The sequence below is a fragment of the Apium graveolens genome, chromosome 4, assembly GCF_009905375.1.
Source record: "Apium graveolens cultivar Ventura chromosome 4, ASM990537v1, whole genome shotgun sequence".
NCBI classification, from domain to species: Eukaryota; Viridiplantae; Streptophyta; class Magnoliopsida; order Apiales; family Apiaceae; genus Apium; species Apium graveolens.
In genome coordinates, this window is record NC_133650.1 from 108,722,596 (window position 1) to 108,794,684 (window position 72,089).

Below are 72,089 nucleotides of genomic sequence, written 5' to 3' on the forward strand. Positions count from 1 at the left end.
GACTCAATTAGATGGGCTTACTTCCCGAACATTGGGCAAGTAATCAAATTGTTTTCTCAAAACAGCAACCTCGTTGCGAATGTAAAATACACCACAGAGCCGGATCCCTCAGATTTTGAGCGAGTATTTAAATCCCCTTCAAAAGGAGGATCTTAAATATAAAAATGAGTTTTGGGATCCGCCCTAACTTTTAAAAATCATTTTGAAGACTCGAAAACATTTTTAAGAATGTTTGGAGTAATGCTGATTTAATGAAATAAATCAGTCCCGATATATTAGAAAATATCTAAATATTATTATTTAAATAATATTCCCATAAGGAATAATCTTTATAAAAATAATTGAAGTAGAAATTTTAAAACTCATACTTGAAATGAATATTAATAACCAAAGATATACTTATACGAAAGTATGATCTTTATTTGAATAATTGAAAATAAGTTTGATTATCGAAACATTATTCTTTAATAAAATAAAGAATATTATTTAGTAAATAAGCGGAGTCATAAGTCCTCGAATGAATATTCAAAATAATATTCATTAAATAAAATAAGCGGAGTCATAAGTCCTCGAATAAATATTCCAAATAATATTCATTAAATAAATAAGCGGAGTCATAAGTCCTCGAATGAATATTCAAAATAATATTCATTAAATAAAATAAGCGGAGTCATAAGTCCTCGAATGAATATTCCAAATAATATTCATTAAATAAAATAAGCGGAGTCATAAGTACTCGAATGAATATTCCAAATAATATTCAATAAAATAAGCGGAGTCATAAGCCCTCGAATGAATATTCCAAATAATATTCAATAATAAAGTTATCGAATAAAACTTATTCGATTAATAGTTTTAAAACTGTATCTATATATATATATAAATAAATATATATATATATATATTATACTCGAGAACATCGACTCCCGGTTTAGAAAAATGTTCACCTTTGGGTCCCCTATACTAAGGGTAAACGCCACTACTGCTTATCTCTAACATATGTATTATGCAACTACTAAACATTTGAACCAACAGATATATAAATCAAGAATACGAAATATGCATGCATATATACCATATCACATGCTACAATATATCGCAAGAATTTGCTAATAACAAATATGCATTTATCACAAGATCATGCATATACACATATACATCACAACAACAGTTATACGGGTAGAAAACTTGCCTGAGCGACTGGAGGTTATAAATGGTTTGGGGCGAGTTTGGTAACCTATAAACAACATATAAGTTGGAATTAAACCAAAGTCACTTGTAAATCTATACTTTAACCAAATTAGACTCTAACGCTCGCTTTGTGCTTACTGATTCTCTTAAGTCGCTCGAGTACCCTCGGCTCCACCATTTTTAATAAATTAACCACTGAGGGTTTTAAGGCGATTCTTTCGTGAGTACCTTACCAACTGCCTAGTCCACTTTACATAAATGTTTCATACCCCAGTTAGTCATTTAAGGTCCTTAACCAAGGTTTCAAAGTAAGGCGAGGGGTAATGGTTCGGTCGCGAAACGCCGTTACTTAAAACGGTCGTTTCTCCTAAACCGTACATCGGATTCAAACGAACCACATATCAAAATGAAGCTCGTAACATGAACCATCTAATCATGGCAATGGTCAAAACCTAACAGGGAGTTCTCGGGTCCTGATGTTAAAAGTAAAAACAGTCTAAAGTAAATCGGACATTACGACGGCTATGTTTACGCGATTTTCCAAATTTTTACCATTCCAAATCATATCAATCCAACTACCAATCAACAACAACTCAAGATACACATCAATGCTACTGATTTCAGTCATAATAAGCTCAAGGATCTCAATCCAATCATATATTATAACATCTCCAAATTCAACTAAACTACTTAACAATTAAGCTCGAATCATGCTTATCATTCAAATTACTACTCATCCATCCAAACCATCTCCAAATTTCAACATTCAAACTTATTACTAAAGGGTGTGAAGATTTATACCTTTCTTGGAGGGTGGAAAGTTACTAGGAAGCCTTATGGAGCCTCCTACAAGCTTGATCTTTCCAAAGAAATCAAAAACACAAAGTTAGGCTTTAAAGTTTCTAAAAGTCCGATTGAAAGAACTGTAAAATGAGGGTCTTAACATGCTTATTTGGATGAGACTGGTGAACAAGAGTTGTAGGCCATCTCAATACCTTTCCAACGAGCTATAGAACACAACATTTGAGTGAGTATTGAAGGAGATATGACAGTTTGAAGTTGCTGTGTTTATTTTTGCCGAGAGCTTGATGAAGAAAAGGGAAGAGCATTTGTGTTTTTTGTGATTTGTTTTTATTTGCCTTGGTTGGTTGACTTTTGTTTTGTTTTAATAATTTTTAACCATGAAAAATTGTGTGGTTATAAATCAACCACACTTCTTTCCCTTATGTCATGCTTTGGTCATCATATGATGTCACCATCCACACTTGTCCTCTTCTTGTTGGTATGATGACATCATCATCCCTAACCTCCTTCATTAACTCTTAATTGCTTGCCTAATGACCTCTGATCTGTTATACGGTTCGCTTAACTTTTGTTTTCGTTTATCGTTTGAGGGATCATACCCGGGATCTTATTACTTAGGTTTCTTTAACCTTTCTCAATACATTATATTCCTTTCATGATCCTCTCTTTTAATCCCTGAATTTAAATCCTTTTTATTCTGTTACCTTATACTCAATTCTTTCTGTATCTGGTAGATTTTCGGGAAAAATCAAAGTGTTCGAATTTGGATTCTGACGATCTTTATATACACTTATTTATCAAATAGAGTACTAATAATATCCCAGAAGATCAATAAAAGAGCCCCTACATAGTGTGGCATGAAAAGTTTTCTTATTCAGCATAATCAGCAAAACACTATTCATAAGGGTTTCAAAAATTCCAAAAATTGGGGTTATTACAGTCTCCCCTCCTTAAAAGGATTCCGTCCCGGAATCAGATAGAAAATGAATAGGGATACTTTCTTAGCATTGCACTTTCTAATTCTCAAGTAAATTTTCCCACATTGTGGTTCTTCCATCAAACTCTGAATAGTTTGATAACTTTTCTCCTAAGCCTTTGTTCCTTTTTCAATCTATAACCCTTCCTGGTTGCTCCATATAGGTTACGTCGTGTTGCATGTCTATGCGCTCATATGCCCTTATTTGTCTGGCATCCGAATTATACTTCCTTAATATGATACGTGGAACACGTTATAAACTTGCTACATGTTCGGGGGTAGGGCTAGCTCATATGCTAACTTCCCAGTACGTCTTAATACCTCAAAGGGTCCAACAATTCGTGGGCTTAGCTTTCTTTTCTTTCCGAACCTCATCCATCCTTTCCAAGGGAATACCTATAACAGCACTAGGTCCCCTACTTCCTATTCCTTGTCCTTTCATATCAAATCAACATACTTCATGTGCCCATCTTGGGCTACTACCAGCCATCCTCTAATTAAATCTATTATATCCTTGGTCCTTTGGACCACTGCTGGTCTAAGCATCTTGCGCTCTGCAACATCATCATATCATAAGGGAGATCGACATTGTCTTCCCTCAAGGATCTTATAAGGCGACATCTCGATAATGACATATGATCTATTTTCATAAGAAAACTCAATCCGCGTTAAGTGATCATTCTAAATTCATTCAAGTCTATTGCACAGACTCTCATCATAGCTTCTAGCACTATGGCTTTTGCTTCTCAATACCCATTCTTTTCCAGTTTGTAATCATTACTATCTTCCGTACATAATACTATACTGGTTACACTTTTGCTCGTTAGCGTTCTATAACCTTTTAATAACCACGTCAACCTTAGTATCACGAACGCGTTAGAATCGGAATACCACCGTACTGATACTACTTCCTTTAGCTGATTCCATCTTCGAAAGCTTGGTCCTTCATATAGAAGTAAAAGAATTTATTGAGAGATCACTATGATCATGAACACTTATTATATCGCATAGTTTGTACAGAAGGTGGCCAGCCTTTAGTACTTGACAAGCAATTAAACAATAGATGGTATCCTACTAGGCTTCTATCACACAGATAGATAGTCATTCGGCAATACCTCCCCTTCTGGAAGGGTTGTTCTTCTCAGCTTACATGAAATAAAAAGAAGAGAAAAGAACGAACTAAAGAGAATTGTATATTCATAAAAAAAAAATTATTGCCATAAAATATCTGGCTTGGAATCTACCTCTGAACTATAGAGGTTTGTCATAGGAGAACAAAACATATATGTATTTATATCAACATTAAGTATTATAGCATCGTATTTCACATGCCTAAATATTTTTGCTATTCCGTCCATCATTCTATGGACCCATGCTCTTCCTCGAGCTTATACACAATCACCTTTGAAACTTCCTCGATATCGAAAATCGAATCTGGGATCTCATTCTAGACATCATCGTTACTAGAATTCTATGCTTGCACCGCAACCTTCCTCATATAGTAACACGACTCTCTTTCCATAAGAGGGAATAAATATTCAATAGGTAGATACTCTACTTAATTAGTCTATCAATGATAACTTATGCACTACCACGACCCGATTAGTGGTACTCAATCTCAACATCCATTCCAATACAACTCTCACGGTTGTAATCAGCTCATTACTCGCAGAATCATTGCTGCTTTACTATGGTCCACCACTGACCTACTGTCGTCATTCACTTTCCATGAAATCTTAATATCTAACCATACGGAGTCCATACATGTCGTATAGAATACTTCTAAGGAGTTAACATAATCACCAATCATAATTCATGAAGAACACTCCAAACTCTGACGTACTTTCATGACATGAAGTAGATAAAATTGCAGAAGAGTTTCAATCAAAGCAACGATAGCAGGTTAATACCCTTCTTAATCATATGCCTTCAATAGAAGACTTAACTCAAAGGTTCGTTTAGTCCTTCTTGAAACATGGTCCTGGCTTATCTCAAGATAGTACCTTCTAAGATAGATAGCCCGCTCATGGCGATTACACGAATTAAACCTTTACCCAACTACTATTACGGTTGAGTATTGCACAGTCATCAGAAGGAATGTCAATCTTCCGAATCGTAATACAACCTTCCCGGCTTCAACCATCATCACTGTATTCCTCTCGCACGAGCGCCTATAATTATCCTCTTACATTTAAAGTGTCGGCCACCTCTTTGGCCTTTCCTGATAGTAAAATTTCCTTACAATCAATGTCATTTTAACCACCTCCAACTAAATTTTCTACCTCATTTCAATCACTGCTTATGTGAAAATGTTTTTCTTAAATCCCGGTGAGAGAAAAAAAATTACCATTTTTCTATAAGTTATTGCCTTAGTCTTTAGAGGTTAATCACTGTCACGACCGACTCTCAATCATACTTAGAACATCTTTTATCTTAGGTCCTAATTGCCCTGAACAATTTCGACCTTTACTGGTTCGATCCATACTTTCTCGTGGTTTAACACGTGCCCCACTTGGCATCATTATAATTACATCACATTTCCTTTATCAAAATTTCTATTCTTGAGAATTTTGAATATTACCTTTCTCCTTGTAAAACCTCTAAGGTTATCCTTGAATCGTTCCTCCTGTATTCCCTAGATACAGGGCATATCGAAATACCCTTTACTAATACTAGAACCATTGTCTATGTACTTTTGAAAAATTTCTTTACTGATCTTTAAAGGTTGTTGCTACCTTGATCCTTTCCAATTCATACTGTCAAAACTCATGTTGTCCCTATTAAGGGTGGAATGCCAACCTTTATGCATTCCCCTAGGATTCATTTTAAGTTACCGATGTTCTATCTTTAATGCCACCTTTAAAAAGGTACATGCATCCTTCCATGGATAAATCAAGTAATATATCCCTGATAAGGGTGTCTTATTCAATCATTCCCACCTCGATAGTATATGCCTAATTTCACAATAACATCTGTATTCAAAATGAGGTCAATCAATATGGCCTCCAAAAGATAACTACGGTTATCTACTTTTCTTGCTTGATTTGGTAACGATAACAAGGATGTTCTGGAAGATATTGGTCGTGTTCAACGTGAACTTCTTCTTAATAATTCCGTATTTACTTTTGTTATTTATCTCAACAGTCATCTCAATGTTGGGATATCTCTCATACCTGGCGTCTCCCTTCCTGGGTATCAAGCCACCGGTCTTACACTTCACATTCTTGAAGGTCACTTCCTTCATCCAATTTTCCTAATTTTTTACTTCCTTGTCTCCTCAGTCTATCCGCGTCTCAATATTTATCCTTCGAACTATCTCAAGGTTTCCTCAAATCCTCCCAACTTACAGGGGATAAAATATATGTATCTCTTATTCCTTCAATCATCAACTTTAACTCATGGTGAATCACCCTCATCCTGACGATTACATACTTTTCTATTTTCTCAAAATCTCTTATCAGATTTCCCAAAGACATTATCATCTTGAGTCTCTCCTTTACACTAAGGGCATTAGTCACCATTTTGGCTTTCCCTGGATGATAAAGAATCTCATAATCGTAATCCTTGATTAGCTCTAATCACCTCCTCTGGCGCATATTGAGCTCTTCCTGCGTGAAAATGCACTAGAGCACTTATGGCTTGTGTAAATCTCCCATTTCTCTCCATACAAGTAGTGCCTCCAATCTTTAGGGCAAAACTATTGCCACGAGCCCAAGCTCATGGGTGGGGATATCGAATTTTATATTCCCTTAGATGTCTTGACGCGTACGCGATTACCTTGCTGTGCTGTATAAGAAGCACCTTAATTCCTTATGCGAAGCGTCACTACAGATCACAAAATCTTCTTTTCCATCCGACAATGCCATCATAGGGGCCGTCACCAATCTTTGCTTCAGTTCTTAAAGGCTGTTCTCGCATTTCTCTGTCCATTCGAACTTCTCAGTCTTATGAGTAAGCCGTGTTAAAGGGGCTACTATCTTTACAAACTTGAACGAACCTCCGATAGTGACCGGCCAATCCTACCTCTGGTAGTTTCCCTAACCATGGTCATTAATTCCTCAATGGCCCTTTATTCATTCTTGTTAGGATCCTCCATGAGATCCTCCTCAGCAACAATCCCATCTAGGACAACATCCTCAACCACTACATCCTCAATATGAACATCATCCGGTCCTGCGTTAGGACGCTCTATCGGATCCAAAATCCGATCTCCAATTAGTAATAAAACATCATCGCGTTGTTGCTCCTCAACCTCAGGGTTCGGAGTCCCGCTACCATCTACGATAACGAACTAAGCTTCTATCACGATATTTATAAGGGTTCCCATAAGGGTTTTAACTGTCAGTACTACGTTAGGTAGCCCGACTATGAACTTGGCAAGAGTTCTTATTATCTTAATGAACTTATTATCTTAACGTCACATCATCTCTAAGGTTTATAACGCTTAGCTCTGATACCATTTTTGTAACACCCCCAAATCCTGGGTCGGGGATCCGGGTCGTCACGAGTTCCATTTCCCTTAATAACACCCAATCTTAATAAACAATCAACTACTCTGTACTGTGACCCCACAATAAACACACACACCACAAGTTATAGTCTCAGAGATGAATATCCAAAAATAACACGAGTCATTTTATTCCAAAATTCTATACCATTACACCTTAAAAGGGTTTCTGAATAGATTTACATTTCTTTTCCATTATTACATTTAATAAAGATACATAAGTCTGGTACATCAAAAGTTGAAATCCTAGCCTATTGGTAGTTCCTACCCCAGCTACAGCGACATCAACGCCTATAGGAAACTGCGGAACGTTTCCTATCCGCTCGCGAATTGGGAGCTTGGTCATGTTCATCTTTTCTATCTGTTGTTGTGTGATGAAAGAAGAAAGCAAGGGTGAGCAACAAGCCCACCAAAATAATATGTATAATGATTAACAATATATGAGCATTCTCATAGTACTCATGAAAGTCTTGGTCAAGAAGAAATGAACCAAGCTGATATCTTAACGCGACCAAGTCGCAAAATATTCAGTATATGTACATATATACTTTTCACAATCTTTGAAATCCTATGACATGTATAATATACACAGAGTTCCAGTTTATAACTGTATAAAAATATCGTTGCAAGGTGATCTCATATATCCAACCTTGTCTCAACGTTTTTCTGAAAATCTTTGTCATGCATAAGATAATCATTAACTAGATATAAGTTTAAAAGATGAAGTTACAAGATACTCCAATATACTTATATCTTTTCCGAATATTACTTGAACTACCACCGTTCAAGTTATAATTAGTTTCAAAAGTTCATCACACTGATTAGACTACAAGATAAGACTTGAATAGATTCAATCTTTGAAATATCATTATAAATAATGAAGGTACAAGATACTTTATTAAGTCCTGATATATATACACACCTATATATATATATATACATTTCATACACTCCTTGAAAACCTCTGTTATGAAAATTATAAACAGAGTTGCAATATCCAATGAATTTGGAAAGGAGAGAATTTTGGCATAAAACCGATATCTTGCTGATCAGGCAAAGATACCAATAAGTAACCTTTTCTACTAGTAGATGGATAAATCCCCCACCGGTCATCACCCTGGCCGCATTAGGACCTTGTGCTGCACCGCCACCCGGCCTCTTACGCGTTGATGGACTGCCACCCAGCCACTTACACTTTGATAGACCGTACCCAGGCCTGTCGCTTATGCCGACTCAATTAGATGGGCTTACTTCCCGAACATTGGGCAAGTAATCAAATTATTTTCTCAAAACAGCAACCTCGTTGCGAATGTAAAATACACCACAGAGCCGGATCCCTCAGATTTTGAGCGAGTATTTAAATCCCCTTCAAAAGGAGGATCTTAAATATAAAAATGAGTTTTGGGATCCGCCCTAACTTTTAAAAATCATTTTGAAGACTCGAAAACATTTTTAAGAATGTTTGGAGTAATGCTGATTTAATGAAATAAATCAGTCCCGATATATTAGAAAATATCTGAATATTATTATTTAAATAATATTTCCATAAGGAATAATCTTTATAAAAATAATTGAAGTAGAAGTTTTAAAACTCATACTTGAAATGAATATTAATAACCAAAGATATACTTATACGAAAGTATGATCTTTATTTGAATAATCGAAAATAAGTTTGATTATCGAAACATTATTCTTTAATAAAATAAAGAATATTATTTAGTAAATAAGCGGAGTCATAAGTCCTCGAATGAATATTCAAAATAATATTCATTAAATAAAATAAGCGGAGTCATAAGTCCTCGAATGAATATTCCAAATAATATTTATTAAATAAATAAGCGGAGTAATAAGTCCTCGAATAAATATTCAAAATAATATTCATTAAATAAAATAAGCGGAGTCATAAGTCCTCGAATGAATATTCCAAATAATATTCATTAAATAAAATAAGCAGAGTCATAAGTCCTCGAATGAATATTCCAAATAATATTCAATAAAATAAGCGGAGTCATAAGTCCTCGAATGAATATTCAAAATAATATTCATTAATAAAGTTATCGAATAAAACTTATTCGATTAATAGTTTTAAAACTATATATATATATATATATTATACTCGGGAACATCGACTCCCGGTTTAGAAAAATGTTCACCTTTGGGTCCCCTATACTAAGGGTAAACGCCACTACTGCTTATCTCTAACATAGGTATTATGCAACTAATAAGCATTTGAACCAACAGATATATAAATCAAGAATACGAAACATGCATGCATATATACCATATCACATGCTACAATATATCGCAAAAATTTGCTAATAACAAATATGCATTTATCACAAGATCATGCATATACACATATACATCACAACAACAGTTATACGGGTAGAAAACTTGCCTGAGCGACTGGGGGTTATAAATGGCTTGGGGCGAGTCTGGTAACCTATAAACAACATATAAGTTGGAATTAAACCAAAGTCACTTGTAAATCTATACTTTAACCAAATTAGACTCTAACGCTCGCTTTGCGCTTACTGATTCTCTTAAGTCGCTCGAGTACCCTCGGCTCCACCATTTTTAATAAATTAACCATTAAGGGTTTTAAGGAGATTCTTTCGCGAGTACCTTACCAACTGGCTAATCCACTTTACATAAATGTTTCATACCCCAATTAGTCATTTAAGGTCCTTAACCAAGGTTTCAAAGTAAGGCGAGGGGTAATGGTTCGGTCGCGAAATGCCGTTACTTAAAACGGTCATTTCTCCTAAACCGTACATCGGATTCAAACGAACCACATATCAAAACGAAGCTCGTAACATGAAATATCTAATCATGGCAATGGTAAAAACCTAAAAGGGAGTTCTCGGGTCCTGATGTTAAGAGTAAAAACAGTCTAAAGTAAATCGGACATTACGACGGTTATGTTTACGCGATTTCCCAAATTCTTACCATTCCAAATCATATCAATCCAACTACCAATCAACAACAACTCAAGATACACATCAATGCTACTGATTTCAGTCATAATAAGCTCAAGGATCTCAATCCAATCATATATTATAACATCTCCAAATTCAACTAAACTACTTAACAATTAAGCTCGAATCATGCTTATCATTCAAATTACTACTCATCCATCCAAACCATCTCCAAACTTCAACATTCAAACTTATTACTAAAGGGTGTGAAGATTTATACATTTCTTGGAGGGTGTAAAGTTACTAGGAAGTCTTATGGAGCCTCCTACAAGCTTGATCTTTCCAAAGAAATCAAGAACACAAAGTTAGGCTTTAAAGTTTCTAAAAGTCCGATTGAAAGAACTGTAAAAATGAGGGTCTTACCATGCTTATTTGGACAAGACTTGTGAACAATAGTTGTAGGCCATCTCAATACCTTTCCAACGAGCTATAGAACACAACATTTGAGTGAGTATTGAAGGAGATATGGCAGTTTGAAGTTGCTGTGTTTATTTTTGCCGAGAGCTTAATGAAGAAAAGGGAAGAGCTTTTGTGTTTTTTGTGATTTGTTTTGATTTGTCTTGGTTAGTTGACTTTTGTTTTGTTTTAATCATTTTTAACCATGAAAAATTGTGTGGTTATAAATCAACCACACTTCTTTCCCTTATGTCATGCTTTGGTCATCATGTGATGTCACCCTCCACACTTGTCCTCTTCTTGTTGGTTTGATGACATCATCATCCCTAACCTCCTTGATTAACTCTTAATTGTTTGCCTAATGACCGCTGATCTGTTATATGGTTCGCTTAACTTTCGTTTTCGTTTATCGTTTGAGGGATCATACCCGGGATCTTATTACTTAGGTTTCTTTAACCTTTCTCAATACATTATATTCCTTTCATGATCCTCTCTTTTAATCCCTGAATTTAAATCCTTTTTATTCTGTTACCTTATACTCAATTCTTTCTGTATCTGGTAGATTTTCGGAAAAAATCAAAGTGTTCGAATTTGGATTCTGACGATCTTTACATATACTTATTTATCATATAGAGTACTAATAATATCCCAGAAGATCAATAAAAGAGCCCCTACATAGTGTGGCATGAAAAGTTTTCTTATTCAGCATAATCAGCAAAACACTATTCATAAGGGTTTCAAAAATTCCAAAAATTAGGGTTATTACATCTCCTTAGTCCCTGCAACGAATTGCAAATATGAGAACCACAGGCGGTATCTAATACCCAAGTAGAAATTTGACTTAGTGACATATTAACTTCGATCATGAACATACCTGAATCAGAAGCGGTAGTCTCACTACCCTTCTTCTTCTTTAATTCTGCAAGGTAAACCTTGCAGTTCCTCTTCCAGTGCCCCACCTTGTTACATTGAAAGCAAACAGCTTTGCTCTTGGGGTCTTCAGCTTTTGGTGGAATCGGCTTTTTCTCACCTAGTTTCTTCTTCTTGGAAGGGTTCTTCTTCCTTTTCTTAGGATTGGAACCTTCACCAATTAGAAGAATAGAACTCTTCCTAGGGGGAAAATTCGATTCCGCAGTCTTCAACATGTTGTGGAGTTCAGGCAGGCTGATATCCAGCTTATTCATGTGAAAGTTCACAACAAACTGCGAGAACGAACTCGGAAGTGATTGCAAGACCAAGTCTTGGCTTAGCTCCCCATCCATGGCAAAAACAAGTTGTCCAAGATGTTCAATCAAATTGATCATCTTAAGTACATGGTCATTCACAGATGATCCCTCAGACATCCTACAACCGAATAGCTCCTTCGATATCTCATATCGAGCTGTCCTCACTGCCACATCATACAACTCTTGTAGATGCATAAGGATAGTGTGAGCATCCATATGCTCATGCTGCTTCTGTAGCTCAATGTTCATGGAAGCTAGCATGATGCATTGAGCAACATTTGCATCATCTATCCACTTACGATACACAACATGTTCATCATTATGTGCATCGCTAGCAGGTTCAGTAGGCTTAGGTGAGTCAAGCACATATTCCAGCTTCTCAACCCTGAGAACAATTCTTAAGTTTTGAAGCCAGTCAGCAAAATTAGGACCAGTCAACTTGTGAGCATCTAGTATACTCCGGAGTGATAGTGCAGAAGACATAACGAATATAGTAAATCTGTAAATGATGAACATATAATAACACTTAGCAAATATTCAATTTCATTTCAAGACACTATATGAATCGGGTCTTTATTCATAAGTGGCTCCCACTAGTTTATCTAATTTATACAACCCCTAAGTGAAAATTAAGCATTCATAATGCTAGTGGGAATAGGGATCCTACATTCCATCACACAACCTCGGTTGTAGCACGAAACGTCATGTGATGTTCAATAGGCAGACAACTCTTGTCAATTATATCTTATGTTATTCCCTAATAAAACTTTAGCCTCTTGAATAATTGAGTCACGGCTGTAGCACGACAAACTCAATATTCTAAGTCAAGTCTAACCCAACATTTTGTACAACTAAATCAGTCTTCAACGGCCCACGGCTGTAGCACGTAACGGCCTTTAGATTCTAATTCAATGTACACATCTCTATGTAATAGACAAGTATTTCTTATTTCGAAATCAAAGCCCTCGGCTGTAGCACGAAATGACAATGATTTAAAAATAAGAACCACTTTCTACCATGTTGGAAGGCTATGACCAACACAAGCCCGTTGTGTCATTGGCCAATTACTACTTGATATTATTTAATTTTAGAGGGATTATATTATGTTACAATCATAATCATATTATAAAGAGATTCTTCCTTTTAAATTAAATATTTCAAATCAATAATCGATAATCAGATGATTCCCAGATCGGGGGAGCATTGTCAAGAGGCGTCACTTAATACCCCTTTCTTACAGATAGAAATATGCTTTTGACAAAATCATCCTTTCTCTCAATATTGAAAATTCATATTTAATTATGTGTTTCATAAACACAAGAATCTCATGATTGTATTCATAATATTATTGTTAAGGCAAGAAACGATTCCTATTCTAGATTTCTAGAGCACGCCTTATATTGATTTAAGTTCACTTAAATCTATCATCGCATGGTAAACATAGACATATATCTCATATATAAATTAAATAAACAAGTAAATGTAAAGTGCAATAAAGTAAATGTGTTTGGTTATGGCCCCATCCTATGTGATCTTTATCAAGCTCATGATAAAGATCAAGGTCAATCTAATATGGTGATGGAAATAAATACAACTACTTATTACATAAGTCTTCTTCTTTGTTTAGACTTCTTGTATGCCTCGTCTTCTTCTTTGTATCACCTCCATTGGATAGCCTTCTTGAGTCTTCAATTACATTACATAGATTGAAAGTAAAACTAATCTAATGAACTTACAAGAATAACTCGAGTTACATTCGAGATTTATGATTACAAAGATTGACGACATGCAAGTCGTATTTAAAACCAAAACCAAAACCATTACACTAAGGTCGAAAGGCCATAACCATCCACCATGCTCATACAACACATAAAAGCATGTTAAAACACATAATCTGATCTGAACATATCATATTATCCATGATCTAATCATAAAAATAAATATGACAAAAATCAGAAAAATCAGAATCAAATCAGAAAAATAAGAATCACTGTTCACGGGAAGTAAACAACGTCAAACGCCTTACAGACGAGTCGTTGATAGCTTTAGTTATCAGTTTTGTTCAGACGCTCGTTTACGTATGGAATAGGGTATTCGTTTGCGTAAATCGGACACCACCCAGATTTCAGCAAATCTGCAGCAGCCAATTCAGAATCCGTATCTAATATGATTCTCATAATTAGAACAAACATAAATCATGTATATTTCAGTATATATACAGATTACATAATCATCTTATGATTATACAACTCACATGAATATCATATATTCAAAACCATACATATATAAGCATATTATATCAACATCAAATCATGGCGAATCACGTACATGCTCATATATCGAAAACAGTTAAACACATAAATGAATTAAAAACTTTTCGCAAGTAGCTCTGATACCATTGAAGGGTTTTTAGCACATAAACGCAACGAAAACGTAAATTTAAATCTTAAAAAAAAAACGAAACCCTCTGCAGGATCCATGCGAAAAATAATATTTAATTCGTATTTCAGTATGTTTGCCTTAAGAAGTTTTACGTTAATGGAAAGATGGAGGTCTTTAATAGCGATCCAAGAACGATGAGCGGAGATCCCTAGCAGCTGCTCCTCAAGTGTGAAGCACTCCACCAGTATCCACCAAGAGAAAACAATGTAATGGAGGAGGAAGAGGTTGAGAGAATTAGTTGCCTCACTCTTGTTCTACTTTAGAATTAGGGTTAATTATTTGGGTTGAGGCAAATAGGGTTTATAATAATATATTTATAGGCAAAATTTTCAGCTGAAATTTTTTCATAAAATATTATTGTTATTAACCCTTTAATTGATTATTCTTATTAACCAATTAACTAATAATTAAAACACCTTTTAATCATTAATCCCTTTTCTAAACACTTTAGAAAAATAATTCTCTCACTTGATTTAATTTCCAAAATTAAATTCTTAATTAATAATATTAAGAATTAATTAAATCTCACTTAATCAATTATTAAATCTGCTAATTATTTATTTATTTCATAAATAAATAATTACCAGCCATTATTAAATAATTCCTCCACCATTAAATCATTCTCTTTTATGGCGTGACCCTGTAGGTTCAATATTAAGCCGGTAGTAGAAATAAATAATAATAAAACTATTTTATCATTATTTATATAAATTCTCTAATTCATTAAATATGATTAATTAATTAATCATATTTATTCTACATCGTGAGGGATACTTCTCAGCATATCGCGACTATCCGGATAATATGAATTCACTGCTTAGAATACCAAGAACCTATTCAGTGAGTAGTTACCGTACAATCAATTTCTTCTACCCTGCAATGTCACGATTAAATACAAGGCATGGAACTTGTGTCAAGCCTATCTTATTTAATCATTTGTTTTCCCATTCACTATGCTTAGTTCTATTTAATGTAAATTAGAAACTCCTTTCTAATTTCATTCACTCTGGCTAGAGATTCCTGAACTAGCATAAGTGGATCAGCATTGAACATTATCTTCCTTCACTGGAAGGGGTAGATCCTTTATTGATCATGCACTATCTTCGTGTACAAATTCCTATACCCAGTAGAGCCCTTATAATTGTCCCAGGAGACTAAGAACTAAACCAAAGCATAGTTCAGTGTACACAAGATGACTATGATGACCTCAAGTCTAAGGATACTTGTACAACTATCACTATGTGAATAACTGCTGACACGTGAGTGAACTCCATCAGTTGTTCAACTGAGTGAGTCATGTTCAGTGAACTTATTCTATAATAAGCACCTACATACTAGCTATAGTGTCACCACACAAATATCTATGAGAACAGACATCCTTCATAATGAAGCAAGCATAGTATGTACCGATCTTTGCGGATTACTAATTACCAGTTAGTAATCCTATGACCAGGAAATATTTAAGTTTAGAGTTATCATCTTTTAGGTCTCATTATTATGATCTCGTCATAATCCATAAAAAGCTTTACTCTAAACTATGGTATATCTTATTTAAACACTTAAATAGATAAAGTCCGTAATAAAACCAAAACAAGTCTTTTATTAATATCAATGAAATCAAAACAGATTACATAAAAGTTATTCCTAAATCATCATACATGATTGGACTTAGGACACATCTCTTTCAGTCTCCATCAACATTTTCTAATGCTCCCCCTGAAATTATGCTCTCTGAGTTGGATCCTTCATTATTTGAGTTTCCAGAAATATTAGAACATGAGTTTCCAGAATTAACAGAACTTGGCCCATCAGAACTTGAAGAACCTGTTATAGGTTCTGATGCTTCTTGAGATGTGGTTGGTTCTTCAGTATGCTCCCCCTGCACAGGTGCATTTTCCTTAGGCATAGTCACCACAGTTTCAATAACATCAGAGTTTGCAGTATCAGGATTTACATAATCAGAATTTAAAACTTCATTTTCGAATATCAGCTGATCATGATCATTGAAATCTTCAAGTCCAGTAATCTTCTTATCATCAAAAGAGACATTGATAGATTCCATGACAACCCTTGTTCTTAAATTATAGACTCTGAAGGCTTTTGTAGAAAGTGGATATCCAACAAAAATTCCTTCATCGGCTTTTAGATCAAATTTGGATAGCTGTTCGGGATGAGTCTTAAGAACAAAACACTTGCATCCAAATACATGAAAATACTTCAGATTTGGCTTCTTTTTCTTCACCATCTCATATGGTATTTTTCCATGCTTGTTAATGAGTGTTGCATTCTGAGTAAAACAAGCAGTCTGCACAGCTTCAACCCAAAAGTAGGTTGGAAACTTTGCTTCAGCAAGCATAGTTGGTGCAGCTTCAATAAGAGTTCTATTTTTTCTTTCAACAACTCCATTTTGTTGTGGAGTTCCAGGAGCAGAAAATTCCTGCTTTATTTCATTATCTTTGCAGAATTTTTCCATAATCAAATTTTTGAACTCAGTGCCATTATCACTCCTTATGATCTTCACAGAATCTTTGACCAATTTATCTAGTTGCTTGACATGATCAATCAAGATAGATGCAGTTTCACTTTTTGTGTGCAAGAAATACACCCATGTGTATCTGGTGAACTCATCCACTATGACCATAGCATATTTTTTCTTTGCAATAGACATGACATTCACTGGACCAAATAGATCAACATGTAGTAGGTGATAAGGCTCAAGAATTGATGATTCAGTCTTGCTCTTGAATGAAGATTTTCTTTGTTTTGCCTTCTAACATGAATCACAAAGGCCATCAGGAGCAAATACTGATTTTGGCAGTCCTCTCACTAGATCTTTCTTGACTAGTTCATTTATATTGTTAAAATTTAAATGAGAGAGTTTCTTGTGCAAATCCCAGCTTTCTTCAATTGATGCTCTACTCAACAGACAGATTGCAAAACCATCAGTACTTGTTGAAAGTTTGGCTTCATAAATGTTACCATGCCTCTATCCTTTCAGAACAACTTTGCCTGTAGATTTGCTTACAACTTCACAGTGTTCTTCAAAGAAATCCACATGATAACCTCTGTCATAGATTTGACTCACACTCAGCAGATTGTGTTTAAGTCCTGAGACCAGAGCTACTTTTTCAATGATGACATTCCCAAGATTGATATTGCCATATCCCAGAGTTTTTCCAATGTTTCCATCTCCATAAGAAACACCTGGGCCAGCTTTTTCCACAAAGTCTGATAGCAGGGCTTTATTTCCAGTCATATGTCCTGAACATCCACTGTCCAGAACTAGGATGCTCTTCATGTTGCCCTGCAATCACAAAGACCACTAATGATTAGTTTTAAGGACCCAGACTTGCTTGGATCCTTTGGCCTTTTTAAGTTTGTTAATATTTGCAGCGAATTTAGCATCAGAGTATATGTTAACAGTTTTATTATCAGATTTTGCAATATCAGACTTTGCATCAGAACTTACACTATAAGGAATAATGCTAACTTTCTTTACAGAAGGTTTTATTTGATAATAATCATAGTACAAACTATGATATTCCTTATAATTATAAATAGAATGCCATAAACTACCACAATTAAAACAAGGATTTTGTGGCTTATATCTAACAGACTGGCTCTTAACTCCTGATTTTGAAGGTAAGGAGTTTATATTCTTATTCTTCCTGCAGAAAGAAGCCAGATGGTTAGAATTTCCACAGTTATGACATGTTTTTCTAGGAGCATTAGGAACTGGCTTATAATTGTTACTTTTTTTCACACCTTCCTTTCCATTCCTATTTTTCCTTGGTGGCTTAACTTGTTTACATTCTTAACATCTTTCAGCTTATGCTTAAGCTGCTTCTTAGTCATTAAGCCTATGTTAACTTCAGTTGGCTTATCCTGTTTGGGTTTGTCAGAAGTTATTTTCTCCTTAACTTCTAATTTAACAATATCAGACTTTACAGTTACAAACTTAACAGGATTTACCTTTGGTTTTTGTTTAACAATTTTAGGCTCAGTTTCTACAGTTCCCTTACTGTTCTTGTCATCTCCATAACCTAAGCCCTCTTTCCAGTTTCCACTACTAAGAATATCCTGAGTTGCTTTACCAGAGTTATTCCAAGTCCTGATAATCTCTCTTTTATTTTCTAACTCAGTTTTTAGAGATTCATTCTTTTTTAACACTTCATCCCTAACATAAAAGGCATCATCTCTATCTTTCTGAGTTTGATGGAACATGATTAACTCCTTTTCTAAATAATCATTCCTCTTTTTATAAGCAAGATTTTCAAAAGTTAATCTTTCACATGTTAAAGTTTGATCTTTATAACTACTGAACATGATCTTAAGATATCTTTTTAACTCAGTAATATCATCAATATGAAAGGCATAAGTAGTTTGAGGTACCTTTAAGTCAGCAGTATCAGAACTGTTATCAGCATTTGCCATCAAGGCATAGTTTTCCTCATCCTCAAAATCTGAAGCATCTGACAAGCTTTTCTTCTTTGTGACAAGAGCCTTGCATTTTTCACTCTTCCCTTTTCTACAATCTGGAGATATGTGGCTTTTCTCACCACAGTTGTAGCATTTAACATTTGAGTAATCTCCTATGTCATACTTTCCTCCTTTGCCTTCAGATTTTATGAAACCTTACTTTTCAGAACTTGCACCTTTCCTGGAAAACTTCTTTCCTCTCCTGAATTTTCTGTACGCAATCTTTGTGACCCCTTTCACCATAAGAGCACACAGCTTCATCATCTCCTCATCAGGGTCCATCTCAGGTATACTTTCAGTTTATGAGTCATCATCACTATCAGAACTTGATGACTCAGTATCAGACATTGTGATGAGAGCCTTTCCCTTGCCTTTCCTTGAGGCAGCTTCTTCGGGACTTTCATCCTCAACCACAAAGGCAACTGTTCTTGACTTTCTTCAATTCCTCTTGCTTCTTTGTTCCATCTCAAGTTCATGACTCTTGAGCATCCCATAAATTTCATCAAGGGTTGTTTCATCAAGATTATGGTTGTCTCTTATTATTGTGGCCTTCAAATCCCATCTTTCAGGAAGAGCTAACATGAATTTAAGATTTGAATCTTCAATATCATACTCTTTGTCAACTAGTGACAAATCATTCAAGAGTTTGACAAATTTGTCAGATAAATCAGTTAATGACTCATCAGGCTTTGAGTCAAAGTGCTCATACTCTTGAGTGAGTATCGTCTTCATGTTCTTCTTGATTGAATCAGTTCCCTGACACCTTGTTTCCAAAGCATCCCATATCTCTTTTGCAGTCTTGCAGTTAATTACCCTGTTTGACATGACATTATCTATGGCACTATGCAGCAAGTGTCTTACCTTTGCATCCTTTGCAATTGATGAGATATCTTCAGCAGTGTAATCACTTTTCTCCTTTGGTACAGACTTTGTTGGCTGACCTGCAACTTCCACGGAGAGTTTGGTTGGCATATGTGGTCCTTCATAAATCCTGTCGAGATATTCTGGATCTGTAGCTTCCAGAAACATAGCCATCTTTACTTTCCATATGGAATACTCAGAAGGTTTCAACATGGGAACTCTTATAGTCTCATATCGACTATGAGTTATGGTTTTTGGAGGTTCTTCAGTTTTAGTGGGCTTGGTTGGAGTTTCTTCTTTAGACATGATTGATTTTGGATCTTAAATTGTTTGTGTGTTAACAGAAGGCTCTGATACCACTTGTTTGGTCACACACACTATAAAGGGGGTTGAATACAGTGTTTAGCACAATCAAATCGAATATAAGAACTCAAGTAACAGAAAACAGATTTTATTCAACACAATAAACTCTGTTACAATATGGAATTGTCCTCTCTCAGTGATGAACAAATTATCACGAGAGCTGCTAGAGTTACAAAGAATAATAACTTCGATAATCGTAACGCTTATAGTGTAAACTCTATGCATGTGTTTATATACTACACAGTTACAAGATAATCTTCTAATTGATATGGAATATAATTCTGCTTCCTAAAATATATCAACCAGTTATCTTTTCTTCCAAGTATTCTATTCTTCATAGAATTCCTTCTTCATACATAATTCTTTCTGTCTTAGTCTCAATCTTCTTTCCTTTCAATCAGCCGCCTGCCTTATCTGAAAGTCATCTTAAGTCCTGATAAATATCTTCTGAACCTTAAGTTCTGATAACTTAAGTTCTGATATCTTAAGTTCTGTCTTCAGTATAAGTGTTGATTTCTAGTTAAGTATTGATTTGTCCTGTAAGGTAAGATCTGAAAACTAAACACAAATCATATTACACATGACATTATCAAATATATCTAACAGGAATACAAGCCATACTCACGTAGTTCATGAGAAGAGCAACACGTGAACGTCACGCAAATTCGAGCTGATTGGAGGAAAGATCCTAATTTTCCTCCCACATTTGAGAGCTATGGCTTTAACGTGACCCCTGCCGTATTAGTAAAAGAATTTGGGAAATTGGGTAACGAAGTCAAGTGGCCTCCTAAGACTAATAAACTCAAATCAAACCCAGACTCAAAACTATGGTGCGAGTTCCATGGGGACTACGGTCACAAGGTCAATGACTGTGTAGCATTAAGGAAAGAAATATAAGCTCTGGTCAAGAAGGGATACCTAACAGAATATATATCGACGCATAGGAGCAACCATGTTCAAAGAGAAAACACACCTACAAGACTTCCACCCCCACCACCTCACCACAAAGTGATCAATTTTATTGCCGGAGGGTCTGACGTTTGTGGAGCTACGTATTCTCAAGCCAAGAGGTTAGCCAGAGGAAAAGATTTACAGGTTTCAAGAGCTGACATCATGGAGAATGGTTCAGATATCTTACAATTTGGGGGGCAGATATGGAACACGTCGTGGCACCGCAACATGACGGTTTGGTGATCTCCCTGTCCGTTGGAAACTGTCTCATAAAAAGAATACTGGTAGATAATGAAAGTGTTGCTAATATAATAATGTTCGCCACATTACAACAGATGGGCTTAAGTGAAGCAAACATGGAAAAAAGATTTACCACACTTGTTGGTTTTAGTGGCGAAACAAAGAAAACCATTGGAGAAATTCATTTGCCTACGTATGCTGGAGGAATCAATCTACTTCAAAGATTTTTAGTCATTGATAGGGGATCTACTTATAACATAATCCTAGGACGAGCATGGATTCATGACATGAAAGTAGTCCCATCCATACTACATCAAGTAGTAAAATTTCTTACGCCTTGGGGGTACAGCAAATACGCGGTGATCAATCTATGGCACGAGAATGCTACAAATCTTGCCTGAAACCTACGATACAACATGTCCAGAAGGAGCAACCTGGCACAGAATTACAGAGGCCGGAAAAATTGACAGAAGTGAAGTTGACAGATGAAGACAGGAGGGTGTTAATTGGCGAAGACGTGTCGCCTCAGATAGAAGCCAACCTAGTCGAATTCTTAACAAGGCTGGATGTATTTGCATGGGACCATGATGACATCACTGGAATCAGTCCCGACGTCATTACACATAAATTGAATGTCAATCCCAACTATGTTCCTATTCAACAGAAAAGATGCAAATTTGGACTAGAAAGAAACAAGATAATCAATGAAGAAATCAACAAGTTATTGAAAAATGGAATGATTCATGAGGTTGATTACCCGGAATGGTTGGCCAATGTAGTGATAGTACAAAAGAAAAATGGCAAGTGGAGGGTATGTGTTGACTATACAGACTTGAACAAATCCTGTCCTAAAGACCCATATCCATTACCACATATTGACACGATGGTCGACTCTACAGCAGGCCACGAGTTGCTTACTTTTCTCGACGCGTCGAGTGGCTTTAACCAAATACGTATGGAACCGTCAGATGCAGAAAAAATAGCTTTCGTGACAGACATGGGCATATTTTGCTATTTAGCAATGCTTTTCGGGTTAAGAAATACAGGGGCAACTTTTCAGCGTTTAGTGAACAAAATGTTCAAAGAACAATTAGGCAACACAATGGAGGTGTACATCAATGATATGGTGGTAAAATCAAAAAATGCTAATGATCACGTCCAGGATTTGAAGCAAGTATTTGAAGTCTTAAGAACATACAACATGAAACTCAATCCATCCGAGTACAACTTTGCAGTATCATCTGGAAAGTTTTTAGGGCACATGGTGATTAGGAGAGGAATAGAAGCAAGCCCGGAATAAATTAAAGCCATTGAAATCACGAGTCCAAGATCTGTTAAAGAAGTTCAAAAGCTAACAAGACGAATTGCAGTACTCAACAGATTTATATCACGATCATCAGACAGATGTAAACCATTCTATGACGTACTCAGAAAAAATAAAGGGTTTGAATGGGAATCACGACATGAGATGGCTCTAGAAGCATTAAAGAATTACTTGTCTACAGCAATGTTATTGTCTAAACCAATCTCAGGGGAAATATTGTATGTGTACCTGTCAGTAACAGATCATGCTGTTAGTGGTGTCCTCGTACGAGAAGAGAACGGGTCACAGCTTCCTGTCTATTACATAAGCCGAAGTCTACTGGATGCGGAAACTAGATACACGTCTTTGGAAAAACTGGTGCTAGCTCTCTCCACAACCTCTACAAAGTTGAGACACTATTTTGAAACATAAAAAAAATGTGTGAAGACGAATTATCCGCTGAAAAACGTATTAAGCAAGCCTGAATTAACGGGTCAAATGGCTAAATGGTCAATACGTTTAAGCACATACGACATTTCCTATGACTCACGAACAACTATCAAGTCCCAAGCATTAGCTGATTTTGTGGCTGACTTCAGTCCTAACCTATTATGTCAAGCAGATCAGGAAGTACAACACTTAATTTCCACGATAAAAGTGGAACCCTGGTCACTATACATGGATGGTGCCTCCAACATCAATGGTACAGGTCTAGGGTTAGTACTAAAATCTCCACACGGGGACACCTTCGGAATACGAGGCATTGATAATTGGGATGACAACAGCTCTGGACTTGAATATAGTACACTTGAAGGCCAATTGCGGCTCTTTACTCATTATGAATCATGTAAAGGGAACTTATGAAGCTAAAGATAGCAAGATGTTGGCATATATAGGAATCGTCAAGAGCTTACAAAATAAATTCGATTCTTTCACAATACGACAAGTCCCAAGGGAACAAAATATTCAAGCGGACGCCTTGGAAGGCATTGGAGCAGTATCACGATAAATGAACATCTCGAACATCCCCATTATCCATGTTCTAAAACCAGCTATGGAAAGAAACGAGGAAAAATATGTTGTCATGAATATAGAAGAAGGTGAACGTCCCGGTTGGACGACAAAGTACAAGGAATATCTCTCAAAAGGCATCTCCTTCAACAGCAAGAGTGAAGCTACGACATTCAAGATGAAGGTATCCAAGTTCTGTTTAGTTGATGGAGTGCTATTCAAAAAGTCTGTTAGTGGCTTATGACAAAGATGTCTGGAGAAAGAAGAATATGAATAGGTCTTGCAAGACATACACGAAGGACAGTGTGGTAATCATACATGAGGGAGGAATTTGTCATGTAAGATTCTTAGGATGGGGTACTACTGGCCTACAGTAAAATAAGACGCTATCGACTACGTCAAAAAATGTGATGCCTGCCAAAGACATGCACCAATTATACATCAACCTTCAGAGTTGTTGCATCCTACTGTTCCTTCATGGCCCTTTATGAAATGGGGTATGGACATAGTAGGGAAGATGCCCCCAGCTCCAGGACAGATAGTGTTCATGTTGGCCATGACCGATTACTTCTCAAAGGGGATCATAGCTGGAGCCTTCAGATAGGTTAAATCCAGAGAGGTAATCTCGTTCATCGAAAAGAATATATTATGTAGATTTGGTATCCCTTCTGAAATAATTTGTGATAACGGCTCGCAATTCATTTGCAACAAGACCGAAGATTTTTGTAGAAAGTGGAACATCAATTTAATAAAGTCCACGCCAAGGTACCCACAAGCTAACGGTCAAGCAGAGTCCGGCAACAAGATCATTATCAACAATCTGAAGAAGAGACTGACGTCGCATAAAGGGAAATGGGCTGAACAACTTCATTTGGTGTTATGGTTAGATAGGACGACACCTAAGACATCTACAGGACAGACTCCCTTTAGTCTAGTCTATGGAACAGAAGTTGTCATGCCAACTGAAGTTATTTGTCCAACAGCCGGATATGGTTTGTCAACCGTTGAGACGAACCACGATGAACGAGTACACGATCTAGATGTGATTGACGAGCTATGTGACATGGCTAAAATTAGAATGGCATCTTATCAACAAGCAGTGGCTAGAAGTTACAACAAGAATGTGCGCCTTAGGACGTTTGCAGTAGGCGACCTAGTACTGAGAAAGGTGTTCCAGAATACTATGGATATGACAGCTGGGAAATTTGCTGACACCTGGGAAGGGCCGTATTTGATCGATGAAATTGTTGGTCGTGGAGCATACAAACTTTCGACTCTTGAGGGCGTCCAAGTTCCAAGAAGTTGGAACGTACTACACCTCAAAAAATACCACATGTAATCCTTTTGCTACTTATTTTCCTACTTGGCACTAAATAAGTCGATAGGACAAGTATTTAGTTCTCTAGCTAATTTGATTCCTTAGGGGTAGCTTTTCAGTACGTTTGATGTTTGCTTTTCTTCCTTATGAATGAATACATGTGGTTCTTGTTTAGATTTTCATTTACTTATTTACTTATAATTAGGACATGTTACCTTCTACTTGCTTTACGGGTTTGCTACAACATACTTAACGAAGTTTACAATAGAAAAGAGGCTTAGATTCTCAACTCTATTACTATAAAAGGGCTGATCACCCCACGACATGTCAAGGTCCACTCTTGATATTACAAGAACATATATAAACAAGGTGAATAAGAGGCTTAGTCTCTCGAAATTTGCCAACAAAGTTTAACTTACAATTTGCCTTATTTCAAGAGTACTATTTTTTAAAAATATAAATATTCTTAATAAGACATGACGATGCATGCATTAACGAAAACACGAACAATAAAATAATTTCAACAAAGCAATAATACCCAAACAATAACGACGATAAAATACAATACGACAAATCAAATGGAATCGAAACAACGATACTTGTAGACAATAAATATTCCGACTCCCCGCCTTAATAGGTGAAATAGGAGTCGACAAGCACAATCAAGTCTTCAAAGGAATAAGTCGCAATAAAGTTCATGGCAATATAAAAATTACATAACTACTTTTCCTCAATCAAGGTCCTTAGCAAACTTATCTCCACCTTCCACATCATCTACACCGTCTGGAGACATACTGGGAAAGGCGTCTTCAGGGTAAGTGTCGTTATAAATCTTCATGGTTTCGTCAACATCCCAATTCTGCCATTCACCTTTGTTGTACTCAAGCATCATCTCCATTCTAGTACGCATGACATGTTGTGTCACCACTTTGGCAGCCTCATCTTTCATCTCATTCTCCAAAGACTGGACTTTAGCAGCAAAGTCGTCGAACTCCTGTTAAATCTCACTGACTTTCTTCATATTGTCTGACGCACGGTCAAGAGCAGTCTGTAATTTTTTAGGGCAATCTTTGTGCTCGTCTTCGAAAGCTTTGAACTTCTTCACTTCATTCGCATAAACTTCGTAAGCAACCATGGCATTTTGAAAAGCCTGCACATAAAAGAAAGAGATAAACACGTCACAAGCACATGACAAATTTGTCTACGAAGCTTTAAGAAATTAAATTCTGCTTATATGAAAAATATGGCCTTTTGCATCATCCAGTATGCTTTCAACAGTCTTAGCACTCTGACTCTCCAAAGACTGGGGCAGTAATATATCCCCCAACAGATGTGCAAAGGACGAGGGTTTGGCTCCCGTGCTATAGTGGTGTGCTACGAGGGGCATGAAGTAATTCATATCACCACATGTGGACATGCTAGAGTGTTCAGTTCTGACCTTCTTAACTGGAGGACTAACAACAGGGCTAAGTATCACTGGGGCTTTCGAATTCTCGGTCTTAACAGACTTGTCCTCACAAGCTCTCTTAAAAAGGTCTTTACTAGAAACAATTAATGGCTTGATCACTGGAGGTTTAAATTTTACAATAATGAAGAATGGGTCAATAGTTGACAAAAAAACTACGAGAAAACTGAGGAGAGCAAAAAGGCATAGCAGACGGGAGAAAGCACGACAAATACCTCTTGCGTACTTGCGTCTGGAGCTCATCTCAATATCATTCAAAGGTTTGGGACTCTCTCTAGAATCGGACGAAATACTTTGTATGGACAAAGAGGGCTTAGGAGCAAGAGATATAAACTTACTTCTAGTTCGTGAAGAAGCACCTTTAGCAACTGTAATTCCGGAAGGAAGACTGGCATCCCCTTTTACTGCAACCTTCTTCATAGAAGCAACAAATTCGTCTACATCAATCGCCGAAGCATTCCTGATCGGCCTGTTGAGGCAATTCTGCCAAATTCTTTCTGCAACCGGTAGACCCATGATTTTCTCCGTGATTTCCTTAGCAATGACGTCATCATCTTTTGTTTCAAACTCGACGCCTTTTAAATATATATATATATATATATATATATATATACCAATCAACAATAAACACAAACAAGTTAATGACGAGAAAGGAAAGACAAAGACATCAAGACTAAGTGTTATAAATTAAGCAAGGTGAAAACGCGGACGATGAGATATAATTGTACAAATATCGAGCATGCAAGGACAATTGGGTTACAACACCTAAATTTGAACAGTTACTAAAGGAGAAATAACATGAGACAAGAATTAAAAGTATGAAAAATACCATCTACGTTCCATTCTTCCAGCAAATAATCAACATCTTCGCCAAGGGTCGATTTTTCAGCATAAAAATATTCTCCTTTCCACCCACGATCATTCACCGTATCGTTATTCAAGATCAAAGGGTTATGTTTATCTTTATTCACGAAACTAAACCGACAATTGCTAAATTTCTTGATGGAATAAGAAAACTTAACTACATCTGCATTAATCTTCAGGTTATGCTTCTCTTCAATCGCGTCTAAACAGGCTAAAGTCCTCCAAGCGAAGGGCATCAATTGAGCAGGCGACACATGCAAAGCGATTAAAACACTCTTGACAAGATTAGAGTAAGTAAGGACAAACCAATACTAAAAGGGTAGAAGTAGAAGCAAATCCAGCCATCTCGATGCCAATCGGCTAATTCTTCAGCGGAGGGGAGCATCATGTTAAACTTGTCTCTGAATAAAATCATAGCTTCGGCAATCCTATCATCTTTCCAATTCGGTTTGCAGTTGTCTCTAGGATCGAGGATGTTGGTAGGAACCCATTCGCTCTTTTCGATTGTTTCGACCATGGAAGTGGAGTTTTTTGAAGGTATTTGTTTAAGGGGTTTCTTAGGCATAAGTGTATTGTGGGAGAATACAAAAGAGATGTATATGTAAATGGTGAAGATAAATTAGCTCTCCTGATTAACGAAGAACGTGAATCTAGAGGATAAGAATGAGAAGGGACTGTGACTTATCAACTCAAAGATGCTTTATATTCTTACACGTCACTGGAAGATTAAATTGATAAAATAGATTTTATTAATTTAATGGGGCAATTGTTGTGACCAAAAATTATCTTTTTAAATTCGACATGACACAGAAGTGACGGACATGATTGAAGGGCAAGACATGACGAGGAGCAACGAACATGACGGCAGAAAAAGACGACTTGACGACATAAAGAATAACAAAGAAGATTATAGATAAGATCAGACTCAGTCAAAGTGATAAACATGGAGGTAGTTCCTATTCTTGTGGCTAGTGCATTTGAAAATTTTATCAGCACGTTGGGGATTAGTAGGAGATTTTGTAGGATATTAGTTGAATAAAACGTGCATAAATAGAAGAGTGATGTGCAAGGGAGAAAAATATACAATCTATTAGCATAACTACTCTACTTTGTAACCTCAAGAAATATAGTGAAAATATATTTGGCTGGAACATACCCGCCCGCTATTTTTTCTTCCCTTTGGAAGTTTTCCGTGTCACCAATTCTTTTTGCACACGTACTTACTTTACATTATATGTTTATCGATCAATAATTTTATTTTTAGAATTTAATCCAACAAAAACACCCAAAACACAACTTATGCGCTCGTGTCTCTGAGAAAACTCTTTCAATCAATGATAAAATATTCTACCTCTTTTATTTTTTAAAATATTAAATGTTAACCTAAGGTAGAACCGTAGAAATGTACGAGTTAAACATACAATATGAGATTTTTTTAGCAAAAAGAACACATGCAAAATGTAGATTGAAACATCAAAACTCAGGCAAAGTAATCTTAACTCATTTTTTATAATTATTATAAAATATTAGCTCTTAGTGATTTAAGATATAAATAAGGAATTTTATCTCCAACAATCCTCATTATATTCATTTCTTATCTAATAATCTAATAGTAACAATTCATTATTTTCACTCATTTCTTATTTAATAATTTAATAGTAACAATTCATTATTTCATCATAATAAGATGGAGAAAGATGAAATTATTAGTGATACAAGAATACCAGTAACAATTTTATTATAAAATATTGTTTAATGGATTCTTAAAAAGAGAAAGATACATGTTAAAAATAACTAGTAGAATGAAGTTATTAGTGATATATGGAGTAATTAGGAGATGGAGTAACTGGGAGATTGTTGTAGTAAGAATTTTGATCTCATTCCTTAAAAGCCATTTTAAGAATTTGAATAGTTAACTTGTTGGAGTTGATATTTGGAATCAAGGAATCTTGTATAATATAGAGGAATTGTTAGTTATTTGGAATTAAAGAATCTTGTATAATATAGAGTTACTCTGAGTGATTTCTTAAAAAAATAGTATCCTTTACTCCTGATTTATTTATAAATAATCATTAGTGATTCCTTATCTTACTTTTTTTTTGTCAAATTTATAGCAGATTTTATTAATAACATGAAAAAAATTCAATAGGGACAAACCCCCAATTGATCATGCAAACAGGTTAAAAAACAAATAGAAGAACTAAATAATTAGCCTCTTTGTTTCCGGATTGCTTAACTGACTGAATAAAAATATTCTGAAAATTAAAAATGAAGATAATGATTTCTCGAGCGATCCAATCTGCATCTCCACCGAACACAGTAGTTTCACAATTGACCCTCACATTAATTCCATGGATAGTACAATGTTCAGAGGACTCAGTTGCAAAATCTGAGAGGGCCTTCGTGTTATGAACAAAAATATTTTGTGAGAGGTGAGCACATGCGATTTTCACTACAGTTCCAAAAGCACCCCAGCTATCTAACTGCCCGACACCAGCTATAAATCTGCCGAAAGTGTTGTTGATGCGAGATATCCAGATCTCCCAATATACCGTAAAATCCATTTTCAACACATCGCACAAAGTGAGACACATCGCACAAAGCGAGACACATCGCACAAAGCGAGACAATCAAACACATAAATAACAATTCAATTAAACGAAACGAAAAAGAACCGAATTTTTGAACAAAATCCGATATTTATTGAAAGAAAGTTAAAAACAAATGATAAAAATATTGTATGAATGAAGAGAGAGGATGGAGATAGAGATGAAGATGGGTAGAAAGGGTGAAGAAGGAGGTGTGATAATTAGGGTCAAAGGAAGATGGGGCGGCCGACTCTCATCGAGAGAGAGAATTAGGGTTTTGGAGAATTCATTTTTCTCTTATTCTCCATTTCAAATGCGTAACTAGATTTTAAATATAATAATAAAATATTATTATTATATACTTATAATGAATGGGTTGAGTTACAGTAAAATATCCTAAAATACTATAATCTGTTTTTATAATAATATTTTTAAAATATATTATAGGACTCTACTAAGATTGCTCTAATGGTGCAACAGTAGATTTAACGAAATATATATATTGCTTTATTTATATTTTCGTCCAAAGAATACATATTTAAAAACATTCGAAAAATATTTATTTATAATGATCATAAATTCATCTTAAATGACAAAATGAGTAAAGTTAACCATATGGCACTTTCTAGATAGCGTTCCAACTTATTTCTTTGTTTTAGTTATAGCTCGGGTATTTTACATGTGATTAGATTTATATCACCCGTTTATAATCTATGATGCATGTTTTTTTAAAAATAATAATTATTTTATTAATTTAATATATTTTAAAAAAATAATATTTTTTTTAAATGATGGTTAGTTATCTTTTGATTTTATAATATTTAACTTCTTTTACTCGTATAATTTTGTTTTCACATGTTATACCGACCAAACTAAATAAATCTAATTATATTTGGTTTTGTTATTGTTAGCGCGGATCCATAGCATAATTTAATTTTCGTCGAGAGAAATTGTGTATATTATATAGTTTTATCATGTGGTAATTATCTTTATTTTTAAAATTAATCCTTTTTTATTTCATATATTAAAATTATTCATTCATGCAATACCTAATTTACATTTTAATTTATGTTTCGATTTTTTTAGCTTATAAGTCATAATATACTAAACTCATTATCAATTATCAACTTACAAGTAATTTATACGTAAAATTCTCCAAACACTGAATAATTAAATCATAAGTTATATTTTTTTTAAAAACCCAAAAAGGCTCGTAGTGTGCCACTAAATCATATTTGGACTTAAGTACTTAGTTTTATAAAATTAATAAAATCAAAAGGTAGAAGGGAGTAAGAAGTAAGGAGTTTTTTAATTTTATTTTTTTATCATTAAACACAAGTACAAATTAGTAGGAGTTTTTAATTTTATTTTGGATTTTTTTGAAAAATACCCAAGGTTAAAAGCATTTTTGCAAAAATATTGTCACTTTTTTAAAAAATTTGTAAAATTACTTTTTAAGGTTGCTTTTAAGGTTGATTTTGGTTGCTGCTGCCCTGCCCCACCGGCACATCAGCACTCTGCCCAGTCAGCTACCACGCCTTGGGTGGAACCCAGCTGCCACGTCAGCATTGGATGAGACCCAAGTGTCACGTCAGCTGCCACGTCAGCTGTCATGTCAGCATTAGTACAGTTAGCGCACAATCAGCATAGCTCCAGTCAGCGCACAGTCAGTATAGTATAATTATTAAATAATTAAAATAGTATATTTGCAATTAAGATAATATATTTGCAATGAATTTGAAAAGATAATATTTTTATAAAAAAAATTGGAAAAATTAGTATTTTTGATAAATTTTCTTTTATCTTTTATGATCAAATACACATACAGGCCGATAGTAGTCGAACCCTTAACCTTGCTCAGGAAGCCAAGACCTCAAGCTGATGCCTTGGTGGTGGGAGGTGCATATATGGGGCGGCAGAAAGGGAGGTGGCAACTGGCAACCATCGGAGGGAAATTGACAACGACTCTACCACGCAAATTCTATCACACTATTCTCCAACTTCAGATATATAATACAAGTACTGCCTTAGATATGTCCACTGATCTGTAAAACATGTGTAAAATGTGTTTGATACTTTTATGCAGTCTTGATCGTTCAAGTTTGATTGGGATTAAATGTCAAATCAAAATTACAAAGATTAAATCGAACAATTTGGTTAGTCGCTTTGAATAAATAACTTCTCAGTTTAAAACCAATATTTAAAGAGTAAATGATACTTTGCAACCCTTATGAATATTCATTTTTTCGGTTTGATCTTAAACTTTTAATTTTGGATGCATTCCTTAATTTATAATTTCATTTTATATTGTGCCCTTTTAATAATTTTTGTCCAAAATACCGCTATTGTCAGGGGTAAAGTCGGATTTTTTTTCAAAATTTTATATAATGACGATATACATCCCATGGTTTTAATATTTTGACGATATGTACCCTATATAGTCTTATAGTTTATACTTTATTTTAAATTTTCATAACTTTTGAAATCCATAAAATATATATTATAAAATTAAATTAAAAAATAAAACATATAACAGACAAACTGACTAGGGTCGAGTGTGATTTTTTTTTAAAATAAACAGAAACCCAAAATTAATGTTATAAAAACGATCCAAATCAAAATCAAATGCTATAAAATTAACGAAATCTTGAGCTCAGACATAAATATAAAATTCGATGGTTTTTAGTAGATTATTATATTATGAAATCCAAACCAAACAAAATAAAATAGAAAATTTTGGTTTGTGTAGTATAGTTCAATGTATTCCGAGAAAAAGAATGTCTAGTAACATTGCATGCATTATACGAATTTATATATTTTTTGAAACGAGTTGAAATTAAAATCGGGGTGTAATCTGTTACAATATTAAAAATACGGGGTGCACATTGTAATAATATAAATATAAAAAAATTATTCTGATTTTACCTTTGAAAATTATTAAAAGAGGTGCGATATGAAATGAAATTAAAAGTTGAAGGATGCATTCTGCCAAAATTAAAAGTTTAAAATTAAACCAAAAAAGTGAATATCAGAGGGCAATTTACTCATATTTAAATTATGTATTATGTATTTTAAATACGTGAAACAATTTTTTTTTTTTAACATTTTGCACAATACTTGTAATTGTAGATAATGACATGTCTGTCCAAATAAAACCTTATTTTAACAAACGATGTTCGAGTTCAATTAGACGTGATATTTGCAGTCATCTGTATAAATTCATGGTATGTGTGCTCTTTTCATCTCTATACGTATTTTTGTCAGGTTGTTAAATTGGAAGCAACTAGCCGGTAATGCATGTGCAGTACAAGGTCCGGCAAAGAAAATGAACAACGTAAAACTAGAGAGCGTGCGAGAGAGGTAGGGAACACTCATATGGGGAATGGATGAACAAACTGCCTTTTTTTCTTTTACTCTTTTTCGCTCTTGCAATGAACACTTATATCATTGGCATTGACTTGTTTGTCCAAATGCCTTTTGTAAAGTGCCCTAGCTATCTCCTTTTACCGAAGTTCTGTCTTTTTCTATCTACTATCCCCAATTCATTGTTTACCTAGCTCTTTGTGTCTTTGTGTATCAACAAATAAACAATTTTAAATGCATAGACACCGAAGGGGACCTTCTTCTCTTGTAGCCTTGTTGGTATAAGGGAATGGGATCATCATATGTTGAGGTGGAGAGTGCGGTGCACATTTATTTACCGTAAACAAACTGAGCTGATTGTCACATCGGCTTGTTTAACTCGAATCAAGTTAATAAGAAATCGAATTTGAGTTCAAATTAGAAAATATGATCGACAAACTTATCGAGTCAAACCAAATGTTATTAGTTTTTTACTCGAATTTGACTCGAGATTAACATGTAATAGCCTTACTAAACTCGCCTAAAAAAGTTATACACATCAAAAAATTAGTTAATTTATATTATAAATATATTACAATCCATGCACACAATAATCTCTTGTTTTTGGGTGTGAAGCAGTCTCAAACATAGATCAACTACTAATCATCTAATTTCCTATATTAACAAAATATTGATCAACTCAAACTCGACTCACAAACAACTCAAATTTGACTCATTTATTTACGAGCTCGAGTTTAAACAGTAAAAGATGATACAATAACAGTAATCAAGTTTTGCTAGACACATTTATTTAAAAACTTGAACTCGATTAAGTAATTATGGTTTCTCAATGATCTATTAATATTAAAAAATCAACCAATGTGACAAAAACAACCCTTGTAGTTCCAACACCAATAAGGTGCACTTACTGATTTGAATCACTTTCAAACTTTTTCTTGCCATTTAAATTTTGAAATTATATTTTGTCTTTTTCTTGAAATTATTTTAGTGTTTGGTTTCTTGAAGAATGCAGTTTCAAATAGAGCATCTTTCTGCAAATTTATGCGAGAGTATAATATATTTGTGTGTATGCACTATGTATATATAATATCTATAAAAATATAAAATTTCTGGTTGATATCTTAGTTAAAACGCACGAGCATCTAACCTATAATTGTTGTGGTCAGAGACAAATGTTGTATATTTCGAAAACAAAACATAGATCTTTGTGTTTATATAAAACTGGAGGATGTTATTTTTTGTAACCCACGGTTAAAGAATATAATTAATACAACTCATTGATCAATGTAATTATACAAAGTATGTCTGTCAGATTTGTATTTAAAAATTAATTCTCACTTGCTCCAATATGATACTCTTACTAGTATTATATTTTATTTTTTTTCTGCAGGAATCTTACAATCAAGTTTGACATTGGAAACTCTCTCATCTGAACTAAACATAATATAAAATGACAATAAGATAAAACAGAAGTTTCAGATAATACAAGTTTTCCGATCAACCACCACACCAGTTTCCATCAGCTTGTGGATGAGCAGTCTAATACAGTAATAGTACTAACACATATTACTTGTGTCCAAAAAAAGTACTTGTGAAATTGTATCCTCTTCTTCTGCTGGCATGGAACCTTGCATGTAGCAGAACATAACAGAGAACAAAATTTTCTGAGTTTGGTTTTGGACGACTGGTCTGTTGTGAAATATTGATTTATGACTAAAGAACTGTAAATTATTCTCCTTATGCTCATTAGTCCATTTTATTGTCGTACAACGGGTTGGCTAAATTAGAGACGTTTTTACCCAGATCAAATTATACGTAAACACAAGTCCTGCTCATTTAACTGTTTAAGGCATTTTATGCAGAATAATGCTACATAACGTAAAACTTATACTATATAGCGTGACAAGTGTTAAAATATAATTCGTGAACGTATATTAATGTATGCGAGATCCCATATTTTTATGAAAAAAGTTATCATTTATCGAATATTTGAAAAGAAAATTATAAAAATATTTTGGGTTTTAGTAATTTTTTGGGAGCTGATATGTACACACACTCCATTCATATGTGTATACCCTTTTATTAGAATTAGGACTAAAATATTCTTACTCAACATTAAAAGAGGTTGGAGTTGTATGTGTACACGAGAGTATTATAATCTTGATATTAATAAAGGTGTGCACATATATATAAGAGTGTGCATATATCATCTCCTTGATTTACATAAAAAAAATAACCTTCTTTTTTCCTGCATGTATATTGTCTGTATGTATAAAATGAAGCAGCTTTTACCTAAGAAGCTAGGCATAGGGTAATACAAACAAATAGGAGGGGGACCTAATAAGAAACAAGGTTGCCACAAACTTCAATTATGTTGCTGTATCGATAATGAAAAGGTCAAGATTCATGAGCCATCGGTAATTTTTAATATTCTAAGATTCCATGGACAAACGTTAGTCTGTTTGCTACACTAGGACAACGCAGATATCTCGATCAAAAAACCAACCTTTAGTATGCCCTCTCCTAATCTCTTCCAAAAGCGAAGAATTAACGGCGTTAAGACAAAACGAACCATTACAAAACCTCGTTTCCTTTTAAGCATCCAATGTCTCCTTGCAGTTATTTGTTTGACACTATAAATAACAATAAATAGATGAGAACAGTTAGATATAATAATAAATTAATATTATATTAATATTTAAACTGAGCCGTATTATATTTAAATTTTTATATTCTTTATTTTTAATAATTTCTACAGGTTCAAGATTCGAGTCTCGAGAACAATATATTATATTATTTATTTTCAGTCAAGTCTCAAATTATCATAAAACATATATTATTATACTTATTATGTTCTTCAGTTTATTTTTCTAACTATTGAGAACTATATTAATATGTATTAATAATTTTAAGATAAAATATATTATTAAAAATTATTCGGGTGTTAAAAGTAATCCGTGTATCGCACGGGTATAGGTTAGTATTTAAATTATTACAAAAACCAAATATTGTTGTTATGATTTTAATTTTTTTTAAAATATGTGCAGGGAGACAGTCTATGACAATGGTTTAATTATGCAGTAAACAGATTTTTAGCTGTTGTATCAATCATTCAATAGATATGAGTAAAAAAGAGTCACATGGATCTGGATATTGTATGCGGTCTGAAAAATTACTTTTTGTCCCTGTTTACGGACCGCAAATATTGTTTGCGATTGAGAGCTGAAATCGCTAAATGTAAATGGATCAGTGCATTAACATCAATAGGTAATTTCAGGTCTCAACACATATAATGTTCACAGTTCGTGATTATGAGATAAAAAGGTAATTTTTCTAGATCGTAAAAAACTGTCCCTTAACTACTTTTTTTTTATTTATAATCATTGGATGAAATCAACTATCCAACGGCGTGTTAGAAACCGTCCTTCGTATTTGTATGTGTTAAGTTTTTCATCAGCCAGTAGTAAAAAAGAGTAGTAAATAAGAGGTATCTCACTTTTATGCGAGGGCTCGAAATAAATAGAAATATATTTAGCAGAAAAAGTAAAATAGATAATAGTAATCGATAAACTTTTGCTAAACAAATAATTAATCATTCTAGTAGCATTATTATGAATTTGATATTAAAGTTAGTTTTGCAAAACACGGAGATCATATAGTTCAGACGAATCAGAAGATCAATGGTCCCCAGCAAAAACTTGTGGCCTACCCATTGGCTAGCAGAACAAAAGTAGTGTATTTGCGTTGTATTTGTATTTCAGAATTCAGACATTTTTTTTTCTTTTATGCACATTTATTATGTAAAGAAAATAAAAAGAAACGTTTTACAGTTAAACCTCGATTAAGTAATATCTGATAAAGTAATAACCTCGCTTAAGTAATAATTTTCATCGGTCCCAACTTGGGCCAATGTTGTAAAGTAATATTCTCGCTAAAAGCATAAGATAATAAAAAATTCGAAAGTCATTAAGGGCCCAAGTAATATGTAAAGTAATAATTCCATAATTATATATATATATATATATATATATATACTGTATAATGTATATGATTACAAAATTTAATTCTTATTAAAATATGAATCTATTGTAGCTTGTTTCTTCTTTCCACCAAAGCCAAAATTAATCTCGTCCTTGACTTTATGTAAAGCAAAAATAACTCCTGGTATGTTTTGCTCGTGTTGTAACAAGTAATTGTTCAAAGTGGTGAGTGCTTGAAATGCTTCCTTTGATGACACGCTTGGGATGACATTGCTATCGTCGGGTTCAGTGTATAGTTAATCACAAAGTCTTATCATTAATATTATGGTGTCTCTTCATGTATTTTTATTTAAGAATTACAATAAATATTAGATGGTTGAGTTTCAATACAACGTACACAACACATGTTACCTTTATGTACTGATCTGGTGCAATTTTAATATGCATGCATCTAGTTTTTGGATATAAGTAATCATAATAAAAGTAATTTTAGATCAAATACATTGCATGTGATTAATTCTAGTTTTTATACGTACATTATATATTATACTGTACCACGTAAACATAAAAATTCGGTAAAGTAATAAAATATTACTCTATCGATAAAGTAATAAAATATTATTATATCGATAAAGTAATAAATTCGGTAAAGTAATATTTTTTCCCGGTCCCAAGGGTATTACTTTAAAGAGGTTTAACTGTATTATTATCACGGGATATAGATTTTGTTCAGTTTAGTACTGTACTGAGTCCTGACTCGGGAAACTAATAGACAGTTGACATAAGTTTAATATACTGCCTCCATCCTTAAAAACGTTTTCTATTTGTGTTGGACACATTTGTCAATGCACACTTTTAATTGTTAATATCTTTAAATTTGTATTAGTATTAAATATAAAAAATTCACTATATTAAAGTACTGATAAATACGAATCCAACGAGATCACTCATAACTATGTTTGATATTATAGAATAGACGTAAATTAATAGTTAATTACTTACCGTGAACGGTATCGAAAGTCAATATAGGAAGAACAAAATGGGACGGAGGGAGTACTAGTTTTGACTCCAATTCGGTTAAAAGTTTTTGATGGTGCCAAATTTTTTTAAAAATTATAAGACCACGTCCCACGATACAGACCTTAGCTAAAATTACATGTTATATATAATATATGTAAATTTTGTCTCACTCCAATACATAATTTTTCATAGCTAAAAATTTAGATAATCATTCGTTATTTGCTATCTATACTCTTTATTAATAAGCGAAATTATATATAATTTGGTGTTAAAAGTATCAAAATATTAAAATACCAAATTTTGGTATTTATACATAAGTTCACTTCTATTTTTTATAACCTTTGTTTAGTAACAAACTACCAAATTTTGGTACTTATGTGGACTTACTTCTATTTTCTATAAACTTTGTTTTTAGTACTTATTTAACATAAGTTAACTTATACTTTCTATAAACTTTATTTTTAACATAAATAGACTTCTATTCTTTGTAAATTTTATTTTCTTTTTAGTTATTTTTCATCCAATCGTCTATTTATTTCATAAAATAAAAATATTTTTTAAATGATTTATAAATTATATTAAAAATTAATTAAGTTACGTTAAATTAAATAAAATAACTTATATTTATTTTTATTTTAGAAAAACTACAAACTACGAGGTAAACTACTAACACGAATTGACTTATATTCTATGTAAACTTTATTTATATATAAATTATATTAAAAATTTATTAAATTAAGTTAAATTAAGTAAAATAACATATAAATACTTTTATTTTGAAAAACTACTAACTACAAAGTAAACTATTAACACAAATTGACTTTTATTCTCTGTAAACTTTATTTTCCTATAACATTATTTTAAAAATAATTAAGTAATAGCAAATGACTTTAGTAACATTTATTAACTATTAAACTGAAAATTATTGATTTAACGATCGTATTTGTTACTGTCCATCACAACGTTTATTTACTTTAAATTAAAAAACATATTTTAACAGTAACAGATTTATTAATTATTTTTTGCAAGTAACAATTTAATATTTGATATTAATATATTAATTTTAATTGTGTTTCACACGGATTATGAATAATTCTCTACAAATATTAATTCGATATTTTTAGTCTCCGGTCCGTATTTCACACGGGTTATCAACAATCTATATTAATAAGCGTCTCAAATCTTGGTACTCACTACAAAATTATACAACTATTTTTAAAATTTTATTTAATAAAATCTCAACTGACAAAAATTAACTTTTACTGTCTATAAATTTTATTTTCTTTTAATTTTTATTTGTTGTTGAACACCTAAGCGTCGGTTTACTTTAACATAATCGTATTAGTAAGTTAAAATATCACATTTATACAAGTAATTAGGTGCATGCAAAACTAGAACTATACGGTAAAATTTTAGAGTTATACTTAACTTCGATTTTTTAACTAAATATTTTAATAGCATTTTATATATTATATTTAGATCTATATTTTGCACGGATTATAAATTTCAGTTTTATGTAAATAATAACGTGATACTATTATTTTTAATTTTGGACCCGTGCTTCGCAGGAGTTATCAACTAGTATTTATTAAATCAAATTTCCTCTTAGACATAATTTAACTAACTGGTGTTATATTTATAGTTAACACCACTTGAATATTTTTATAACCCTTACCTAAAATAATTAAAATCAATCAATTTAGTTAACTAAATATAACTAAAATAATTATATTTTATTTCGATTTTCAAATATTATTATTTTAATATGAAAAACTAACATAATTTAGTATTATAAAATACATTTTTAAATCAATGAAGTATATTAATATGTTAAGGAAATTGTAAAGGATTTGTTATCTCAAAAATCTATACTATATTATAATAGCCGGAATAGAGATAATTTGGTTAAACGGTTTGGTTCGACGATAATTCCCTAATTTTGATTATTACAAAATATAAATAGTGTTATATATCTAATAAACTACTAAATTATTAAACTAATACTAAATATAGTATACTTATCCTACTAAACTACGAATACAACTTATTCTATTATTAAAAAACATAAATAATAGTGTTATATATGTGCAAAACTACTAAATTGTTAAACTACTAGAAATAGTCTACTTATTCTACTAAATTACGATCACATGTTATTCTATTATTTTTATTATAAATTTATAATCATTATATATTTATATAAATATTTTAAAAATATAATATAACCGGATAAATAAAAATTTAAAATATTAATCGGAAGATGCACTGTAATATAATCTTGATACCGAATACATCAACAGATAAAATCAAACACAACATGTACACATCAATGTCCATATATAATCCCATACACACATGGTGAAACAACTCCCACCGCCACTAGCCCCTCAAGAGAATGTGGGGGATTGATTACCTTGTTTTCATTCCAACCAAAGTCACTTCTGGTCACTAGCCACTATAATTTCTACTACCAAAACACAGCTCCCTATAATTTAGCATTCCATATCTTTCTACTCTCTCTTTCCCTATTTTTAAGGCCTTTCCTTTTTCACAATTTATTTATACATTGACATTTGAGGGTCTTAAATTTGTGACTTTTATCCGGCTAAACATCTAAAATCATATATAAGGCTGTAAAACTTAACATATTTAGACACATTGGTCAAAAGGGTGTCTTCTTGTAAGAACCCCTGTTGTGTTCAGGCCCTGTTTTTTACTTCAAACACTACTTTTTACAGTGCAATGCAACAACACAGCTCTTTTATTTGACTTCAACTATTATTTTCTGAAAAGCCTCATCTGGGTACTCACTGTCTTGGAGTTTCATGGTATGTGTGTGTGTGTATCTTTGCTCCAAGTTTTGATTTTTTTGCTATGTATGATAAAATCTTGTAATTTTGTTTAAAGGGTTTTGTGGGTTTTTTGCAGCAATGGGTTTAAAAGGGCATGGTGGAACTGGAAGTAGTAGTAATAATATGTTTGATATGGGAGTTATTTCTATGCACAAGCGTTCTCACAGGTAAAAATTAAAAAAAAAACTTCATAAAACTTATGATTTTTTTCTTCTGCTTAGCTAATGTCATGTACTTCGCAATTGATGAGTTTCTTTCTTGCTAGAAGGATTTGTGAAGTCATTTTCTCATTTAAAAGAACTAACTTTACTTGACTTCTGGCTTGTTTTATTAAATGCTTGTGTACTAAAATCCCTGATTCATTACTTGTTGTTTGACAATGTGACATGGTTGGAATATGCCATACATTTTTGGTCAATTTATTTTTGAGGGCTCATTAAATGTGGAAATTTCTGAATTTGGGTAGGTCTTGAATTTTGTGGCTTGCCATGTGTGCTTGGTTATTCATGTTTTGATATGTTCGTGAAGTAACCAATTAGTTGGATAGTGTGCTTGATGTTAATTTACAAAAAAAAAATTTGGAGGTAATTGGTAAAGATTATTTTCACATCCACTTGAGGTGGATGCTTTTGAGTTTTGACAAGTTGGTAATGTGTCCTAGTTTGGTCTTGCACATAGTTTAAGGATTTGATAGTAACTTTGAAGAGGTTTAGGATATGGCATGTTTCTGTTTGTTGTATGTGTCCTTTAGTTTGTCGTTGATAACTCTTCTTCTATTTTTACGTAATGGCAGCTTTCCTGACAAGAGAGAGCTCCAGGAAAGTAAGCTGGATCATATGCACGAATCATCTGACTGTTTGGAAATGGTAAGATCACTCTTGCCTTATTGTTTTAAGTCTACAAACTATTGCCCCCAAAGTTGGCAAAACCGTTAAACAGTCAAAGTTTTAGCAATATTGTTGCGACTGGTTAGACCCCCTATGGCTTTCCTCTCCAACTTTAAGTTGGGAAAAGGATCATGGGGGCCTCTTTCTCTAAAATTCAAAAAAATTGCTATATGGTCTTCAATGTTACTTTCTAATCGTTTTACAAGAGAACTGAGGTTCTTCATGTTGTATTACTAGTAATGTTCGAGTCAATTTTAGCAAACATTTTTTGTAAGATTATTCAATTTTAACCACTTCCCATAATATTTCATTGTGTGCATAATTGCAGTCAGCTAAATATATCCTAACAATCTGATGTTATGAATATTATCTGTTACCAGAATATGAAGAACTTGAAAAGCAGCACGGGCATGAAATCAAAACCATCGCCCAATGCCGAAGCTCGGAACTCATTAAGGCAAGAGGTACAGAGACAAATAAGTAGTTCGTTTTCTCATTTTCCTTCAATTCTGAGCAGCCAACAAAATGTTGGATCAAATATTGCTTTTTTATAGAACCCAATAAGCTCATGAGTAACGTAACATCTTTCTACTATGGTACTTAAAGCACGAATTCTGAACTCAACTAGTGTAAAGATTTTTAGGCCTACATTCTTTTTCTTTCTTGCCACGTATTATGTAATGAGTGACTTAATATTGACTTTTTAAAGTAATTATACTTCTTTTTTTGCAGATACTACAACTTGAGAAAAGATTGCAAAACCAGGTCGCAATCCGTGGTGTGCTAGAAAAGGCACTGGGTTATAACTCCATTTCCCTTGACCCGGGAAACGAGATCTCAATTCCTAAGGTAGCACATTGTAACCCCGCTCCCTCTTCCACAGCTCTTAGTCGTCTAGGTTGACCATTACAATGAGTGCATTAAATGGCAAGTTAGGCCTCTTGTGAAAAATGGACTTAAATATGTTTCTTATTATGAATGCTGGGAACTATTTAATGGTAAAAGTTTGGTTTTAGCGCACTGGCGAGGTTAACTTACTACACTATTAACGTCACAATTTCCCCTTAACATAAACTCACTGCAAGTCGTTAATTTCTATTATACCTGATAAGCTGCTTTGCCTAAAAGTTTCCTACTGTCTGGCACAGCTAAAGTTTGCTCAACCAGTTTTGCTTTTCTCTCTTTACCATGTTTTATTTTTGCAACTGTATATTGCTTTGGATCTCTTGAGGTGGTGCTGAAATGTTCAAAATTGTTTCTGTGTTATCTCAGCCGGCCACTGAACTGATTAAGGATATATCAGTACTAGAGCTGGAAGTTGGGCATTTGGAGCAGTATCTTCTCTCGCTCTATAGACAGGCATTTGATCAACAAGTAACGTCCACGACTCCATATATGAAAGACGGAGGACCAAAGTCACCCAAAACTTCTCCGAAAGAAAAGTCTGAAGTGATTTCTGGAGTTAATGTTATGTCAAATATAGAGAAACCTTCTTTTAGATCTGATTTTCAGTCGAATATAATTCCACAAAAGGACCTCAGTGATCTAGATGGAGAGGATAGACTAATAGAATCTAGTGTCTATCGCTGTCGCTCATTTTTATCTCAACATTCAACTTTGTCGGCTCAAACTTCTCCCCCAGCAGAATCTTTGGGCAGAGATATACGTGCTTGCTATTCACAGCCTTTGTCCATGATGGAGGTACCTTATGTTTCACAACATCTTGAAACTCATTTGAAAGAAAACTTTTTGCTTATCAACTACCAGTTAGGCATCTGGTCTTAAGTGTGTTAGTTCTATAAGATCATATTGAACTCTGTCGTGTTTAGATAAATTGAAGTTTCACCTTGTGATTTGACATTTTTTGGATTCTTTTTCAGTATGGGCAAAACACTTCTTCAAATATAATCAGTCTGGCAGAGCATCTTGGTACCCGTATTTCTGATCATGTGCCTGAGACGCCAAACAAGCTTTCAGAGGATATGATCCGGTGCATTTCAGATATATACTGCAAGCTAGCTAACCCTCCTCTTTCAAGTCATGGACTCTCATCACCTGCATCGTCATCGTCATCACTGAGTGTGTTTTCTCCAAAGGATCATTCTGGAATGTGGAGTCCAGGGCTTAGGAAATATTCGTCTCTTGATGAGCGGTTGGATAATCCTTTCCATGTGCAAGGGCTCAAGGAATTTAGTGGACCTTACAGCACTATGGTCGAGGTGCAGTATATATATAGAAATGATAAAAAGTTGGCTGAAGTCGAGCATATGCTACAAAATTTTAGGTATATTGTTTGTATAATGTAGTTCTTTTTGCTACGTGTCATGCTTTAGCTGTGTAGAAAGTTTTCTTTTCATCTTGAAAGTGGTCTGACACTTTATAGATATTGTTTCTTTAGCAATTCTAGATGCTTATTTGAATCGCTTTGCTGTAGATTTCTCATATCTCGTTTAGAAGAGATAGATCCCAAGAAGATGACACACTCGGAGAAGCTAGCTTTCTGGATCAACGTACACAATGCTCTGATGATGCATGTATGACAAGCCCATGAACTGCACTAGTTGTCCCCTTGGATTCCTTCTTTGATATGATTACATGAAAATTTTAATTCCTGTTTTCACTTTAACAGGCATACTTGGCTTATGGGATTCCACGAAACAATGTGAAGAGACTCTTTATTCTCTTGAAGGTAAGAATTCCTTGTCGATTCCTCTTTAAGAAAATGTAAACAAATCAGGGTTACCAGTTCTTTAGTTTCACCAGGCTGCCTACAATATTGGGGGTCGCGTAGTAAGCATAAATCTGATACAGAGTTCAATATTGGGATGCCAGATGTCTCGTCCTGTACAGGTAAAGGGCATGCTCTAGTTTTCAACTTATAACATAAACTATCTAATTATCTATTAATTTTCTGATTGGTTTCTTGCTTGGGGAATCGATTGTGCTTAAGCAGCATAATTTTCTGCTAAAAATGGCTTTTGTTTGATTCTCGACCTTTTTGTATTGATAAAGGAGTCTTGTTTACACTTTGATTTGTTTGCAGTGGCTTCGGTTGTTGCTATCTTCAAAATCAAAATTTAAATCGGCAGAAGAACGACAAGCATACTCAATCGATCATCCAGAACCACTTTTGCATTTTGCTCTTTGTTCTGGATGCCATTCTGATCCAGCGGTAATTGTTCATAAACTGTTATTTCTTTGGCTATATACCATAAGTTGTTGGAGTAAGACTTTTACGTCCCAAAAGTCAGAAATTGACTCTTGTAACTGTTTGAAATGACTGAATCTACTAGCTTCATTCATTTTCATTGGCTTGTCATCTCCAAGGGAAGTAGCTAAAAATATAAACTAATGCTTATATAAAATTTTTTGAACCTAAGGCGTTGTACTCCAATGATGTTAGCTATGTTTAAAAACAATATTTTATTCATTTGTTTTAGAGTGATGATGGGCATTGATTAATAAAATAAGTAATAATTTTGGCGGGAAATGGTGTGGATGTGTTTAGTTAATGAGTTGGGAATCAACAAATATAGAAGACCAACTTAGGATATCTAAAATTATAGCTAATAGGAGTCCTCCCTTGGAGTGACATAAATATTGAAGGATTTGTATAACTGATACAATTTTGATACCACATAGACATTATAGCTGAAGGGGTCTTCATGGTGGGGTGCTTCTGCAGCAATGGTTATGTTTGGCCGCTCACAATGCAATAGAATGCTATATATGATGTATTTATTTTGTTAACTTTTGGCACATTGGTTTCCTTATTAATTTTTTATTGCGGTTGAGTTTTTCCATGTCTTTCTGAAAATATATAAGCAAAGATACCAATTGAATTATGAAAGAGTTACGGTTGTACAACAAAGCCAACAAAGCCTACTTCTTATAAAAACAATCTTAATTGGGCACGAGAGTTAGAAGTTTGCTGAGTCCAGTCCTCCATTTATAGTTACAAACTACTAATTGTTTGACTTGTCTCTTAGTAAGGCGGCTTCTTTGTTTCAGATTCGTGTTTATACACCCAAGACAATAGCACAGGAACTGGAAGCTGCAAAAGATGAGTACATTCGAGCTACATTCGGTGTGAGTAAAGACTATAAAATCCTATTGCCAAAAATTGTGGAATCTTTTGCCAAGGATTCTGATTTATGCCCAACTGGCATGGTGGAGATGATCCAAAAATCCCTACCTCAATCTGTTAGGAAGAGCATAAAAAAATGTCACACATCAAAGTCCAAGAAGAGCATTCAATGGGTTCCCCACAATTTCAATTTCCGATATCTTATTTCGAAAGATCTGGAAAAATGATTGCTTGCATAGGTAAATTATTTGCATCTCTCAGCTCATAGGCAAATTTTTTGGTTTAAAGTTAAGGGAAGTTTGGGTTTATTGTACAAAATGAAGTAGTTCATCAGGCAGCGAAGGAGATATAAAAAAATGGCAACAATTTAGTGATATGTACTTTGCATGAGAATTATGTATAATCTCTGCTTTAATATCATGCCAAGACAACTGCAATATTATTATGTAGTCTCTGACCACTTGTTAATAATTAGAGCATTATTTGTGTGCCATTTCAATTATTGAACTTTTGCAAGATGATCTGTAAGCTCTAGAAAATAAATATCATCTATCTATAAGTGCAAGGATGATGGTCTTTTACTTTTATTTTTGTTCAGTAGTCCTCAGATATGTTACTCAAAAGAGGAACCAGATCCAAACAGTCACAAGTCCCTCTCTCCCAATAGCACTTATGGAGCTCTGTCACCGACAGTTACCTTAATCCAGAAACCAACAAAAATGACCCGTCTATCACACTCGGAATTGGGGTCTGTCTAGTTCTAGGAAGACCACAACTTAAATTTGCATAAAAAATCAAAATAAAAACTATACTCGGAAGTAAAATTTCATTTCGAAAACCCTTAATTATTGCAGTTACACTGATATACAAAACGAACATAACCTTAGGTCTAGTAAGGTTTTTCTCCAACAATATTTCCAGGAGGATTATAGAAACATATAGTTAAAGTAGAAGCATCTTTTGCACATGAAGCTTGTGCACACCCCAATTCTAGAGACTTTTTCCACACAATTTGCGTGTAGACGCCACACTTGTGGTCAGCTGGGCAAGAATTGTTTGCATAATTGTAAAACTTCTTCTCAGCTACCCATGATTCAACAGCCTCTTGTGGTGACACCACTGATCCACTGCTCCATAATTGATTCCCACCATACTTGCCACTGCTTAAATTCGCAAAGTTACAACCTTGTTTATCTCTCTGGTATCGAACTAGAAGGCTCGTGGCATTAGCTAGAGTCGCGCTCCACTTGAGAGGTGGAACCCCAACTTCAGCCCTGGCTTTGTTATGTGCATCAAGGTATGCCTGAGCAGCCGCGTTGAGGGGCGGCTGTGCACGAGTTGTAGATCCCGGAGACGGTGCTACCGCTTGTGACGAACTGTGGGAAATAGCAAGAGCTAGTACTAAGAGTGAGAGGAGCTGGAACCTAGCCATTTTCTTCTTAGCACTAGTTGTTAAGACATGGATTGTCATAAAAGGAAAATAAAAACAAGGAGAAACCGGAAGGGGGGGTTGTTTTGGTAATTTGAGGTAACAATTTGTTGGTGGTTATTAATAGGAGAGGAGATACTTCCAAGGTGGAACACGTGATTAGCTGACTTTGTCCGTTAAGCAAGCAAGAAGACAAATCTGCACTGCTAAATAATCAGAATGTGATCATGCAAGTACTAGCCTCATCTGTATACATGTGATGAGTTGTTTCTTTCATGCTAGTTTACCGAATAATCAATAAACTGACTGTCAATTTTTTGGTCTATTCCAAAAAATTGAGATTGTGTCTGTAATTATGATCTGTTTCTATTTTGTAACAATTTTACCAAGTGCACAGTCGTCATAGGCAAGTGGTGTCTCATGCAAACAGAGTAACTTATTTTTTAGCTTCTTCAAGGTATATGTTAAGAGTTCATTGTTGAAAGTTTCGATATACATAATTTTTTATTTGATAATTCTATATTCTTACTTTAATCTGTTATTCATACTATAATAAGGTCACTTATGAAGCTTCCACGGCCTTTTTGGAAACTGCATTATAAGACAGACATGCAGCTGAAGTTCTATGCAGTTCCCCTGGCAGGTGGATCATAGAGGCACATAGCCAAACAGCCACCATTTGTTCCACTGCATGTAGCTTGTCCACATCCTAAAAAGAGTGTATTTTTCGCCACAACCTGAAGGTATGATCGGCATTCATCATTTGCCAGACACGACTTTGTTTCTTCATCATAATTAACCTTTTCCATCAGCCATTGATTCACCACAGTTTGTGGTGAACATCCAATAAGCCCGACAGATTGCCACTGGTTGATACCGTACTTCCTATCGGGCAACCTGGTGAAATTACAAATCTTGAGGTTAGATTGATCTCGAACTATCTGATTAGCCTCGAGGGCTAGATTAGGGCCCCATGAGAAAAGGTGAACTTTAGCGGCAACTCTGGCTTTGTTGTGTGCAGTTAGGAAGTCTCCGGTGTTCCCAGGAGACTTCGGAGCTCCCACAGCAGCAGATGTGGTGGCTACTGCCAATGCGCATATGGCTACAGCAAGTGCTAGCAACAATTTGTCCATTACTGATAGTAGGGCGTGTAGTATTAGTACTATTATTATTGTCTGGATGAATATAAATTTCTTGTGCCATGTACACTATTTATAGTCTCTTTGCCGTCATATATGAAGCCTTTTGGTTCTTAATTACTAAAGTCTGATCCGCCCAAAACTGGCCGCCCAAGCCCAACAAAATGTGTAAAAGTCTAGTGTGTGAGCTGGTATTGGTATACTTTTTGGTATGGTTTAGAGAATTGGTAGTTTGAGAACGGTGGGCTTTTCTGCAATAGGACACACATGTAGTGTGGCCATTAAGAGTCGGTCAGTGCATGCAAAATCTAAAACTTTATCTATGTGGGATGTAGTGTGTTGCAATGAGGTGGCCCAACGTGTGGTTAGCCTCGGCCCGACTCGTCCCGGCTCGGCCCGCCAACCCGCCTAACTCGCCTAACGCGGCACATTTAGTTTGTTTCACTTTCATTTGAATAAACAAAGTCTGCACACTACTACTGTGTTGCATTAAAAACATTTATTTTGTAATTAGTATCTCATTTATTTTTCTTTGTTAGAAAGTTGCTTTTATTTAATATATTGTAAAATGCCAATAATTTATATATTTTATTAGAAATAACTTTAAATTTTTTTTCTTTTCATTTTAATATATTTAATCTTAAAATGATTATTATTAAATAATCAATTATTTCATTCACTTCCAATTTAGAAAAAATAAATTAACAAATACCATAATTGATTTATAACCTATGCCAAACCAGGTGGCTAACATACAAAACAAATGGAAAAACACATTAAATATGATAAATAATATTGTGGCAGTGGTATACAAGTTGCTATCCACACAATTCGGCCCGTCTAACTCGCCAGGTGACAATCCAGCTCGCCCCAGCTCGACACGTATGCCCGGCACGCCTGTTCCAACACGCCAAACTCTGAATCTGTAACTAAAAAAAGTAATAATTTAACATAACTCGCCAGCCCGTATAACCCTACAAGCTGTACACGAGCTTATGTTTTTCGAACCGGCCCGAACCCGGCACGCCTTGTTTACCTTCACGTGCCGTTCACGAGTTGGGAGGTGACCAAATCGGCCCGATGATAATTCGGCCCGGCACACACAGCCCGTTCGTTTGGCCACCTCTTGCAAATAATCTTTGACTTGTAAAGAAGCTGATACAATGATTACACATTTTTATCGTAGTGTATTATAATAATTATTTAGTATATTATTTTCCCTTTTTATGTTTAATTTTGCGATATTTTTTTATTGTACCGGTTATTAAGAAGATTTTTTAGGATATGTCGCTAAATGAAAAAAATTGGGTCACAAATCAGAATATTACGATATGTTATCACGAGGCAGCAGGATCGTGGTGAATTGAGCAGAAATCTTTTTTAAGGGGAATGTTGTGCAAACTTTTGGTCACGAATATTGTTATAAATTAATTATAATTAATGTTAATATCTAATTTTTTAGTATAAATAGATCCCTAGTCTCACATCACACACACCTCTTACCTCTTTCTTGTATATCTCTTCATCTTTCTCCTTGTAAACACAATTTCATTATTAATCAAAATTTCAAGTTCATCAATTTTTAGTATGAGTTTTAATTTTATTGTGTCTAGTCAATAAAATCCGTTTCTTAGATAATTTTAATAAGTGATATATTGAGCACTAGTATACTTGCTTTGTTCGTTTTATAAATTAAAAACTTAATTTGGGTTGTCACTAATTCGATTCATATTTGTCGCGTACGTACGTGTACTTACAGTTTTACAGTTTTATTAATTTCGGATTTGTTTCCCAACAATTTTTTGACGCCACTGTCGGAAAACGTGATTTTTGAATTTTTGGTTTATACATGTTTTCCATAAGTTTTGTTTTCCTGTTTTTGTTAAAAATAGACCTGAAATTTTTTACAACTTGTTTGTCCTCGCCAGACTATTTTATATTCCGTAAATGTTTGTGTAAAAGAAGCAAGTCTTCCGTATTAGTTTTTCTTTGTTTTGAGAGCATACGTCCCGAGGGAGTAAAACATTGATTACATTATTGATACTAGCTTTGTATCGATGCACGGGATGATTATTATTTTTTTAAATATTTTTTTAATATTTATTCTTTATTTATCTAATTTTTAATAAGATAATTTTATTTCCTAAATAAATTTTATGTTATTCATGAATAATATATTTTCCAAAAATATGTACTTTTTGTACTTATGTATTTAGTTATTATATTATTATATTTTTTTGCTAAATAATATATTTTTATATTTAACATTGGTAACCTAAATATAGCATATATGTTATAATTTATTTTATTTCCTTCATGGTTTGATTATTTTTCACATTATAAATTTATAAATAGTATATTTTAATCATATCATATAATATTTTTACGTAATCATATATATATATATTTATATTTATATTTATTTATTTCTTAATATTGTGGAGTTTGATCAAGAATCATAAAGTTGTTTGGATTTGCATGTTGCGGTATTCGTAATAATTTTTTTTAATTTTTCGGTTCTACTATTGATTTTGAAACAAAATACTTTACACTTAATTGTCATCGTACTTTTAAATATATTTTATTAGATTGGTATTTCAATTTTGAATTGTAATAATTTATTATTATTATTATTATTATTACTACATTTCTTCCTAATTTTTATGTTTTATACGATTAATGTGCTCTAATTTTTTTTAAAAGACAAACTGTAATTTCCCTTGATTTTTATAAGATTCATGTGCTTTAAAATTTTTAAAAGACAGAAACAAAACACATATAATATTTATAATTAAATATAAATTAAATTTGTGTAACTCCTTAGTTTTGATGATCACAACACAGCAAGCCATCATGTTGTTATTTGAGAATGTCTGCAGGATATAACAGCTTAATGTCATTGCTGTTTAAGTATCATGACAGCAAGCTATCATAAGACTGTAATCTATTTCAGCAAGCTATGATCACGATTGTCAGAATAACAGCAAGCCAAGATGCACAGTCCAGATTCAACAAGGAAGTCGAATTTTATGGAGATTTTATAGGATCTTCATATATATCAGTTGTAAGGACTTCTCTAATATAATATACGTGCATGATATATAGAGAGCTCATTTATAAAACGTTTTTACTTATTCAATTGATTTCCTAAAGAATAGGAGTTTGTTTCTCTTTCAAACTCTTTCTCCTATCTTCTTATTAAAACGTTTTATTCTCTACTAAATAGAAGAGATATTTTCTGTACGTTGAACATCTTTCTTTCTCTTCTATATAACGTACACATGAACGCTGGAAACCATCCCAACGATCTTACACGGTAGAATTGGATTCTAGCCGTTGTAATTTGTTGAGGCTGTTTTCAAACGTTAATGTGTGGTTATATAAGAGGTTTTCTTGCAGTTTTTTAAAGGAGGAATTTGCAAGCAAGAACACATACAACTCCTGATCTTTATTGATTTCAAAATACTCTCGAGCTCTAAATATATACACGTGTTTTATCTTAGAGAGAGTCTATAGTTTGAGTTGTAAACTTTATCACTGATTTGTATTGTTCAAATTGTATTGATTAGTTGCTGGATAAGTTGGCTAGGGAAACAAGGGTTTAGTGGTACTTGCTAGAGGAGTTTGTACTACGGGGTAGTATAGTACTTAGAGAGCAGGTTCTTAAACAGGGTTTTAGCAAGCCATTATCAACAGCTGGGATAAAGGGAGATATATTGTTGTATCTTGTAGTTGTAACCTTCATTGATCAATAATATATTCTCTTACCAAGTTGGTAAGGGACCAGGACGTAGACCATAGGGGATTAGGGGTCGAACCTGGCTAAAATTCTTGTGTGTTCTATTTACTTTCCTGCACATTATTTTCTGCATTGCATTTAGTCATCTCAGCTTACTATCATTATCAGATTATAGTTCAGTTGTTAAAATCTTAGTAAGCTATTATCGGGTAAAATTTAAAAGTAATCCTAGTTAGCCATAATCACCTATTCACCCCCCCTCTAGGTGTAATTTCAGTTCGTATCAGAGCTTTGGTATACTAATCTTTCTGTAACAGGAATAGTATTCGATCGAAATGGCTGACAAATATCCCGAAGGAACCTCAGATTACCGAGCACCTCTCTTGCTTGGTACAGAAAACTATAACTGGTGGAAAGGTCGCATGGAAGTGTATCTATACAGGGAGCCACTAGCTTTGAGAGTTGTTCAGAAGGGTCCTTTTGAGTTCAAGGACAAAGAAGGCAAAGTGAAAGACGTTGATGATCTCACATAGGCTGAACTAATCAAATACAGCTTCAATGGAAAGGCTAGGAATTCTCTCATGAATGGGTTATGTCCTAGTGAATGTGATAAAGTCTCTTCATGTAAATCAGCTAAAGAGATATGGGATACTCTGGAATTGTATCACGAAGGATCCAAGAGTTTAAGAAAGGTGAAATTGAGTAAACTAATGAATGAGTTTGGAAATTTTAAGCTTCAAGACGGAGAAACTATTCGAGAAAGTCAAGCTAGATTCCAGATAAATCTGAATGCCTTAAAGCAGCTTGGCAAACATATCCCATAAGAGGAAATCAACATGAAGATACTTAGTGCTGTGCCATTTATCTATGAACCAAAGGTAACAGCTCTAGAATCCTTTCCAACTATAGATACTATGGATCAATTGGCTGTTTTTACAGAATTGGAACAATTTGAAAGCAAAATCAAGGAAAGCCAATCAAGTTCTATCCAAGCTGCAGTTGCTCAAATGAAGCAATTAGCTCTTCACACTAATGATAGCTTACTGGAATCTGAAGATGAGTCAGACGAAGAACTAGCTTTAATATCCAGGAAGATCAGAAAGATGATCGAGAAGAAGAACAAGCTGAAAAAAGATAAAGGCAGATTTTCCAACAACAAGAAGCCCAACAAGGATTCTAAAGATCAGACATGATTTGAATGTGGAAAGCCAGGCCATTATAAGCGGGACTGCTACAAATTGAAGTCAAAACAGCAAACTGTCTTCAAGGATAAGAAGAAAGCTAAAGCTCTAATGACTTGGAGTGATGATGACTCGGTTTCCAGTGATGATTCAAGTGGAGACATGGTCAATCTTGCCCTAGTTGGACTTGATGATGATTCTGTTCGAGGAAATTCAGAAAGTGGATACCTAGAAAGTGATTCAGAAGAAGATCAGAGTGAGGTAAACTCTTGTAAATATAATTTATCTTCTGAAAATATTGTTTTGGAACCACTAACCATGCAGGAATGTAAGAATGTATCTATGGGTGAATATTATTCTCTTAAAGCTGAAAATAGCAAGCTAAAAGAGAAGAATAATTATCTCAAGACTATGGTTCAAGATTTGATGAGCAAAGTAGATACTTGGATTGACAAGAAGGTATTTACACAAGCTGACAAAGAGGCTGAAATCAAGGATCTTCAAGCTAAAGTTAGTCATGTGGAAAACTTCAACAAAATTCTCCTCAAAAGAAACAAGACTCAATTAATGGAGATCACAGAGTTAAAGAAGGAGATTGAAGCAAGGGATGAATGTTTGGAGTTGTTCAAACTCAGAGAATCAATAGATGCAACACCTTCAAATCAAGCAGAAGAACCATCTCAGCAAGCTGAAATCATAAGTCAGCAAGCTGAAAAGATTGATCTGCTCACAAAGGAAGTTGAGGATCTGAAAAAGGGCATGGGATCGTTTGTTCAAGGAGAAGAAAGTCTCAAATCTATGATGAACAACACAAATATTCCATTGGTCAGAGAAGGAATTGGAATGAATGCAAACAAGAAGGACAAAGCTCTAAGATATGAAGGAAAACATGGCATACCCTATGATTATGCTATGCCTTGGAAGATATGCAACATATGTGGAAAGAAAGGGCATCTTGAAAAGCATTGCAAAGTTCAGAATGGACAAAAATCATACCATGGAGGAAACAAACAGAAAACAGCTTACTATGATCAGAATGGCAGAACAAAGACAGCTTACCATCATTAGGCTGGCAGAGTTAAATCACCTAGATTTATCCAAAAATGGATAAAGAAATCTGATTTACATGTTTTATATGTTTTATCTGCTAACCATGTCGGACCCAACAAACTTTGGGTACCAAAAGGTTGAGTTGTTTTATTTGTTTTGTAGATGTGTCTTGCCGCTTGAGTCAAATCAACTCAATGGATTTTAGATAGCGGATGTACTAGACATATGAGTGGAGACAAAGCACAATTCTTGAGTCTTCAGATGAAAAAGGGTGGAAGAGTGACTATTGGTGATAGCAAAACTCTTCAAATTCTTGGAAAAGTTGCTAGAAGGGAAGGAAATATATATATTTTGGACTTTGAGTTGCAGAAAACAGCTTGCTGTCTTGCTGCAATAGACACTGATCCTTATGTTTGGCATAGAAGATTGGGTCATGCTCATATGGACTTACTTAACAAGCTTTCAAAGAAGAAGCTAGTCAGAGGTTTACCCAAAATCAAGTATGTCAAGACTGAGGTGTGTTCGGCATGCCAATTAGGCAAGCAAATTAGAAGTACTCACAAAGTAAAGAAAATGGTATCTACTTCTAAACCCTTAGAACTTTTACATTTAGACTTATTTGGTCCAGAAGCGTATAAAAGTATAGGAGGTAAGCAATATGGTTTTGTAATTGTTGATGATTATTCTCGTTTTACATGGGTATTGTTTCTTAGAACTAAAGATGCTGCTTTTAATGAGTTTGAGAAACTAATTAAATTACTTGAGAATAAGCTCAATACAAAGCTTGTAGGAATAAGGAGTGATCGAGGTGGTGCATTCCAAAAAGACTTTATTACTTATTGTGATGAAAGAGGAATATTACATGAATTCTCGGCTCCAAGGACTCCACAACAAAATGGTGTGGTGGAACGCAAGAATAGGTCACTGCAAGAGACAGCAAGGACTTTGTTGCAAGAAAGCAAGTTACCTAGAAGTTTTTGGGCAGAAGCAGTCAACACAGCATGCTATGTTCTGAATAGAGTATTGATAAGACCTATTTTGGACAAGACTCCATATGAATTGCTCAAGAAAAAGAGGCCCAACATCAGTTACTTCAGAATCTTTGGCTCAAAGTGTTTTGTGCTCAAGACAATTGGTAATGATGGTAAATTTGATGCTAAATCTTATGAAGCTATTTTTCTTGGTTATTCTATGAATAGTAAAACCTATAGAGTTTATAATTTGTCTAAGCATATTATTGAGGAATCTATAGATGTTACTTTTCAAGAACCTAACAATGATCTTCCAAGAGACGAGGAAGATGATGCAGGTGAAGCTGGACAACAGCAAGCTGAAACAGAGAAGGCTACTCCAAAACAGCAAGCTGAAACAGAGGCTGATTCTGGAAAACAGCAAGCTGAAATTGAAACTGCCTCAGGAAATCAGCAAGCAGAACCTTCTACTCCAGTTGATGATGCAATTGTAAAGATGGCAAAGATGACTCTTGATGGTCCTAGAGGAAATAGAACAAAGGATAAAATACCAATCTATGATGGTGAATACTTAGCTCCTCCATCTAAGATAAGGAAGACTTCACATGAAGATATTGCAAAGCATTCATTGCCAAAAGCTACACGGACAGTGAAGAATCACCCTCCAGAACAGGTTATTGGTGATATTTCTGATGGTCTCAAGACAAGAAAAGGCACTGCAAACTTTTGTGCTTATGCTGCATTTTTAGCTCAAGAGGAACCCAAGAATGTCAAAGAAGCACTTGAAGATGAAAATTGGATCACGGCTATGCAAGAAGAACTCAATCAATTCGAACGATGTGATGTTTGGGAACTGGTCAAGCCACCAAAGGATGTTTCAATCATTGGTACAAAATGGATTTTCAAGAATAAAGTGGATGAATTTGGTACTGTTACTCGAAATAAAGCAAGGCTCGTAGCACAAGGGTACAACCAACAAGAAGGCATTGACTTTGATCAAACTTATGCTCCAGTAGCTAGATTGGAATCAATTAGGATGCTTCTTGCTTATGCATGCTACAAGAAGATCAAGCTACATCAAATGGACGTCAAAAGTGCTTTTCTTAATGGATTTCTGGAAGAGGAAGTTTATGTCAAGCAACCCCCTGGTTTTGAACATGGACAACATCCAGATTATGTCTACAAGCTTAAGAAGGCATTATATGGCTTAAAGCAAGCACCAAGGGCTTGGTACAAGAGGCTTAGTAAGTTTTTGATCAAAAATGGCTTCATTCGAGGTAAAATTGATCCTACTTTATTTACTAAGCAAAATGGTAATGATATTTTGATTGTCCAGATATATGTAGATGATATAATCTTTGGATCCACTAATGATTCTATGTGTGAGTGGTTTTCTAAGTGTATGAGCAGTGAATTTGACATGAGCATGATGGGTGAGCTCAATTATTTCTTGGGGCTCCAAATTAAACAATCTAAAGATGGAATTTATGTGCATCAATCAAATTATGTCAAGAATTTGCTGACCAGATTTGGTTTTGACAATGTCAAGCCGAAATCTACTCCAATGAATCAAAATAGCAAGCTGACATCGGATGAAAAAGGTAAAGATGTTGATATCAAGAAGTATAGAGGTATGATTGGTAGTCTTTTATATCTTACTGCTTCTCGGCCAGATATTATGTATAGTGTTTGTGTATGTGCTCATTTTCAAGCTAAGCCTAAGGAATCACACTTAAATACAGTTAAAAGAATATTTCGATATTTAAGTGGGACTATTAATCTTGGGTTATTTTATCCTATTACAAGCACATTTGATCTTGTGGGGTATAGTGATGCTGACTATGCAGGTTGTCAAACTGATAGAAAGAGCACAAGTGGTGTTTGTACATATTTAGGACAAAGTCTCGTATCTTGGCAAAGTAAGAAATAAACTTCAGTTGCATTATCCACAGCAGAAGGTGAGTATTTGGCAGCTGGTAGCTGTTGCTCTCAAATTTTGTGGATGATTCAGACTCTACGAGATTTTGGAATCAAGTGTGGCAAAGTTCCAATCTATTGTGACAACACTAGCACCATCAACATATCAAAGAATCCGGTTAATCACTCAAGAACAAAGCATATTGATGTTCGTCATCATTTCTTGAGAGATAATGCTGCCAAAGGTAAGATTGAATTAGTTTTTGTACCTACTGAATATCAATTGGCAGATATCTTTACAAAACCCCTTGGCGAAGCAAGATTTTCTACCATTCGAAGGGAACTTGGCATGTGCAGTGTATAATGGCAAGCTATCTTTCGAAATTTGGTAATGTTAGCTTACTATCATTTTTCATATTAGCTTACTATGATTGGTTATTTAAATGACATTTTTTTGTGTTAAGTTTTTTTTGTTAATTATGATATGTCATTCTCTGTTTAATTATGTTTAAATATTTGCATGATTTGCTGATTTAATTGTTAAATGATTAAAGTGCTAATTGTGGTATTTTAGATAGATTTAAGATGTTATTTTGATAAGTGTTAGAATTAGGATAATTATTATTTGTTTTTACATCTTATCCTAAATTCTCCCCTAAAAGGCTATCAAAACACGGGTTAGGGTTTTAGTTCTTATTTCACCGCCGCTCAGTTACTTTTCTACTTACCGTCTTCTCTCCAACATCATCGCACTTTGATCTCATCATGGTTCGAACAACAAGGAAATCAGGTCTTCTCGCCAATCGTTCTGTCTCTAAACAAGATAACACTGTGGTTGATTTGGGAAATGAAAGTGCCGATGAAGGGTCTCAAACTCCTGATTCCAAGAAGCTCAAGATCACTCTATCATTTGACTCTCCAGATTTGGAACAGAGGTTCACTGAGAATGCATTGGATTCTCGTCCCATTCTTCCTAGTATTCCAGTCGTCGGTAAGCTTCTTCAACAATCTGGTGCTTTAGCTTTGTTTAAGACTGTTGGTATGGATAATTTTGTGCTTGAATTACCGAAAGTTTATTACCCTGATTTAGTTCGTGAATTTTATGCAAATTTGCATGAGGATAAGTTTGGAAATTGTGTGTCCACAGTTCGTGATAAGCGCATTCGATTGAACCCTCCTTTTCTTAGCTCATTAATTAAGTTTGATAATCCAACTGAGATTGAGGTTTTTACTGGAAAGGGTTATGTTCTGTTACCTGATTTTTCTATAATGGATCAATTTAAGTTGCTGTTAGGGTCTGATAGTAATATGGAAGAAAATCCCCAACCTCCATCCACTACTTTAGTCACTCTAATGGCTCATTTTATGTTTAATATTTTTCGTGCTAATGTGTGTCCTAGAGGTGGAAACAAATCCACTTTCAGTTGTCAGGATGTTACTGTGGTTGCCATGATTTTAGCCGGTAGGGCTTTTGACTTATCTCATTTGATTCTCAAGAATATGCTAGCTGCTGTGAATCAGAAAAAAATAGGTTTGCCTTATGGGTTGTTATTATCCAAGATTTTTGACTCGTTTAAGATTGATCTTAAGTCTGCTGATAAGTTGTCTGTAAAGGAGGTGTTGGATGCTAAAACCTTAGCAATGTCAAACTTGCATATTGAAAAAGGTGAGTTGGTCAGGATCATTCCTACTCTACCTACTGAAACCCCTGCTGTAGCTGAGCCCTCAGCCTTTTCTCCAACTGCTGAGATGATGCAATTGCTTAAGGGTATTCAAGATGACAATATTCTGCTTTTTGGACATATGGATGCTACTACAGAGCAAGTGAATCAGCTGAAGACTGAGATTAAGGGATTGAAAGATATTATGCTTAACTTCATGTCTGCTGCAAAACCCTCGGCTTCTCAATCAAATGTTGTTTTGGAAACTGGACTAGATGATTTGGTAAATGCTGCTGGAAATGTGGAAAATGAAGATCAGCTAGATGCTTATTTTTCTCCAAAGGATGATGCTGTCAACACTTCTGATCAGCCTTCAACCTAGATCTTTTTGATGCTTTAAGGGGGAGAAATTTAGGAGACTTATTTTATGATGCTTATGTTTATTTCTGTTTGACTAGTTGGCTCTGTGGTTTGCTACTTGGTTTATGATGCTACTTGGTTTATGTTGGCTGTTATTTAAGACTTAATTGATTTTTAGTTTTTTAAGAATTGATGTAATGATATAATGCTGCTATGTTGGTTATTTGGATATGCATATGTGTCATTTATATTAATTGCAGTAACATGTTATAAGTTTTTGAGATATGCATAGATTTAGGGGGAGTTTTTATAATTCTCCTAAATGTGTGTAATCATCAAAAAGGGGGAGATTGTAACTCCTTAGTTTTGATGATCACAACACAGCAAGCCATCATGTTGTTATTTGAGAATGTCTGCAGGATATAACAGATTAATGTCATTGCTGTTTAAGTATCATGACAGCAAGCTATCATAAGACAATAATCTATTTCAGCAAGCTATGATCACGATTGTCAGAATAACAGCAAGCCAAGATGCACAGTCTAGATTCAACAAGGAAGTCGAATTTCATGGAGATTTTATAGGATCTTCATATATATCAGTTGTAAGGACTTCTCTAATATAATATACGTGCATCATATATAGAGAGCTCATTTATAAAACGTTTTTACTTATTCAATTGATTTCCTAAAAAATAGGAGTTTGTTTCTCTTTCAAACTCTTTCTCCTATCTTCTTATTAAAACGTTTTATTCTCTACTAAATAGAAGAGATATTTTCTGTACGTTGGACATCTTTCTTTCTCTTCTATCTAACGTACACATGAACGTTGGAAACCATCCCAACGATCTTACACGGTAGAATTGGATTCTAGCCGTTGTAATTTGTTGAGGCTATTTTCAAACGTTAATGTGTGGTTATATAAGAGGTTTTCTTGCAGTTTTTTAAAGGAGGAATTTGCAAGCAAGAACACATACAACTCCTGATCTTGATTGATTTCAAAATACTCTCGAGCTCTAAATATATACACGTGTTTTATTTTAGAGAGAGTCTATAGTTTGAGTTGTAAACTTTATCACTGATTTGTATTGTTCAAATTGTATTGATTAGTTGCTGGATAAGTTGGCTAGGGAAATAAGGGTTTAGTGGTACTTGCTAGAGGAGTTTGTACTACGGGGTAGTATAGTACTTAGAGAGCAGGTTCTTAAACAGGGTTTCAGCAAGCCATTATCAGCAGCTGGGATAAAGGGAGATATATTGTTGTATCTTGTAGTTGTAACCTTCATTGATCAATAATATATTCTCTTACCAAGTTGGTAAGGGACCAGGACGTAGACCATAGGGGATTAGGGGTCGAACCTGGCTAAAATTCTTGTGTGTTCTATTTACTTTCCTGCACATTATTTTCTGCATTGCATTTAGTCATCTCAGCTTACTATCATTATCAGATTATAGTTCAGTTGTTAAAATCTTAGTAAGCTATTATCGGGTAAAATTTAAAAGTAATCCTAGTTAGCCATAATCACCTATTCACCCCCCTCTAGGTGTAATTTCAATTTGTTCTTTATTTCTAAAATAAAAATAAAAATTTTCTATTATCAAATATTTTAAATCAAATTCTTTCTTGAATTATATATATATAATACTTTTAATATTGGTTTATATAATTAAGAATATATAATTATAGTTCACATAATATGTTTACGTAGTTATTTTTATTTTATTTATATATTAACTTTTCTTAATATTGTGGAGTTTGATCAAAAATTGTTGCATCTTATCAATATTTCAAAATTATTGTGTTCTAGTAATGATTTTGAAAAAACCTTTACATTTGTTTATCTTTGTGATAGTACTTTTAAATTTATTTTATTAGTTTGTTTTTCAATTTGAATTATAGTAGTTTTATGATTATTATTATATTTCTTCATAATTTTAATATTTTATAAAATTCATGTACTCTAAATTTTTTAAAAAGACAATCCATAACTTTCTTTTTTTACAAATTGAACAAACGCGTGTAAAATTTATACCTAAATATAATTGTTTCTTATTTTATATAATAAACATTAAAATTATCTTTTTAAAATTAATGACACTTTTAGATTTCATTTTTTAAAAAAAATTATCTACTTTAACCCGATTAATAAATAATTTATTAATTTTTACTTAAATTTATTTTTATTAAGATAGTGGTTACTTGTATTATATATAAAATATTTTTAGTATTACTTATATAAATTAAGAATGTGTAATTATAGTTTAATTTCTTAATTAATTAACTATTGTGTTTATTATACAGATTATTAAGTATTATAATGGAATAATAGAATAGATGAAATGCATATAGTTTATAATATATTTTATTAGATTTGTATTCCAATTTTAAATTGTAATATTTTAATTATTATTATTGTTGTTATTATTATTATTATTATTATTATTATTATTATTGTTATTATTATTATATTTCTTCCTCATTTTTATGTTTTATAGGATTGATGTATTCTAAATTTTTAATAGACAATCTATCGGAGTTTGCATCTTGATGTGTTTGTGATAATATTTCATAATTGTTCGGTTCTAGTAATGATTTTAAAAAAATAGTTTACATTTTTTTGTGATAGTACTTTTAAATTTATTTAATTAGTTTGTTTTCCAATTTTGAATTATAATAGTTTATTATTATTATTATATTTCTTCCTATTTTTTATATTTTATAAAATTCACGTACTCTCAATTTTTTAAAAGACAATTCATAAAATGAAAAAAACCGTTTGTAATATCTGTAGCTAAATATAATCTAAATGTGTTTATTATTTTAAATGAAAAAAAATTAAAATTATCTCTTTACAATTTTTTTTAAACAAACGTACCTATTCCGATTATTTTTTAAAAAATGATTGACTTTAAACCAATTAACAAATATTTTTTTAGTTCTTACTTAAATTTAATTTTATTAATTTTTTTATTAAAATTATTAATAACATTATTAATAAATTTATTATTAAAATTAAAATTAAAATTATTACTATTATTATTATTATTATTATTATTATTATTATTATTATTATTATTATTATATTTCTTCCTTGCTTGTATGTTTTATAGGATTGATGTACTCTAAATTTTTTAAAATAAATAAAACATATGTAATATTTATACCTAAATATCATATAAATGTGTATTTTATTTTATAAGATAAAAATGAAATTATTTATTCAAAAATATTTTAAATCAAACTAACACATTTTAATATTTTGTAACAAAATGATTTTACTTTAACGGGATTAATAAATGATTTCTTAATTGTTACTTATATTTATCTTTATTAAGATAATTATTACTTATATTATATATAATACTTTTATTATTATTATTTTATATCATTTAAAAATATGTATTTATGGTTCAATTTCTTAATTAGTTATTGTGTTTAATATACAAATTATTAGTTATTATAATTGTATAAGAGAATAAATGAAATATAAATATATTATATCTACACTTTACCACCTAATAAATTATTAGACCTATTAGATTTATAATTTAGCAATTATTATTAGTACTATTATTATTATTATTATTATTATTATTATTATTATTATTATTATTATTATTATTATTATTATTATTATTATTATTATTATTATTATTATTATTATATCTCTTCCTTACTTTTATGTTTTATAGGATTTATGTACTCTAAATTTTTTAAAATAAATAAAACACATGTAATATTTATACCTAAATATCATCTAAATGTGTATTTTATTTTATAAGATAAAAATGAAATTATCTATTCAAAAATATTTTAAATCAAACTAACACATTTCAATTTTTTGTAAAAAAATGATTTTACTTTAACGGGATTAACAAATAATTTCTTGATTGTTACTTATATTTATGTTTATTAATATAGTTGTTACTTATATTATATAAATAATATAATATGATACTTTTATTATTATTATTATTATTATTTTATATCATTTAAAAATATGTATTTGTGGTTCAATTTCTCTATTGTGTTTGTTATACAAATTATTAGCTATTATAATAGTATAACAGAATAAATGAAATATAAATTTATTATATCTACACTTTAACACCTAATAAATTATTAGACCTGTTAGACCTACACTTTAAAAATATTTTAAATCAAACTAACCCATTTCAATTTTTTATAAAAAAATGATTTTAATTTAACGAGATTAACAAATGATTTCTTGATTGTTACTTATATTTATCTTTATTAAGATAATTGTTACTTATGTTATATATATATATAATATAATATAATACTTTTATTATTATTATTATTATTATTTTATATCATTTAAAAATATGAATTTGTGGTTCAATTTCTTGTGTTTGTTATACAAATTATTAGCTATTATAATAGTATAACATAATAAATGAAATATAAATATATTATATCTACACTTTACCACCTAATAAATTATTAGACGTATTACACTTTAGCACGTGCAATCCACCGTGTGTGTGACGACCAAAGTATACCACCAAAACCCCTTACTCCAGATATAATATAATTATCTATTTATTATTAAGATAATTGTTGCTTGTATAAATATTTATATATAATATAATACTTTTATTAATATTTTATATCATTTAAAAATATATATTTATAGCTCAATTTGTTAATCATTATCAATTTTATTTGTTATACAAATTATTAGCTATTATATGATATATAAATGAAAAACCCACTGTTACCTACACTTTAGCACTTGCAACCCACCTAGTGATAGTTTAATTTCTTAATTAATTACTTATCGTGTTTTTTATACAGATTATTAAGTATTATAATAGAATATTATAATAAATTAAATAAATATAGTATATTAAAATTTTATTAAATTTGTATTTAATTTGAAATTATAATAGTTTTATTATTATTATTATTATATTTCTTCCTTATTTTTATGTTTTATTGGATAGATGTACTCTAAATTTTTTAAAACAAATAAAACACATGTAATATTCATACTTAAATATTATCTAAATGTGTTTCTTATTTTATAAGGTAAAAATAAAGTAATCTATTTGGAAATATTTTAAATTAAACTAACATATTTCCATTTTTTATAAAAAATGATTCTACTTTAACTTGATTAACAGATTATTTTTTAATTGTTACTTATATTTATTTTTATTAAGATAATTGTTGCTTGTATAAATATTTATATATAATATAATACTTTTATTACTATTTTATATCATTTAAATATAAATATATATATTTATAGTTAAATTTGTTAATCATTATCTATATTATTTGTTATACAAATTATTAGCTATTATATGATATATAAATGAAAAACCCCCATTACCTACACTTTAACACTTTAGCACCATTTTTTATAAAAAATGATTCTACTTTAACTTGATTAACAGATGATTTCTTAATTGTTACTTATATTTATTTTTATTAAGATAATTGTTACTTGTATAAATATTTATATATAATATAATACTTTTATTACTATTTTATATCATTTAAAAATATATATTTATAGTTCAATTTGTTAATCAGTTATCTATTTTGTTTGTTATACAAATTGTTGACGGAGGAATTTGGTATCAACAAAGTTTGAGGTTCGTCGTCGGAATCAAGATCTACGATAGTGGTTCTTCACCTGAAAAGTGATCGGAGTGTGGTGGTTGTGATGAATTGGGGGCTGAGATTGCTTAGGGTTGGTGGTGGCTCCTTATGGCTCTCGTTTCCTACCCCTTACAATTTGCCTACGTATCCCTATTTATAGGGAATCAAGCCCACGTAGTTCTTGGGGAACAAGAAATCTAATGGGCTTAGACTTCTTATTCCCAGGCCCGGTCCAGAATCAATCTTCCGCTAGCTTTAGGAATGTCCAACTATGAGGCCCAACCGTGAAGGCCCAAAGCTCGTTTGTAATCGCAGGACTTCACGGATAATGCATCTCCCTGCGCAAGGATAACATTCCGCTACAGCTATCTCCCTTGAATTACGAACGCAGGTATAGCCACAGTTCACCCCAAATATTAGACGCGTCCCTATCCCCCGAATGAGGATAACCCACGAGATAGCAGGACAATTGATCCCAAGCTCTTGGGTGCAAAGTGCAGGATGACTCCAGAGTTCTCCAACGAGGACACCCGTTGAATACAAGAACAGAGTTCCCAAAGTACACATCAAAGTTAACCCCGCATCCCCAACAAGGACACCCGTTGAATACAGGAGGAGGCCTTCAATCATCAGGCATACCCCTGGAGGCCTTCAAGCTTTTCACGGACATCCCCCTCCTTGACCGTCTCAAGGAGGTAATTCTTTAAAGAGTACCTACAACAAATACGTTAGTGAAAATAATCCTCCATTGCTCTTTCCACGCTTGCCTTGCTTTAAACTTACTTTTGATCATGCATTCTTCACACATAGGGCGCGTCCTGAACGATTGGGCGCGTCCTGACCATACGAACTCCACATATTGCTATATCTTTCAAGTATCTCTATTTGTTTTATCTTGAATGAGAACAAGCTCAACCATCCCAAAGTGTGCATCTCCAGGATGCAGGACGCGTCCTCCCCTTGTAAAATACACATATTCTCTTTGCATGGCAACCTTATTACCTATACAGCTCATCCCATTATTTTTACTTATCATGGCGCGTCCTGCGCCTTGGGCGCGTCCTCCTCCTTTTAATACAAAGTAGAGCCTACACAATCATGGACGCATCCTACATATACAGGGCGCGTCTTCGCTTTACACAATGCAGACCAAAACCTAATTATTCATCTTCTTGCCTCAATTCAATTCCAATTGACCCGTATTTGACCCGAGATGATCCAATACCAAATTTTGGCTATAACAACTACCCCCGAATTCCATATGAAGTTGGAAACAATATTGGAATTCTAATATCTACATCCAAGCAAAAATTTGTGTCATCCTCCACTCATATGAGTATGCGTCTTCTGCATCTTCCTCTATGAGGGCGCATTCTCAATTAAGGCCGCGTCTTCGGAATCTTATCCTCCTTGTTGACCATGACGGCGTGCCCTCACTCTTTGCCGCGTTCACAAGTGTCATTCACATATCTTTTCGCCTTCACCTATAAATACTCCTTCTCTTCTTGACAACTTTAACCTTGATTTTTCCAGAGAGGCTTACCACTTATGCACCACATCTCTAAGCTTACATGAGCTAACTCGGTGTAAGAAACAAGAGATATTATACAAAAGTGTGCACCTCGCATACCTTGAAAAAGCATAATCCATTAACAAAGATTTGAGAGTTTTCTCTAACTTTTTCATCCCAATATTGGTCTCCTATGGACGCGCCTTAAACTGAAAAGGTCATCATAGGAGGGCTCTCTCTAAGGGAAGGCACAACTAGAATAAAAGACTAGCTCTCTTATCTTCAAGTAATAAATAATCTTTGACACAAGGAGGACGTGCCTTGTTGGTGATAGTGATCCTTCCACCGATGACACAATATCATTCTATATTTAATTTCTTGCTTCTTTCCAAATCATGACTCCAAACCGCTGATCTCATCTTTTCCACAAATAGTGCGATTCATTTATTCAAATCAAAGTCAAAACTTTTACGATCTTCTTCAATCAACTATTTTTAGAGGGCGCGCCCTTTAAAGTGGCGACGTCTTCCTCAAATAATTAACATCATTAGAGGGCGCGTCCTCTTTACGAGGAGCGTCTTGCTCGAAAAATTTAACATTCTTAGAGGACGCATCCTCAATGAGAGGAGCGTCCACGTCGACAAGGGTATCATTCTTGAAGGGCGCGTCCTCTATGAGAGGAGCGTCCACTTCCACAAGGGGAATCATTCTTGAAAGGCGCGTCTTCTCTAAGAGGAGCGTCTACCTCGACAAGCTAACATTCTTGGAGGGCGCGTCCTCTCTAAGAGGAGCGGCTTATCTCGACAAGGTCTTCATCCTTGGAGGGCGCGTCCTCTGTCAGAGACGCATCCACCTCGACAAGGGTATTCATCCTTGGAGGGCGCGTCCTCTATCAGAGACGCATCCACCTCGACAAGGGAAATCATCCTTGGAAGGCGCGTCCTCTGTCAGAGACGCATCCACCTCGACAAGGAAAATCATTCTTTAAGGGAGCTACCTCTGTAAGAGGCACGTCTACCTCGACAAGCTAACATCCTTGGAGGGCGCGTCCTCTCTAAGAGGAGCGGCTTATCTCGACAAGGTCTTCATCCTTGGAGGGCGCGTCCTCTCTAAGAGGAGCGGCTTATCTCGACAAGGTCTTTATCCTTGAAGGGCGCGTCCTCTCTAAGAGGAGGGTCTTATCTCGACAAGGGTATTCATCCTTGGTGGGAGCGCCCTCTCTAAGAGGAACGTCTTATCTCGACAAGGAAAATCATCCTTGTAGGGCGCGTCCTCTGTCAGAGACGCATCCACCTCGACAAGGGAAATCATTCTTTGAGGGAGCTACCTCTGTAAGAGGCGCGTCTACCTCGACAAGCTAACATCCTTGGAGGGCGCGTCCTCTCTGAGAGGAGCGGCTTATCTCGACAAGGTCTTCATCCTTGGAGGGCGCGTCCTCTCTAAGAGGAGCGACTTATCTCGACAAAGTGTTCATCCTTGGAGGGCGCGTCCTCTGTCAGAGACGCATCCACCTCGACAAGGGTATTCATCCTTGGAGGGCGCGTCCTTTGTCAGAGACGCATCCACCTCGACAAGGGAAATCATCCTTGGAGGGCGCGTTCTCTGTCAGAGACGCATCCACCTCGACAAGGGAAATCATTCTTTAAGGGAGCTACCTCTGTAAGAGGCGCGTCTACCTCGAGAAGCTAACATCCTTGGAGGGCGCGTCCTCTCTAAGAGGAGCGGCTTATCTCGACAAGGTCTTCATCCTTGGAGGGCGCGTCCTCTCTAAGAGGAGCGTCTTATCTCGACAAGGGTATTCATCCTTGGAGGGAGCGTCCTCTCTAAGAGGAGCGTCTTATCTCGACAAGGGAAATCATCCTTGGAGGGCGCGTCCTCTGTCAGAGACGCATCCACCTCGACAAGGGAAATCATTCTTTGAGGGAGCTACCTCTGTAAGAGGCGCGTCTACCTCGACAAGCATACATCCTTGGAGGGCGCGTCCTCACTGAGAGGAGCGGATTATCTCGACAAGGTCTTCATCCTTGGAGGGCGCATCCTCTCTAAGAGGAGCGGCTTATCTCGACAAGGTCTTCATCCTTGGAGGGTGCGTCCTCTCTAAGAGGAGTGGCTTATCTCGACAAGGTAACATCCTTGGAGGGCGTGTCCTCTGTCAGAGACGCATCCACCTCGACAAGGGAAATCATCCTTGGAGGGTGTGTCCTTTGTCAGAGACGCATCCACCTCGACAAGGGAAATCATCCTTAGAGGGCGCGTCCTCAGTAAGAGACGCATCCACCTCGACAAGGGTATTCTACAGAATCTTCATGTAACAAAACTAAATCAAAGATCAATATTTTTAGAAGGCTTTTATCTTCAACAAAGCTCAAGCGATGCATAAACTATCTCTTGTTGAAACATCTCCCAGCGAGGCATCTCACGAAGTGGCATCTGATAAAGGGCATCTCATTCTCAGAGATATTTTCTTGAAGTTGAGCGTTTTCTTAAACATGAGTATTTTTCCGACCTTAAGCATCTCTCTTATTTTTAGGAAAAGCCATGTACCTTACTCATGTGGCAATATGTAACACCACAGAATTAATGAGAGGTAACCTACCCCCGAGCGTGCACCTTGTCAAAAGTACTTTGTAGCCTCATCTTCCTCATCTGAACTAATGCAACTCCCACATTCCCTTTTTGCTAAAGACAACAAGATGACCTTGGTAATCATATCGAAAGAAGAAGCCTTAACATATGAGCCAGATATGCTCAGGGCGCGTCCTGAAAACTCACTCAGATTATTGAGGATGTGAGGGCGCGTTCGCTGAAACTAAACTCTCGACATACTAGGAAGATCATTGTACTTCATTTGCTTCTTTATAAATCATGTAGTAATGTCGAGGAAGATCACATGGGTATTTCAATGAAGGCGCGCCTTGAGAGAGATAGCCTTGGAGAGTTTACTTATAACTGTTGAGGATATAACATTACATCCTTAGATGGAGGAGCTCATTCATTTCCTGGGGCCTCACCTTGACAATCAAGGGGCGCGTCCTAGGATTCATGGTACCTCCACTCTGATAAATTCTTTTCTCTTGAAGTTCCAATATCAAGATTCTCCTTGTGGTCAATAAAGTTCACATCACCATTAATATTATTTTGAGGGCGCGCCTTAAGAAAAAGGCGCGTCTTGAAAGATGAGGAAGTGGTTCCAGCCGAGTCATTCTTGAAGCAGTGACTATAACTCATATGATCATCAAGACATATTCATTGAAAACTTCCATAGGCTTTCTCTTATGGGGGCGTGCCCTGGGAGGGCAATTATCCACTGAATGTTTCACATGCAGAGGGCGCGCCTTAATAGATTGTGACGCAGCGCCTGGTAACTCATGAGATTTTTTCCTGATAAGATTTCCTACCTACAATAAACACAATTAATATGGAACTTGGAATGTAACCTGGAGGACGCGTCCTAGAGGGACGGACGTGTCCAGTCGGTGAATTTTCCTGGAATTTGCTGGAAGTCATCTGGGCCCCAAATTTTTTAATCAAGGAGCGTCCTAAGAGTTTGTGGGGATTTTCTCCATGCCAAATCTCTTTCCCAATCCTGCACAAGTCCCAAAAACAAGTAATGGAAAATACAACAAAACTAGTTGAGTGTTATCTTGAGGGATCGTGTTAAAGGCGATGACTAGCTCATGATAGTAATGCCTTCTTCTTGGAGTGTTCTCCTCCCGATCGTCCTCAGATTTGCGCCCGATTAAGTCTTCTGAACTGAATAGTGTTCTCAAATCTTCTAAATCAAATAGAATTGTTCAGTCTTCTTGTTGGAATTGGATTCTCCAATCTTCTAAATGGAATAGGAATCTCCAATCTTCTAATTAGTACAGGATTCTCCCATCTTCTAGATCGAATAAAATTCTTCAATCTTCTAATTAGAATAGGAGTCTTCAATCTTCTATACCAAATAGGTTTCTCCCAATCTTCTTAATGGAATGGGTTTCTTGCAATCTTCTAAGCCAAATAGGATTTTTTGGTAAAAATTCCTAGCTGTTATTTTCCTCTGTTTCCGGGATGCTCAACTTGGATTGTCGTATCCATATCATCTCTGAATTAAAGAGAATTCAATAAGCTTCATGTAGGCTATAAGATCATTCAAATCTGACTTACGGAACTCGAGATACGGCCCAAACAGTGTAAGCAAATCGCTTAACCCACCAAATCCGAATTTTTCATCCAACTTTGCTCCTTTGTGGCCATGGTTGTAAATTTCAACCCTCATGGCTGGAAATCATCATCCAGGATCTCCCTCGTGGTCGTGGATACTACATTCAAATCTCCTTCGACCCCCCTGGCCAAAAATATTTATTTTACGGATCTCCTTCGTGGCCGTTGTATGCAACTCCTCCGTGGCTATCCTTCAATTCTTGCGTCAAAGAACCTTCATCGTGACGAGACATCTCTTCCTCCTGAGATTATGATCTTGATCAGCACCCCTCCTTCTAGCGCCAATTTGTTGACGGAGGAATTTGGTATCAACAAAGTTTGAGGTTCGTCGCCGGAATCAAGATCTACGATGGTGGTTGAGTGGAGTGTGGTGGTTGTGATGAATTGGGGGCTGAGATTGCTTAGGGTTGGTGGTGGCTCCTTATGGCTCTCGCTTCCTACCCCTTACAATTTGCCTAAGTATCCCTATTTATAGGGAATCAAGCCCACGTAGTTCTTGGGGAACAAGAAATCTAATGGGCTTAGACTTCTTATTCCCAGGCCCGGTCCAGAATCCATCTTACGCTAGCTTTAGGAATGTCCAACTATGAGGCCCAACCGCGAAGGCCCAAGGCTCATTTGTAATCGCAGGACTTCACGGATAATGCATCTCCCTGCGCAAGGATAACATTCCGTTACAACTATCTCCCTTAAATTACGAACGCAGGTATAGCCACGGTTCACCCCAAAATGCCAGACGCGTCCCTGTCCCCCGAATGAGGATAACCCACCAGATAGCAGGATAAGTGATCCCAAGCTCTTGGGTGCAAAGTGCAGGATGACTGCAGAGTTCTCCAACGAGGACACCCGTTGAATACAAGAACAGAGTTCCCAAAGCACACACCAAAGTTAATCCCACATCCCCAACGAGGACACCCGTTGAATACAGGAGTAGGCCTTCAATCATCAGGCATACCCCTGGAGGCCTTCAAGCTTTTCACGGACATCCCCTTCCTTGACCGTCTCAAGGAGGGAATTCTTCAAAGAGTACCTGCAACAAATACGTTAGTGAAAATAATCCTCCATTGCTCTTTCCACGCTTGCCTTGCTTTAAACTTACTCTTGATCATGCATTCTTCACACATAGGACGCGTCCTGAACGAT

At 34.3% G+C, this 72,089-nt stretch overlaps 4 protein-coding genes across 5 annotated transcripts; 2 read left to right on the forward strand and 2 right to left on the reverse strand.

Annotated features, from left to right (window-relative positions):
• Window positions 1-22,882: 22,882 nt before the first annotated feature.
• Window positions 22,883-23,581, forward strand: LOC141718840 (uncharacterized). The gene is made up of 2 exons (XM_074521219.1): window positions 22,883-23,095; window positions 23,165-23,581. The coding sequence occupies exons 1-2, from the start codon at window positions 22,883-22,885 to the stop codon at window positions 23,579-23,581; spliced, it is 630 nt and encodes a 209-aa protein (XP_074377320.1).
• Window positions 23,582-40,698: 17,117 nt separating this feature from the next.
• Window positions 40,699-46,654, forward strand: LOC141718889 (uncharacterized). Of its 2 annotated transcripts, none has more exons than XM_074521265.1 (12): window positions 40,699-41,154; window positions 41,255-41,345; window positions 41,972-42,044; window positions 42,446-42,529; window positions 42,798-42,914; window positions 43,338-43,766; window positions 43,946-44,349; window positions 44,500-44,599; window positions 44,695-44,754; window positions 44,820-44,915; window positions 45,109-45,237; window positions 46,077-46,654. In XM_074521265.1, exons 2-12 carry the CDS (start codon window positions 41,257-41,259, stop codon window positions 46,377-46,379), a joined length of 1,884 nt encoding a protein of 627 aa, XP_074377366.1. In that variant the 5' UTR covers window positions 40,699-41,154; window positions 41,255-41,256; the 3' UTR covers window positions 46,380-46,654. The 2 variants fall into 2 exon arrangements, with proteins under 2 accessions (XP_074377366.1, XP_074377367.1); XM_074521266.1 differs by having other exon boundaries at window positions 40,700-41,154; window positions 44,829-44,915.
• Window positions 46,655-46,961: 307 nt separating this feature from the next.
• LOC141718894 (STS14 protein) lies at window positions 46,962-47,736 on the reverse strand. Its single transcript, XM_074521269.1, has one exon. It carries the CDS (start codon window positions 47,621-47,623, stop codon window positions 47,042-47,044), a length of 582 nt encoding a protein of 193 aa, XP_074377370.1. The 5' UTR covers window positions 47,624-47,736; the 3' UTR covers window positions 46,962-47,041.
• A 468-nt stretch (window positions 47,737-48,204) lies between these two features.
• Window positions 48,205-48,714, reverse strand: LOC141718842 (STS14 protein-like). Its single transcript, XM_074521221.1, has one exon. It carries the CDS (start codon window positions 48,712-48,714, stop codon window positions 48,205-48,207), a length of 510 nt encoding a protein of 169 aa, XP_074377322.1.
• Window positions 48,715-72,089: the final 23,375 nt, after the last annotated feature.

Excerpts from the sequence above, each read along its gene's own strand:
- LOC141718840 (XM_074521219.1), top strand. The coding sequence starts at position 22,883 with ATGGCTCTAGAAGCATTAAAGAATTACTTGTCTACAGCAATGTTATTG. Across the intron at positions 23,096-23,164 it reads ACACGTCTTTGGAAAAACTG|ACGAATTATCCGCTGAAAAA; the intron begins GTGCTAGCTCTC and ends AAATGTGTGAAG.
- LOC141718889 (XM_074521265.1), top strand. The coding sequence starts at position 41,257 with ATGGGTTTAAAAGGGCATGGTGGAACTGGAAGTAGTAGTAATAATATG. Across the intron at positions 42,045-42,445 it reads CATCTGACTGTTTGGAAATG|AATATGAAGAACTTGAAAAG; the intron begins GTAAGATCACTC and ends ATCTGTTACCAG. Across the intron at positions 44,755-44,819 it reads GACTCTTTATTCTCTTGAAG|TTTCACCAGGCTGCCTACAA; the intron begins GTAAGAATTCCT and ends CCAGTTCTTTAG.
- LOC141718894 (XM_074521269.1), bottom strand. The coding sequence starts at position 47,623 with ATGACAATCCATGTCTTAACAACTAGTGCTAAGAAGAAAATGGCTAGG.
- LOC141718842 (XM_074521221.1), bottom strand. The coding sequence starts at position 48,714 with ATGGACAAATTGTTGCTAGCACTTGCTGTAGCCATATGCGCATTGGCA.